At 47.1% G+C, this 71,427-nt stretch overlaps 1 protein-coding gene across 2 annotated transcripts; it reads right to left on the bottom strand.

The window, feature by feature from the left end:
* On the bottom strand, nt 36,006-58,315 carry SPARC (secreted protein acidic and cysteine rich). Of its 2 annotated transcripts, XM_013965444.2 has the most exons (10): nt 58,189-58,315; nt 47,975-48,044; nt 47,076-47,138; nt 46,407-46,494; nt 44,914-45,035; nt 43,011-43,131; nt 41,147-41,280; nt 39,953-40,101; nt 37,658-37,806; nt 36,006-37,206 (listed from the first exon to the last, which is right to left on the bottom strand). In XM_013965444.2, exons 2-10 carry the CDS (start codon nt 48,029-48,031, stop codon nt 37,178-37,180), a joined length of 912 nt encoding a protein of 303 aa, XP_013820898.1. In that variant the 5' UTR covers nt 48,032-48,044; nt 58,189-58,315; the 3' UTR covers nt 36,006-37,177.

The following is a 71,427-nucleotide window of genomic DNA, read 5'->3' as shown; positions in this document are numbered from 1 at the left end:
AAAAGTTTTCTGTTCCTTTAAATTTTGGAGAATGGCAACCATTGCAAAACTGCCACCTCTCCTCTCTGCCTCCTCAGCAGAAAGCAAACTCCATGCCGCAGGCACTTTGAGAAGGTTAAAATAGAGGGACCCAACACCCATCAGTCACCCAGTGGGTCTCCTGAGTAATCCTGTGATTCCGCAAACCCAGAGCCTTAAGTTACCAGAAAGTCAGAGCTGATCTGTCTCACAAAGACATCTGGTGTCCAGTTTCACCCCTACAAAGTAGAGCCCTAGGACCGAAGAGGGACAGGAAGCTGCCCAAGATCACATTGTCCCCTGGCCTCAGAGTGGAAATATTCGAATTCAGACAGGTCTCAGATACCATTATCCTCTATAATTTTGTATCTTGTTATAATTTTAAACTTACTTGATGAAAGTTGAAAGAATAATACAGGAACATTCCAGAAAACCTTTATCCAGATTCACTTTTGGTTTATATCTTCCCTCATTTTCTTTACCATTCTCTTCCTCCACAAATACACAAACTCATACACACATACACACACAAACACACACACACACACACCCATCTTTTTTTTTTTTTTTAAGCATCCTGTGGCCTGCAGGATCTTATTCCCTGGTTAGGGATCAATCTATGCCCCCTGTAGTAGAAGCACAAAGTCTTTTTATTAATTTATCTTAATTTTTAATGGAGAGATAATTACTTTCCAATATTGTGATGGCTTCTGCCATACATCAACATGGCTCCACCATGGGTATACACATGTCTCCTCCTTCTTAAACCTCCCTCCCACCTCTCTCCCCATCCTACCCCCCTAGGTTATCACAGAGCACTGACTGGGTTCCCTGCATCATAGAGCAAATTCCCACTGGCTGTCTATGTTACATATGTGAAGTGAAATGAAGTCACTCAGTCGTGTCCGACTCTTTGTGACCCCGTGGACTGTAGCCTACCAGGCTCCTCTGTCCATGGGATTTTCCAGGCAATAGTACTGGAGTGGATTGCCATTTTCTTCTCCAGAGGATCTTCCCGACCCAGGGATCGAATCCGAGTCTCCCGCATTGTAGACAGACACTTTTCTGTCTGAGCCACCAGGGAAGTCCTATGTTACATATAGTAATGTATATATTTCCTCACTGCTCTCTCATATCATCCCACCCTCTCCTCCACTGTGATCATAAATCTGTCCTTTATGTCTGCATCTCCTTTGCTGCCCCACAAACAGGATCATCAGTACCATCTTTTTAGATTCCATATATATATTTGTGTTAATATATGGTATTTGTCTTTCTCTTTCTGACTTACTTCACTCTGCATAATAGAATCTAGGTTCATCCATCTCATTAGAATGGATTCAAATGCATTCTTTTTTTATGGCTGAGTAATATTCCATTGTGCATATGTACCACAATTTCTTTATCTATTCATCTGTTGATGGACATCTAGGTTGCTTCCACGTCCTAGCAATTGTAAATAGTGATGTGGTGAATGCTGGAGTACATGTGTCTTTTTGAATTATGGTTTCCTCAGGATATATGCCCAGTAATGGGATTGCTGGGTCAAATGGTAGTTTTATTCCTGCTGCTGCTGCTGCTAAGTCGCTTCAGTCGTGTCCGACTCTGTGTGACCCCATAGACAGCAGCCCACCAGGCTCCCCTGTCCCTGGGATTCTCCAGGCAAGAACACTGGAGTGGGTTGCCATTTCCTTCTCCAGTGCATGAAAGTGAAAAGTGAAAGTGAAATTGCTCAGTTGTGTCCGACTCTGAGCAACCCCATGGACTGCAGCCCACCAGGCTCCTCCGTCCATGGGATCTTCCAGACAAGAGTACTAGAGTGGGGTGTCATTGCTTTCTCCGAGTTTTATTCCTAGTTTTTTAAAAATTATTTATTTATTTTTGGTTGCACTCGTTGCTGCCTGAGGGCTTTCTCTAGTTGTGAAGAGCGGCGGCTACTGTCTCATTGCAATGACCTCTCCTGGGAGCATGGGCTCAGTAGTTGTGGCACACAGGCTTAGTTGCCCTGAAGCATGTGGGATCTTCCTGGACCAGGGATTGAGCCCTATCCCCTGCATTGGCAGGTGTATTCTTAATCACCGCATCACCAGGGAAGTCCTATTTCTAGTTTTAAAGAAATCTCCATATTGTTCTCTATAGTGGCTGTATCAGTTCTTGTTCCCACCAACAGTGCAAGAGAATTCCCTTTTCTCCACACCCTCTCCAGCATTTATTGTTTGTAGACTTTTTGATGATGGCCATTCTGACCAGTGTGACATGTCCCCTCATTGTAGTCTTGATTTGCATTTCTCTAATGATAAGCGAACGGAGAAGGCAATGGCACCCCACTCCAGTACTCTTGCCTGAAAAATCACATGGACGGAGGAGCCTGGTAGGCTGCCGTCCATGGGGTCACTAAGAGTCGGACACGGCTGAGTGACTTCACTTTCATGCACTGGAGAAGGAAATGGCAACCCACTCCAGTGTTCTTGCTTGGAAAATCTCAGAGACGGGGGAGCCTGGTGGGCTGCCATCTATGGGGTCGCCCAGAGTCGGAAACGACTGAAGCGACTTAGCAGCAGCAGCAACGATAAGCGAAAAGCAAAGGAGAAAAGGAAAGATATAAGCATCTGAATGCAGAGTTCCAAAGGACAGCAAAGAGAGATAAGAAAGCCTTCCTCGGCAATCAATGCAAAAAAATAGAGGAAAACAATAGAATAGGAAAGACTAGAGATCTCTTCAAGAAAATTAGAGATACCAAGGGAACATTTCATGCAAAGATGGACTCGATAAAGGACAGAAATGGTATGGACCTAACAGAAGCAGAAGATATTAAGAAGAGGTAGCAAGAATACACAGAAGAACTGTACAAAAAAGATCATGACCAAGGTAAGAACAATGGTGTCATCACTCATCTAGAGCCAGACATTCTGGAATGTGAAGTCAAGTGGGCCTTAGGAAGCATCATTACGAACAAAGCTAGTGGAGGTGATGGAATTCCAGTTGAGCTCTTTCAAATCCTGAAAGATGATGCTGTGAAAGTGCTGCACTCAATATGCCACCAAATTTGGGAAACTCAGCAGTAGCCACAGGACTGGAAGAGATCAGTTTTCATTCCAATTCCAAAGAAAGGCAATGCCAAAGAATGCTCTAACTACCACACAATTGCACTCATCTCACATGCTAGTAAAGTAATGCTCAAAATTCTCCAAGCCAGACTTCAGCAATACGTGAACTGTGAACTTCCAGATGTTCAAGCTGGATTCAGAAAAGACAGAGGAACCAGAGATCAAATTGCCAACATCTGATGGATCATGGAAAAAGCAAGAGAGTTCCAGAAAAACATCTATTTCTGCTTTATTGACTATGCCAAAGCCTTTGACTGTGTGGATCACAATAAACCGTGGAAAATTCTGAAAGAGATGGGAATACCAAACCACCTGACCTGCCTCTTGAAAAACCTATATGCAGGTCAGGAAGCAAGAGTTAGAGCTGGACATGGAACAACAGACTGGTTCCAAATAGGAAAAGGAGTACGTCAAGGCTGTATACTGTCACCCTGCTTATTTAACTTATATGCAGAGTACATCATGAGAAACGCTGGGCTGGAGGAAGCACAAGCTGGAATCAAGATTGCCGGGAGAAATATCAATAACCTCAGATATGCAGATGACACCACCCTTATGGCAGAAAGTGAAGAGGAACTAAAAAGCCTTTTGATGAAAGTGAAAGAGGAGAGTGAAAAAATTGGCTTAAAGCTCAGCATTCAGAAAACGAAGATCATGGCATCTGGTCCCATCACTTCATGGGAAATAGATGGGGAAACAGTGGAAACAGTATCAGACTTTATTTTTGGGGGCTCCAAAATCACTGCAGTTGGTGATTACAGCCATGAAATTAAAAGACGCTTATTCCTTGGAAGGAAAGTTATGATCAACCTAGTTAGCATATTCAAAAGCAGAGACATTACTTTGCCGACTAAGGTCCGTCTAGTTAAGGCTATGGTTTTTCCAGTAGTTATGTATGGATGTGAGAGTTGGACTGTGAAGAAAGCTGAGCGCCGAAGCAGTGATGCTTTTGAACTGTGGTGTTGGAGAAGACTCTTGAGAGTCCCTTGGACTGTAAGGAGATCCAACCAGTCCATCCTAAAGGAGATCAGTCCTGGGTGTTCTTTGGAAGGAATGATGCTAAAGCTGAAACTCCAGTACTTTGGCGACCTGATGCAAAGAACTAACTCATTTGAAAAGACCCTGATGCTGGAAAAGATTGAGGGCAGGAGGAGAAGAGACAACAGAGGATGAGATGGCTGAATGGCATCACTGACTCGATGGTTGTGAGTTTGAGTGAACTCCGGGAGTTGGTGATGGACAGGGAGGCCTGGCGTGCTGCAATTCATGGGGTCGCAAAGAGTCGGACAGGACTGAGCGACTGAACTGAACTGAACTGAATGATAAGCGATGTTCAGCATCTTTTCGTGTCTTTATTATCCATCTGTATGTCCTCTTTGCAGAAATGTCTGTTTAGGTCTTCTCCTCACCTTTTGATTGGGTTATTTGTTACTCTGGTATTGAGCTGAATGAGCTGCTTGTATATTTTGGAGATTAATCCTTTGTCAGTTGTTTTGTTTCCTGTTATTTTCTTCCATTCTGAGAGCTGTCTTACCTTGATTATAGTTTGCAAAAAGCTCTTAAGTTTAATTAGGTCTCACTTGTTTATTTTTATTTCTGTTACTCTAGGAGATGAGTCATAGAGGATCTTGCTATGATTTATGTCAAAGAATGTTCTGCCTATGTTTTCCTTTAAGAATTTTATAGTTTCTGTTCTTACATTTAGGCCTTTAATCCAGTCTGAGTTTACTTTTGTGTATGCTGTTAGGAAGTGTTCTCATTTCATTCTTTTACACACACATAGCTGTCCCGTTTTCCCAGCACCACTTATTGAAGTGATTGTCTTTTCTCCATTGTATATTTTTGCCTCCTTTGTCAAAGATAGGGTGCCCACAAGTGTGTGGATTTAGCTCTGGGCTTTCTATCTTGTTCCATTGGTCTATGTTTCTATTTTTGTGCCAGTGCCATACTGTCTTGATGACTGTAGCTTTGTAGTATAGTCTGAAGTCAGAATGGTTGATTCTTCCAGCTCCATTCTTTGTTCTCAAGATTGCTTTGGCTATTCAAAATCTGTTGTGTTTCCATACGAATTGTGAAATTATTTGTTCTAGTTCTGTGAAAAATATCATTGGTAGCTTGACAGAGATTGCATTAAATCTATAGATTCCTTTGGGTAGTAAGTCAATTTCACAATACTGATTCTCCAATCCAAGAACATAGTATATCTCTTCATCTGTTTGTATAGTCTTTAATTTCTTTCATCAATGTCTTGTTTTCTGCATACAGGTCTTTTGTCTCTTTAGGTTAATTTATTCCTAAGTTTTTTATTCTTTTTGTTGTAGTGGTGAATGGGTTTGTCCCTTTAACTTCTCTTTCTGATTTTTCATCATTAGTGTATAGGAGTACAGGGGATTTCTGTGTACTAATTTTATATCCTGTGATTTTACTATATTCATTGATTCAATTCAGTTCAGTCATTTAGTCGTGTCCGACTCTTTGCAACCCCATGGACTGCAGCATGCCAGGCCTTCCTGTCCATCACTAACTCCTGAAGTTTACCCAAACTCATGTCCATTGAGTCAGTGATGCCATCCAGCCATCTCATCCTCATATTCATTGATTAGCACTAATAATTTTCTGGTGGCATCTTTAGGGTTTTCTATGTAAAGAATAATGTCATCTGCAAACAGTGAGAGTTTTTACTTCTTTTCCAACCTGGATACCTTTTATTTCTTTTTCTTCTCTGATTGCTGTGGCTAGGACTTCCAACACTATATTGAATAATAGTGTCAAGAGTTGGGACCCTTGTCTTATTCCTGATTTTAGAGGAAATGCTTTGAGTTTTTCACCATTGAAATATTTGCTGTGTATTTGCTGTGTTTGTGTGCATGCTAAGTTGCTTCAGTCGTGTCCAGCTCTTTGTGATCCTGTGAAGTATAGCCCACCAGGCTCCTCTGTCCATGGGATTCTCTAGGCAAGAATACTGAAGTGCGTTGCCATGCTCTCCTCCAGGGAATCTTCCTGACCCAGGAATTGAATCTGAATCTCTTACGTCTCCTGCATTGGCAGGCAGGTTCTTTAACATTAGTGTCACCTGGGAAACCCTGGATGTCATATATGGCCTTTATTATGTTGAGATATATTCCTTCTATTCCTACTTTCTGGAGAGTTTTTATCATAGATGGGTGTCAAATTTTGTCAAAAGCTTTCTCTGCATCTATTGAGATGATCATATGGTTTTAATCTTTTAGCTTATCATATGGTTTTATCTTTCAGTTTGTTAATATGATATATTACATTGATTGATACAGATATATTGAAGAATCCTTGCATCCCTGGGATGAATCTCACTTGATCATTATGTATGATCTTTTTAATGTGTTGTTGGATTCTGTTTGGTAGAATTTTGTCAAGGATTTTGCAGCTATGTTCATCAGTGATATTGGCCTATAATTTTCTTTCTTCTTTTTTTGGTTTTGTTTTTTGTGGCATCTTTGTCTAGTTTTGGTATCAGGGTGATGGTGGCATCATAGAATGAGTCTGGGAGTTTTCCTTCCTCTGCTATTTTCTGGAAGAGTTTGAATAGGATAGGTCTTAGGTGTTAGCTGTTCTCTCAACTTTTGATAGAATTTGCCTGTTAAGACATCTGGCCCTAGGCTTCTGTTTGCTGAAAGATGTTTGATTACAGATTTGATTTCCATGTTTGTGACTGATCTGTTTATATTTTCGGTTTCTTCCTGGTTCAGTTTTGGAAGGTTATGCTTTTCTAGAACTCTGTCCATTTCTTCCAGTTTATCCGTTTTATTGGCATATAGTCGTGCCTAGTAGTCTCTTATGATCTTTTGTATTTCTGTGTTGTCTGTGTTGTAATTTCTCCTTTTTCATTTCTAATTTTACTGATTTGAGTCTTCTACCTCTTTTCCTTGAAGAGTCTGGCTAATGGTTTGTCAATTTTGTTTATCTTCTCAAAGAACCAGCTTTTAGTTTTATTGATCTTTGCTATAGTTTCAGAAGCACAGTCTTAACCACTGGACCACCAGGGAAGTCCTCATACTGATTTTTATCTGAACCATTTGAAATTAAGTCAAATATAGCATCCCTCAGTGTGCTAGTATTTCCCTTTCAAAACCACAGTATAATGATCAAAATTGGCAAATTTAACTTTGCTATATGCCATTATTTAATATACAGTCCATATTCAAATGTCCTGTGCCATCCCCCCCACACCCTCACGTCAGAACTGGCAATTATTTTTATCCATTACCCTGTGCCCAGGCGCCCTGCCCTTTCACCAAGGCAACATGAATCAGGCCTTTAATCTTTTCTTTCCCGCCTACTATCTCTTGGCTCTGGGCCCCTTTCCCCTGCCCCCTCTGCTGAGGCCTGCCCAGACCAGACAGAACAGAAGTGCTGCCATGAGGAGCAGGAAGGCTATCCTCACCTTTGACCTGGGAGCACAGGACACTTGAGCCTCTGTCTTTAGCGTGCCCAGGGAGGGTAGGTGTCCAGAAGTCTTAGGGAGGTGCACCCCCAATCTTCAGTGGTGCCCACTGGCCTGCCTGTCCCAAAGGGCAAGAGGGGCCCAGCCTAGGAGGGGCTCCACTGAGAAGCTCAAATTCTGTCTAGTTCTAGGGATAAAACCCACTCCCGTGAAAAATCCATATATCCCAGAATGGGCTTCAGTAAAGAGGGCTCTGTGAGTGGGAAAGGAACTTTCTGGGGTTCCGGACGTGTTCTGTATGTGAGTGGTAGTTTCAGGGGTGCATGCCCATGGAGAAGTTCATCGATCTGTGCTCCTGAGGTGTCAACCCCTCACTCTATGTCCATGTCAGTAAATAATCATATCTGTATAAATGTGTGTGTATGCTGGGGAGCAATGCTGTGAACTCCAAGAAGTGACAGCTTCTGGTTTTGTCCAGCCCACCTGGAATAGCTTGTGCCCATCACTTTCTAGACACTGAATAAACTGTTGAACAAACAAATGAATTAACTTGATGCTGTGACCATATTTCTCAGTGTAGAAGAACGGAGTGTGTGCTCAGCTGCTCAGTCATGTCCGACTCTTTGTGACCCCATGGACTGTAGCCTGCCAGGCTCCTCTGTCCATGGAATTTTCCAGGCAAGAATACTGAAGTGGGTTGCCATTCCCTACCCCAGGGGATCTTCCCAACTCAGGGATCAAACCTGCATTCCCTGCCTCTCCTGCATTGGCAGGCAGATTCTTTACCACTGAGTCACCTGGGAAACCCAAAACAGACATGATATCTTGCTAAATGGAATAAGCAGATTATAGAATAGTAAACAAGAATGCTCCCATTTTTATAAATATTTATGTTTGTATATTTTTTATATCTAATCTGGGTAACATACCAACTTCCTAATAAAGAGCCTCTCTGAGTGAAAAGATAAGGACAATTTCTTTTTATTCCCCCTGTTTTGTTACTGTTTAGGAAGGGTATTTTTTGCTTTCATAAAAATATGAACTGTTTAGTTAAAAAAAGCAAATACTTTAAAAATATATATGTATTCATAAAAAGCACCAGGAAGCAGTACAGGTCCTAAGCATGCTGGGATTGATTTGTGAATTTCTAAAGAAGGGTTACAGTGTGTGATGTGTCCCAAGTTTATCAAACCAAAGACCTTTTGGCAAAATGCTGCTCTAAAGAGAAAAAGAAGGATCCTGGGTCCCTGATAATTGCCTGGCACTGTCACATCAATCCAGAATTGCTTGTGTCCAAACAAAAACAAAGCTTTTATGTATAAACTACAGTGATTTGCCTTCTTTGCTATGCAGGAAAACCAAATGCTAGTTGATGCCAAAGTTTATACAGTGCCATGCACTCAGGAGGTGGTCAGAGACTGTTAATGCTGTTATTTTCAGCTCTCCCAGGTGGGGTCGGGAGAGGAGGGTGCTGGGATCTTCTCCCCAAGACAGAAGCTGCTTTCCCAAGCCTTTCACACGGGATCGTTACTCAGCACAAAATGAATTCCTCTGATCTGTAAGCTGCAGCTGAACAAGCTGGAGATGGAGTCAAGTTCTACGGCTGCAAAGGTCAAGCCAAAGCCTGGGTGTGTCTGAACCAAATGCATATGGGCTTAATGGATCCTGGAAAGTTTCTGAAACCACAGAGGTCCAACTCACAGGGGGAAGGCTCCCCTCAGGGATGAGAACCACTGGCTCTTGGAGTAAGAAGAGCCCTTAAAAGGTGACCACAACAACCTCCTACTTAAAGTACATCCCCTCCATGGCATCCCTTCCAAGCAGTCCTCCGCTCTACCTGAGTACTCAGTGATGGTTGCTCATCGCCTCCCCAGGAGCCTGGCCCTTCTTTCAAGACTCCAGATGAAGTTCTTTGTATTCAACTTTGACTCTCATCCTTTGGCCCTGGTTCTGCCCTCCAGAACTGCACAAAGCACGTTGTCCTCTGAAAATCTTTCATGTGTGGAAAGTGTCTCTCCTTAATTAAAATAATAATAACAGGTACCGTTAATGTGGAGTTTACTGTGACTGGATGCTCCTCTGAGCGTGTTACATGCCTGATCTTGCTCACTCCTCATGGTCCCACGAGGGAGGGAAGACTATTGTCCACATTTTATAGATGAGGAATCTGTGTCTTAGGAGAGATAAAGAACTTTGTGTGAGGTTGCTCAGTCAGTAAGTAGCAGAGCTAAGGGTCTCAGACTTTTCATAGCTTAACCACTGTACTGATGGCTACACCTGTCAGAATTTCCCAGCCAACTCAGCTCTTCCAAGGCAGGCTATCTGAGTTCCTGCTTGTTTCACAAACCCAGAATCGACACCTATAGTACCACAAGTACACATGCATGTTTGGGGAGCAAATAAAACATAATAGGAAAATTGGGATTATCCTGGGAACTCAAGTGTAATAGTTCAAAGAGCCCTGCACTGGTGGCTGGGAGATTGGGAATTAATTCGAGCTCTGGTGACAGAGATCCCAGGAGATGACGTGGTCTCCTAACCATCATCCATACAGAGGGCCATGTGGCCGACGCTAAGACTGCATCCCACTCCAGCCAGCTGTGTTTTCTAGCACACAGTTCTGTTTGCAGAGACCTCGGTGCTGAGAATACCCTTCTTGCTCCGTGTTTCCATCACACACACAAAGGCACCACATCGGAAGTGAAGGAGGAGCTGGGCTTTCGTAGTACATAGCCAGGGGCAACCACTTTACCCCTTCCCATCTCCTCCTCATCCAACTTCTGGCAGCAATACAGTGACTTTGAGAGAAAGCCAAGGAAGTGGGAAGGAAAGAGGCAACTCTCTCCTCTAGCTGTTAAAAAAATCACACACATATAAAGCCCATAGGCCAGGCACCTACCTGTACTCCTGTCCAATTTACAGTTCAGGCAAGGGAGTGCTCTATGTTGGCATGGTATATTTCTCTGTTTTTAGAATGTTTTAAAAAAATAACCACCCAGTAATTTAGGGAATTTTTTGAAATAAAGTTTAATGAGTTTCTTATTTTTCTTTTCTAAGCAAACCATATGATGATTGGATCATTGCAGGTCCCTTGTTAAGCTTCTTGGGAGTAATTGGTCAAGGGAAAGGTCCATGTGAAACCCTGGGAACAGCCAGGATGTAGAAATAATTCCTGCAAAGGCAAGTGTGGACCGTGCCCTGATCAGCATCCTTAGGCAGAGGGCATTAGGGACCCTATGTGTTCTGCTCCATACGTGCTTTTGACTGTAGCCCAGAGGGATGGGTTCTGTGTGGGAGGCATTGCACCTCCATGATTATAAAGCTGTAACAGCGCCTTAGACTTTGTCACTCTGGGAGAGCCATTTTTCCTGTTGGGCCTTAGTTTTCACCTCTGCGAAATGAAGACATTGGACTAGACTTCTTTGTCTTTCCATGCAACACAGGGGGTCTTCTGGCAAGCTGGTGATGCTCTTTTTCTTGAACTGGGCATTGGTTACACGGATGTGTGTAATTTGTGAAAATTCATTGAGCTGTACATTTATAATGTGTGCACTTTTCTGGATGTATATTTTGCTTAGATGAAAGTTGATATAAACTGGGACTTCCCTGGTGGTCCAGTGGCTAAGACTCCATGCTCTCAATGCAGGGGGTCTGCATTCAATACCTGGTCAGGTAACTAGATCCCACATGCTACAGCTAGAGATCCCACATGCTAAACAAAGACCTGCTGCAGCCAAATAAATAAATTAAAAAGAAGCTTACATAAACTAAAAAAAGATAGGAGAGCGAATGGATGTGAATGGAGATGAAATAAAATTGAACGTGAATGGATCATTGCTGAAGCCAAGGGATGAGTTCTGGGCTTTCATTATGACATCTTGTATGTTTTTATGTATGTTTTAAATTTTCCGTAATGGATGTTATAATAAGAATTATACTTTTTCCAAAATGCTTTCATTTGAGGAGCTCCCGCTATTGTGTAAGAAGAAAGGCAGGTCACAACTTCCCCCTTCCAGGTTCAGAGAAGAGAAAGCCTCCTTAACCTGACATGGCCAAATCAGGGTTACTGTGACAGATATGAGGTGTACCGTGCCTCTTGGACTGAGTTATTTGTTTCGTTTCATCCTAGCTTCAGATACTATTTAACATATTTATGTGTGATAGAGCAAATTAACGCAGGGTGCTCCGGGACATAGCTGTTTATTTAAGTTACCCATGAGAATGCTAGCAAGGGCTGGCACAGGGTAGATTCTGGGTTGTCACAGCCCACGCTCGGTTGCTGCCTTTACCCTGGTGCCAGCCTCACCCATTCAGCTGGTGGCAGGAAGTAGGTAGAAGGACAAGTCCCATAGGGACGCTCTGGGGTTTGGCTTGACCTTCTAGCAGCAATTGCCATGTCACCCTCGCACTTAAAGGGGTTGTGAATAAAACACCATGGCAAAGTGGCTGGGGTTCCCTCTCTCTCTAACTACGTGTACCCGGCCTCTGCTCCCTGCCAGGCACGATCCTGGGGTGAGGGTTACAGCAGTGCCCAGAACAGACCAAAATCCCTGCCCTCAGGGAGCTTTCATGACTCACTCACCTAAGAGCTTTCAAGACTTTTTCAGACATTGAAAATAACATTAAACATGGGACTTCCCTGTTGGTCCAGTGGGAGCTCCATGCTCCCAGTGAAGAGATGCAGGGGGTGCAGGTTCGACCCCACATGCTGCATGGGGTGACCAAAAAAAAAATTAAACTTATCATTTTAACCAATGTTACAATGATTTGAGTGTACAGTTCAGTAGTGCTAATTTACGCTATTGTGCAGCTAATCTCCAGAACTTTTTCGTTTTGCAGAACTGACATTGTATACCCACTAACCAACAGCTCCCTTTTGTCCACCCTGGCCCCCGGCCCCTGGCATTCTATTTTCTCTCTCAATTTAACTTCTCTAAGTACTTTGTACAAATGGAATCACACGCATTTGTCTTTCAGTGGCTGGCCTGTTTCACTTAGCATAAGGTCTTCAAGGTTGTGCATGTTGTAGTATATATTAGAAATCTCTTCCTTTTTAAGGCTGAATATTCCATTGCAGTGTATACATTTCCTTCATCCATTCACCCGCAGATGGGCTTTTGGGCTGCTTCCACCTTTTGGCTGTTATGAATAATGCTATGACTATGAGTGTAACACAGCTATCTCTTTAAGACCTTGCTTTCAATTCTTTGGAATATATACCCAGAAGTGGAATTGCTGGCTTGTATAGTAATTCGAATTTTTTGAAGAACCACAATATTGTTTTCCACAGTGTATGCACTATTCTACATTTCTACAAATAGTGCACAAGGGTTCCAATTTCTCTGGATCCTCACCAACACTTATTTCCTGTTTTGTTTTGTTTTCAGTAATTTCTACCCTAATGGGTGTGAAGTAAAGACTGTTTTTTAAAAACTACTTGTACCAGCTTAATTATAGAACAACTGTGCTAAATTAGGTCAGCTGGAAAGTCACACAAAGGAATGCTAATGCTAAGTCACTTCAGTCGTGTCTGACTCTGTGCAACCCCATAGACAGCAGCCCACCGGGCTCCTCCGTCCCTGGGATTCTCCAGGCAAGAACACTGGAGTGGGCTGCCATTTCCTTCTCCAGTGCATGACAGTGAAAATTCAAAGTGAAGTCGCTCAGTCGTGTCCGACTCTTAGTGACCCCATGGATTGCAGCCTACTGGAGTGGGGTGCCATCGCCTTCTCCGCACACAAAGGAAAGGACAACTCAAATTCATCACTAGCAAATGAGTAAACTGAGGCTGCTGGGTAAAGGTCTGGCTCCAAATCATGCCTTGAGGTGTGGTGGTGCAGGCTTCTAAACCAGGGGTCAGAAAACATTTGCTGGGAAAAGACAGTAAATACTATAGATTCTGGGCCACGTGATCTCTGTCTCAACTCAGTGCTGCTTCTGTATCAGGGAAGCAGCCATAGACAGTGCATTCAGACTTGATGGTGTGCCAGTAAAGCTTTATTTACAAAAACAGGCAGTGGCCTGCAGTTTGCTGACTCCTGTTCTAAAGCATTATGCTAAAATGTAGTAAGCCAGTGTAGCACCGGACCCTGAACTTCCAATTGCCTGTGTATGATCTTGGTAGAATTGTCAGTCAAGGTAGCCTACCTAACTGGGGTCAAGAGGTAGGCATATGGCCCAGACTGGACGTTTCTATCTGGCCTACCCATCTTGAAGCAAAAACAAGATGTTGAAACTAATCAAACCTGTGGTCTCTGGTGGTGTTGACTGTTGCTGGTTCCTCCTACCAGAATTCCCAAAGCCCTCTGGTTCCCAGCCCTTTCCCATCCTGGTAACTCAGTTTTCCTTCTGTTCTGCAAGTATCCCCCCATCTTTCTGTAAATTTCTGTTCTGTATTCGCTGGCATCAGTTTCTGTTGCTCACAACTAGAAAATGTTGACTGATCATTGACTTTTTAAAAAAATATTTATTTATTTATTTATTTGTCTGTTCTGGGTCTTAGTTGTAGAACACGGGATCTCTAGTTGCAGCATGTGGGATCTAGTTTTCTGACCAGGGATAGAACCCAGGCCCCCTGCCTTGGGAGCACAGAGTCTTAGCCACTGGGCTACCAGGAAGTCCTTGATCACTGACTTTTAAGGAACAATATCCTATATAATTTCTTTAATCACAAAGCCCCCAGGGGGGTTGGGGGAGGATTGATTCATGTATATGTATGGCTGAATCCCTTCACTGTTCACCTGAGATTACCACAACATTGTTAATCAGCTATATCCCAATACAAAATAAAAAGTTTAAAGTTAAAAAAAAAAAAAGCCCCCAGAGAGCTAAAATAGAATTTGATTTCTTAAAATGCAATTATGCTGAAGCTGAAGGACGTCTCAGATTCGTCAGCTGAAATGGGGCCTTCCATGTCTGCCAGTGCAGACACCCCGCAGGGACGACCTTTACCCTTGTTTCTCAGTTCAGTGAATACCCCAGCCCTCCCCAGCTGTCATTCAGGCAATCCCCTTGCCCTCTCTGGGCCTCAGCTTCTCCATCTGTAACAGGGGTTAGGGAGAGGGAACAACCATGGTGATTCAGGTTCCATCCAGTTCCAGGTTTTTTTTTATCAGGGTCTCATACTGTGTGCTCAGCTCTGAACTGCAGAGAGATGTCAGGCATTGGTAAGCAGTGGTGACACGGGGCTGCCTGTGCAAAATGCCGGGTGAAGAAAACAGCTACGGGTCCTCAGAGGGAAGAGAGCTGCTGTAGACTTTAGCTGAGCCTTTAATAACAACTAGGCTTTGAATAGGGAGAGAAGGAAAAACTTCATGCGCTTCAGGAGCCGCTTAGTTCTCAGACTAAGCTCTGGCAGCAGGTCCTGGCTTCATTTCCCTCCCTGGAGCAGCCAAGGATGAATGGAACCAACCAGGGGATGCTCAGGTCCACTTCTACTGGTGATATTATTTGTTCCATTCAGTTTCTTGTAGGTGTTTCCAGTTGCTGACTGCAGGGAGCGGGGTGTGGTCAGTCCTGAGCTCTCTAGCTAGAATATCAAAGTCTTGCTGACCTTGCTTGTTTTCTGCCCATTCCAGCTGTCCAAGCAGTCACAGAAAGCCCCCTGTGTCCTCCCCACCCCACCCTCCAGGAGGGCAGGAATGAAGAGGGGCTTCAGTGTGTGGTTCAGGCCCCCAGGAGGCACCTCTGATGGGAGGGATCTGGGAGGGAACAGTCTTGTTCCTTCACCGCAGGGGGTGCTGGGCAGGGTGGCACAGCAGCAGGGGGTGGCCCTCTCCCCTCCTCAGCTTTCTAAACGCCATCTGTTCCCAAACCCATGCTTGCCTTCCGCTACACCCGAGCCGCCCGTGCGACTGGTTATCCGCAGCACAAATACCTCTTTGTTTGCGGCTTTGTGTTTGTTTGTTGGCATTTGAACAGTTCTCTGTGGTTCAGGTTTGAGGCCAGCATGAGACAAAATGAGATTGGCAAAGGTGGGCATGGGTGCCACACCTCTTTTCCACCCTCCTGCCCCCAAGTCTAGACCCCCCACCTCCCCTTTATATTAATAACAAACACCACCACCACCACCTTTGGAATTTCCTCCTCCCTCAGGGTCTCATTCTTTGCTGTTTCATATGGCCTATCTCAGAAACAAATCTCTTCAAAGGGATGAAATTTTGATAAAGTGTTTCTGTTTTAATAGGAATCTTCAGGAGACACAATGCCCAGGCATTGTGACAGGTTTCTCACGGCAGATCAGGCTGCCCCTCAAATACAATCCCCCCTCTGTTCTTTGTCTAAGCAAAGAACACCAGGTTACGCTGGCCCAGCAAGAAGGGGGCCTGAACGCCTAGCCTCAGTTCAGCCATTAATATCAATTTCTTCTACCCCTTCAGAAGAGCCTCAGTTTTCCCATCATTACGGCAAAGGGGTTGGATGGAACGGTTACCCCCAGCCCCACCATTTACAAGCTTGTGTGAGAGGGAGAAACTGATGTGTTGACCAACCCCACCCCCCGAAAAAAAGTTCTCTGCTTTTTAAGAACTGCTCATGAAACTAGGAGACACTAATATTTCTGTAATTCTAACACGCATGGCTTTTCTGCTACTTGGGGTGGTTTTCCCCAAGCCATAGCACTTTAGGACTTCCCTATTGACTCAGTGGTTAAGAATCTGCCTGCAGTGCAGAAGACTCAGGTTCAGTCCCTGGGTTGGGAGGATCCCCTGGAGAAGGATATGAACAACCCACTCTAATATACTTGCCTGGGAAATCCCATGGACAGAGGAGCCTGGCGGGCTACAATCCATGGGGTCGCAAAAGAGATGGACACAACTGAATGACTAAACAGCAACGACAACATAACGCTTCACAGCTTCCATGCTGCTGTCACGGCCCTGACTCAATGCAATGCTTCTTCTGTAAAAAGAATTAATAAATAGAAACCTCAATTAAATAAACTTGAGAGACCTGAAGGAGGAGCTCTCACGCCATGCAATGATAACAGAGCCCAACAGGAAGAAGAAAGACTCCCGGCAAGGATTCAGCCAGCGAAAAGCCATAGACCCTGGGAACCCTCCCACCTTCCTTTTCCCTCTATAAAAGAGTTCTCCTTCCCTTGCCATGCTGGGACTTGCATGTGGCTTGCCAGAGTCGCAGATCCCAAATTGCAATTCTTTGCTGATCCCAAAATAAACTCATTTTTGCTGGAGAAATATCCAGCAGTCTGTTTTAGGTCAACAGTTCAACAGATAATTTTGAGCATCTGTAAGATGTCAGTCATTGTCTCGCCTCTACAGATACAAGCATGAATGAGATGTTCAGTTCAGTAGCTCATTCGTGTCTGACTCACAGCACACCAGGCCTCCCTGCCCATCACCAACTCCCAGAGTCCACCCAAACCTATGTCCATTGAGTCAGTGATGCCATCCAACCATCTCATCCTCTGTCATCCCCTTCTCCTCCTGCCCTCAATCTTTCCCAGCATCAGGGTCTTTTCATATGAGTCAGCTCTTCGCATCAGGTTGCCAAAGTATTAGAGTTTCAGCTTCAACGTCAGTCCCTCCAATGAACACCCAGGACTGATCTCCTTTAGGATGGACTGGTTGGATCTCCTTGCAGTCCAAGGAAGAGTCTTCTCCAACACCACAGTTCAAAAGCATCAATTCTTCAGCACACAGCTTTCTTTATAGTCCAACTCACACATCCTTAAGTGACTACTAGAAAAACTATAGCCTTGACTAGACGGACCTTTGTTGGCAAAGTAATGTCTCTGCTTTTTAATATGTTGTCTAGGTTGGTCATAACTTTCCTTCCAAGGGGTAAGCATCTTTTAATTTCATGGCTGCAGTCACCATCTGCAGTGATTTTGGAGCCCAGAAAAATAAAGTCAGCCACTGTTTCCACTGTTTCCCCATCTATTTGCCATGAAGTGATAAACAGAGCACCTGAAGAACTATGGACGGAGGTTCATGACATTGTACAGGAGACAGGAATCAAGACCATCCCCAAGAAAAAGAAATGAAAAAAAGCAAAATGGCTGTCTGAGGAGGCCTTACAAATAGCTGTGAAAAGAAGGGAAGTAAAAAGCAAAGGAAAAAAGCAAAGATATACCCATTTGAATGCAGAGTTCCAAAGAATAGCAAGGAGAGATAAGAAAGCCTTCCTCAGCGATCAATGCAAAGAAATAGAGGAAAACAATAGAATGGGAAAGACTAGAGATCTCTTCAAGAACATTAGAGATACCAGGGGAACATTTCATACAAAGACGGGCTCAATAAAGGACAGAAATGGTATGGACCTAACAGAAGCAGAAGATATTAAGAAGAGGTGGCAAGAATACACAGAAGAACTGTACAAAAAAGATCTTCATGACCAAGATAATCACGATGGTGTGATCACTCACCTAGAGCCAGACATCCTGGAATGTGAAGTCAAGTGGGCCTTAGGAAGCATCACTACAAACAAAGCTAGTGGAGGTGATGGAATTCCAGTTGAGCTATTTCAGATCCTGAAAGATGATACTGTGAAAGTGCTGCTCTCAATATGCCAGCAAATTTGGAAAATCCAGCAGTAGCCACAGGACTGGAAGAGGTCAGTTTTCATTCCAATCCCAAAGAAAGGCAATGCCAAACAATGCTCAAACTACTGCACAGTTGAACTCATCTCACACGCTAGTAAAATTCTCCAAGCCAGCCTTTAGCAATATGTGAACCATGAATTTCCAGATGTTCAAGCTGGATTTAGAAAAGGCAGAGGAACCAGAGATCAAATTGCCAACATCTGATGGATCATGGAAGAAGCAAGAGAGTTCCAGAAAAACATCTATTTCTGCTTTATTGACTATGCCAAAGCCTTTGGCTGTGTAGATCACAATAAACTGGAAAATTCTGAAAGAGATGGGACTCCCAGACCACCTGACCTGCCTTTGGAGAAATCTGTATGCAGGTCAGGAAGCAGCAGTTAGAACTGGACATGGAACAACAGACTGGTTCCAAATAGGAAAAGGAGTACGTCAAGGCTGTATATTGTCATCCTACTTATTTAACTTATATGCAGAGTACATCATGAGAAACGCTGGGTTGAATGAAGCACAAGCTGGAATCAGGATTGCCAGGAGAAATATCAATAACCTCAGATATGCAGATGACACCACCCTTATGGCAGAAACTGAAGAAGAACTAAAGAGCCTCTTGATGAAGGTGAAAGAGGGGAGTGAAAAAGTTGGCTTAAAGCTCAACATTCAGAAAACTAAGATCATGAATGAGGTGAGGGGTTTGGAAATAATATGGTATGGAAAAGGAAGTGTGGGTTGAGAAGGAGCATCATTCCTTGTGAAGGGAACTTTAAATGTAAGGTGGGACCGAAGAGAGAGAGCCCATGTCTGAAAGCAAAATGAGCATTTAGAGGTAGCCAACCTTGGGAAGGTCTAGAGGCAGCTTGTGCAAAGGCTCTGAGGCAGGAACTAAATAAGCACCTGAGGCACTGGGGATCAGAAAGTGTGTTTGGAACTTAGGAAGCCAGGGTGATGGCAAGACATGAAATTGGACAGGAAAATTGGGTTGGATTTTGAGTATAACCAAAAATCATTAGAGTTCTTTCAACATTAAAAAGTCATGCTGGGACTTCTCTGATGGTCCGATGGCTAAGACTCCACACTCCCAATACAGGGGGCCTAGTTCAAGCCTCGATTAGGGAACTAGATTCCACATACTGCAGCTAAGACCCAGTGCAGCCAAATATTAATAACTAAACAAATTTTCTTTTTAAAAAGTCATCCTGGCTGCTGTATTGTTGTCATTAGCACCACTGTGAACTTCTCCAGGGCACCATCCACTGTGTGGTCAGTGTAGCAGAGCCCCCTGGAGTTGTGCAAAGTGAAGCAGCCCTGTCTGTCCTCCTCCATCCCCATGAGCATCAGAGAATCCTGAAGCTAAGTGACTTTGGGGTAGAAAGTCTTCCTCGGGGCTTTGATGATGTCAATCTTCTGTCATCTTTGAGAAGCCCAAAGGGAACTCTGGCCCCTCCAGGGTGTCTGCACTGATCCCCATAAACACTCCCTTCTCCCTTTCATCTGAGAGGCTGAGCGTGGCGGCAGATGCTCCCTCACTCTCTCCTCCCTTCAAACTGACACTTACTAAGCCTTTAAGCAGCTTGTAACTCCATCATCTCAGCGCCCCTTGGAAGGGAGCAACCGGCAGATTAAGCGATTCTGGGATCCAGGCGCTGAGGAATTTGGGGCCTCTCCGGTTTCTTGGCAGGAGTTACAAGTACATGCAGAGACTCTTCTTCAGAACAAGTGAAAATAATTTCTTCCAGGGGCAGAAAAAGGCATGCTTTTGGCAAAGGACTTCATAAGATGTTATCTCAAGAGACCGGCATGGGAGCCCTGGGAGGGAAGGCAGAAGTTGCTAAACCAGGTGGGGAAATGGACAGATGGGTGGGGAGGTGCTTGCTAGGCTGACTGACTGAACTGAACTGAACTGCATTTTCCACTCCCCTGGGACTTGGAGGGAGGGATGGGAGGGGAGTGAAGTGGAGCAGAGATCTGCTGAAGGTGAGGCTCAGTGCCACTCCCCAAGCTGGACATCTCAGAGGGAAAAAAAGTCAGATTTAGAAAGTTAGGGCTGCAAGGGACCCCGGGTATCATCCGGTCCAACCTTATGCCTTGGATGAAAAGAAAGAGACCCCAAAGGTGAGTGCTACCCCTTGCTGGCCAGCAGGGGAGGTAGCCTTCTATGCCAGAGGAGAACTGGAATGTGTGCATTTTGGAGGACATTTTGGCAACATCTGTCAATGTTTTAAACACACATATGTTCTTGGACCCAGCAATTCCACTTCTGTGAATTCATCCTACAGAAATCTTGCGCATGTGCACAGAGCTGTATGCACGAGGTGCCCTGTAGCATGCACCTTGTCGGTGCAAGAATCCTCAAGAAGCAGCACAGGGCATGGTGTTGGTTGTTGTTTTTTAGCCCCCCATTCGTGTCTGACTCTGTTCGAATCCTGGACTGCAGCATGCCAGGCCTCTCTATCATCTCCCAAAGTTTGCCCAAGTTCATGTCCATTGCATCAGTGATGCCATTCAGCCATCTCAACCTCTGACATCCTCTTCTCCTTCTGCCCTCAATCTTTCCCAGCATCAGGGACTTTTCCAATGACTCAGCTGTTCACATCAGATGACCAAAATACAGGAGTTTCAGCTTCAGCATCAGTCCTTCCATGAGTATTCAGGGTTGATTTTCCTTAAGATTGACTGGTTTGATCTCCTTTCTATTAAAGGGACTCTCAGGAGTCTTCTCCAGCACCACAGTTCCCACAGATTAAACTGTGGGACCTTTGTTTTATGGAAAACTTTGCGGACGCTGGGAAGAAGGAGGCAAATATGCATCATCGCTATGAGAAGATTACTAGTGATATTTTAAATGAAAAATAAATCACATAAACATATGATATAGTAACAAAAAGCATATGTACTTTTAAATGACACACATGTCAGACCGAGAAGGACAAAAAGTATATGATATCACTTATATGTGGAATCTGAAAACATGAGACGAACTTATTCACAAAACAGACATACAGTCACAGACATAGAAAACAATCTTATGGTTACCAGTGGGGGAAGCAGGGGAGGGATAAACTGGGAGATTGGGATGGACATATACACACTACTGAATATAAAACAGGGAAATAGTAAGAGGTCTTCCCTAGTGCCTCAACTGGTAAAGAGTCTGCCTGCAATGTAAGAGACTTCAGTTCGATTCCTGGGTTGGGAAGATCCACTGGAGAAGGGATTAGGCTACCCATGCCAGTATTCTTGGGCTTCCCTGGTGGCTCCTTATTATCCTAGTGGATAATTAATAAGAATGTGTTGTATAGCACTGGAAACTCAACTCAATGCTCTATAATGACCTATATGGGAAAAAAAATCTAAAAAAGAGTGGATATATGTATCTGTATAACTTTACTATACAGCAGAAAGTAACACAACTTTGTAAATCAACTAGCCTCCAACAAAATTTTAGAAATAAAATAAATGTACATACCTGTATTTTTATATATTATTAGCATATTTTCAGAAAGATATCTAAAGAACATCAACAGTTTAGGAAATGAAATGGGAACGGAAGAATAGACATTTTTGTTCCATTTTATTCCCTTCTGCAAAGTCTGGAGTTTAATGTTGGGCAGGTTTTAATCAGGTTTGTGATACTTCGTCACAGGGCACAGCAATGACAGCTTTGAGCTTCTGCTTCTTGAATTCCTTTGCTGGCTGTCCCTAAGATATGGAGCAAATGGCAAATCCCTTTTCCTCCCCGAGACTCAGTTTCCCTATCTGTTAAACACGGTGTGTGTGTGTGGCGGGAAGTGTGGTAGAACAGGTGGTCCCTCAGTGTCCTTCTGGGGGCAACCCCCCCTGGAGTTGGAGCACGTGTGCACACACACACATACACCTAGGAGATACACACACACACACACACACCCCTAGGAAACGCACACACACACACACCTAGGAATACACACACATACCCCTAGGACACACACACAGGTACACGCACACGCACACGCACACACACGCCCACACACGCCCCGCCCCGCCCCAGAGTTCTCATTTCTTGCGTCCGGTTTCCCCCTGCTGGTCTCTTCAGGAAGCTGCTACGAGAGAGATTCTCAAGGGTGGCTGTGCACTCCGTGATGGTCTTTTGGAGATGTGTGGGATTGTCTGCGGCTCTGGGGACAATGGTGTTTAAGAGAGACCCTGGACATCCTCCAATGCAGGAGACAGTCCCACACAATGAACTGTCCTACATCCTGCGTGACTTTTGAATCAGCCAATGAAGAAATCCCATTCATAATTATCTGAGCCTGGAATCTCACTCTCCTTTACAAGCATTAAGCAAATCACTTGAGCGTTTGTCTGCTGCTCTAGTCTGCACTGTTTTAGGATCTGCTGAGCTGCAGCTATCCTGTAAACCAATGGATGCTCGCGCTTTGCTTTGTCTAGAGCTTTATCAAGAGTTGTTCACCATCTCATATAACCATGCCACCACTTCCGCCCACTCGTATCCACCAGCATTTGTAGCCATGTCAGTGTTAGTTGCTCAGTTGTGTCCAACTCTTTGTGACCCTGTGGACTGTAGCCTACCAGGCTCTTCTATCCATGGAATTCTCCAGGCAAGAATACTGGAATGGGTAGCTGTTCCCTTCTCCGGGGTATCTTCCTGATGCAGAGACTGAACCCACATCTCCTGCATTGCAGGCAGATTCTATATCCCTTGGCAAATATATAGCTTACTAGACTTCATTTAACAAATGGAAAACTAAATATTACTAAATTAGCAGTTGTATATGAAATGCAGAGGTTTTGTTTATTTTTTAATTTTTCCTAGCTTTGAGATATTAGGTGAAACGTGATTTGATGCATGTGTGTATTGCAAAATGCTTACCACAACACCTGTTGTTGTTGTTGTTGTTTAGTTACTAAGTCATGTCTGACTCCTTTGTGACCTCATGAACTGTAGCCAGTCAGGCTTCTCTGTCCATGAGATTTCCCAGGCAAGAATACTAGAGTAGGCTGCCATTTCCTTCTCCAGGGGATCTTCCCAACTCAGGGATCAAACCTGCGTCTCCTGCACTGGCAGAAAGATTCTTTTCCACCGAGTCAACAGGGAAGCCCTAGTTAACACCTCCATCCCCTCATAAAATTACCTCTTTTTTGTGTGTGATGATAGCATTTAAGACCTCTGTTAACAACTTCCAAGTATATAGCACATTTTTGTGGATAATAGTCACCAGGTTGTAGATTAATCCCCAGAATTTATTCATTTTAAAGCTGGGAGTACGTGCCCTTTAACCACTATTTTCCCCACACCCCCCTCCCCAGCCTCTGGCAGTCACCAGGCTACTGTCTATCAGTTCAGCTTCTTTAGATTCCGGATAGAAGTGAGAACAGGCAGTGTTATCTCTGTCAGATTTATTTCACTTAGCTCAGTGCCCTCAAGGCCCACCCCTATTGTCGCGAAGGGCAGGATTTCCTCCCTTTATGGCTGAATAACATTCCTCTGTGCGTGTACATTCGTTTTCTCTTTGTTGAAGTATAGTTGACTTATGTTAGTTCCAGGTGTACAGCAAAGTGATTCAGTTATATTTTCCAGATTATTTTCCATTATAGCTTATTATTATAAGATACTGAATATAGTTCCCTGTACTATGTAGTAAATCCATGTTGCTTCTCTATTTTTTTAAATATTTTATTTATTATTTAAGGCAATGCCTCATATACAGAAAGTGAAGTTGCTCAGTTGTGTCTGACTCTTTGCGACCCCATGGACTGTAGCGTACCAGGTTCCACCATCCATGGGATTTTCCAGGCAAGAATACTGGAGTAGGTTGCCATTTCCCTCTCCAACTTCTCTATTTTTATATACAGTAGTTTGTATCTGTTAATCTCATACTCCTAGTTCTCCCTCCTCTAACCCCCCTTGGAGACCATAAATTTGTACGTTTTCTTCATCCATTCATGTATTCATGAACATTTGTCTCCATGTCTTGACTATTGTTAATGATGCTGCTACAAGCACAGAGGTGGCGATACCTCCTTAAAATAGTTTATCTCCTTCAGATATATACCTGGAAGAGGAAATGCTGGATCATATGGTAGGTCTATTTTTAGTTTTTTGAGGAACCTGCATCCTGTTCTCCATAGTGGCTGTACCACTTCACAGTCCCACCAACAGTGTATGAGGGCTCCCTTTTCCTACATCCTCACAAATACTCACCGTCCTTGTGGTTTTGTTGACAGCCATTCTAATAGATGTGAGGTGATATCTCGTCGTGGCTTTGACTTGCATTTCCCAGATGATTAGTGATGTTGAGCATCTTTTCATGTACATGTTGGTCATTTGAATATCTTTTGAGGGGAACGTCTATTCAAGTTCTCTGCCCATATTTTAATCAGATTGTTGGATTTTTGCTTCTGAGCTGTGTGAGTTCCTAGTATATTTTAGATATTAACCTTTTATCAGACAGATGGCTTGCAAACATGTCCTCCCACTCTGTAAGTCACCTTTTTATTTTGCTGACAACTTCTTTTGCCATGAGGAGTCTTTTGTGTTCGATGTATTAACTCAATTTTTATTTTTGTTTCGGTTGCTTGCACTTTTAGTGTCATAGCTAAAAAATCTTTGCCAAGACCAATGTCAAAGGAGTTTTTCCCTGTCAGACTCCAACATCCACCTGCCCTTTTTCTTGGTCCCAAGACTTTTCCTATGCTGACTTTGTCCCACCTCTCATTAATTAACTTATTTTCTCTTAACAAATATTAATGAAATCTTAATATGTTCCAAGAAATGTGCTCAGGGTGAGGGCCACAGCAATGAAAATAGAGATCAGGTCCCTATTTTCATGGACCTTACATTTTCTTTACAGGGAAGAGTGTCAGGTTGATGTTCAGTTGCTCAGTTGTGTCCGACTGCGACCCCATGAACTGCAGCACACCAGACTTCCCTGTCCTTCTCTTATCTCCTGGAGTTTGCTCAAACTCAAGTTCATTGAATCAGTGATGCCATCCAACCATCTCATCCTCTGGCATCCCCTTCTCCTGCCCTCAATCTTTCCCAGCATCAGGGTCTTTTCCAATGTGTTGAGGTCCTTTAATGTACCGGAACCTGGTGGTCCGGAGTCGACCGATAAGAAAGTAAAGGAGAGAGAAAGAGGCTGATATTCCTTGGTTTACGCAGAAAGCCAATAAAGCCCCTGGCATGGGAGCTTTCCCCGTTCACGGAGGCCTCAGGTGCCCTCTTGATGAGGTGAAGGCACAGAGAGCCTTCTCGAGAGAGTCTTAGAAGCCCGGGCAGGAAAGTGAACTCAGAGGGCCTCTGTGCTCCAATGAAATAGCCTGAGAAAGAGCGAGAAAGAAAGAGAAAGAAAGACACAGGGACCAGAGCTCTGATGGAGCAAAGGTGTGTTAATCAACACGATGTGGGCATATATACTGTAGTTATTCTCAGCAAAGATAAAGATTAAAATTCCAGACTTACAAAACATAGGCGATCCATATTAAAGAGAGAGAGAGTTGTAAATAACCACTTTTACTGTATGGTTCATAAAAAGAAAGAGGGTACTTATCATCCTATAGAAAAACTAACAAAGAAAATGCCTGGATTCCTCAGCCCCGGGAGAGGCTTGCCTCCTGACACAATGAGTCTACCGTTCACATCAGGTGGCCAAAGTATTGGAGCTTCAGCTTCAGCATTAGTCCTTCCAATGAGTAGTCAGGGTTGATTTCCTTTAGGATAGACTGGTTTGATCTCTTTTGCTGTCCAAGGGACTCTTAAGAGTTTTTTCTAGCGCCAGAGTTCAAAAGCATCAATTCTGCAGCTCTCAGCCTTCATTATAGTCCAACTCTGCACATGACTACTGGAAAAACTATAGAGCTTTGACTATACGGACCTTTGTCTGCAAAGTGATGTCTCTGCTTTTCAATGTGCTATCTAGGTTTGTCATAGCTTTAGCGTCTTTTAATTTCATGGCTGCAGTCACATCCTCTGTGATTTGGAGCCCAAGAAAATAAAGTCTGTCACTGTTTCCATTTTTTCCCTGTCTATTTGCCATGAAGTGATGGGACTGGATGCCATGATCTTAGTGTTTTGAATGTTGAGTTTTGAGTCAGCTTTTCCACTCTCCTCTTTAACCTTTATCAAGAGGCTCTTAGGTTCCTCTTTGCTTTCTGCCTTTAAGGCGGTGTCATCTGCATATCTGAAGGACAGGAAAAAGGGGTCAAAAGAATAGACCTGAAAGGTCTCTCTGAGGGCCTGACAGTTGAACTGAGTTCTGATAGTGGTGAAATGAAAAGCTAGAGATAAAAGTGTTTTAATGTGGAAAGCTGGGGAAAGAGTGTAGTTTCAACAACTGGGACAGCAAGTGCAAAGGCCCTGAGGCAGGGCAGACCTTGGCTATTTCAGGAATACAAAGGAGGCTGTTATGGCTCTAGTAGAGTGACTGACTAGGATGTGCTGGGAGACAGGGCTAGTTGTTGTTCAGTCCCTCAGTCGTGTGCAACTCTTTGCGACCCCACGGACTGCAGCACGCCAGGCCTCTCTGTTCCTCACCATCTCCCAAAGTTTGCCCAAGTTCACGTCCATTGCATCAGTGATGCCATCCAGCCATCTCATCTTCTGATGCTGTCTTCTCTTTCTGCCCTCCATCTTTCCTAGCATCAGGGACTTTTCCAATGAGTCAGCTGTTTGCATCAGGTGACCAAAATACTGGAGTGTTAGCTTCAGCATCAGTCCTTCCAAGAGTATTCAGGTTTTTTTTCCTTAAGATTGACTGGTTTGATCTCCTTGCTGTCCAAGGGACCCTCAGGAGTCTTCTCCAGCACCATAGTTCGAAGGCATCGATTCTTTAGCACTCTGCCTTCTTTACGGTAAGCAGACCATAGCCACACTTCCCACACTGGGAAGACCATAGCCTTGACTATACGGACCTTTGTCAGCTGAGTAATGTCTCTGCTTTTCAACACATTGTCTAGGTTTGTCATATTTTTCCTGCCAAGAAGCAAACGTCTTCTGATTTCATGGCTGATATCACCATCTGCAGTGATTTTAGATCCCAAGAAGAGGAATCTCTCACTAATTCCACCTCTTCCCTCTCTATTTGCCATGAAGTAATGGGGCCAGATGCCATGATCTTAGTTTTTTCAGTATTTAGTTTTAAGCTGGCTCTTTGACTCACCTTCTTCACCCTCATCAAGAAGGGCTTTAGTTCCTCTTCGCTTTCTGCTGTTAGAGTGGTATCATCTGCATATCTGAGGTTGTTGATATTTCTCCTGCCTGTCTGGATTCCAGCTTCTAACTCAGCCTGGCATTTCTCATGTTGTGCTCAGCATATAGATTAAACAAACAGGGTAACAGCAGACAGCCCTGTCATACTCCTTTCTCAATCTTGAACCAATCAGTTGTTCCCTACAGGGTTGTAGCTGTTGGTTCTTGACCCGCATATAGGTTTCTCAGGAGACAGGTAAGATGGCCTAATATTCTCATCTCTTTAAGAACTTTCCACAGTTTGTTATGATCCACACAGTCAAAAGGCTTTGGTGTAGTTGATGAAACAGCAGTAGATGTTTTTCTGGAATTCCCTAGCTTTCTCTATGATCCAGCAAATGTTGGCAATTTCATCTCTGGTTCCTCTTCTTTTCCTAAACCCAGCTAGGACATCTGAAGCTCTTGTTTTGTATAATGCTGAAGCCTGGCATGCAAGATTTTAAGTGTGACCTTACTAGCATGGGTTCAGTTCAGTTGCTCAGTCATTTCCGACTCTTTGCAACCCCATGAACCACAGCACGCCAGGCCTCCTTGTCAATCACCAACTGCCAGAGTCCACCCAAACCCATGTCCATTGAATCGGTGATGACATCCAACCATCTCAGCCTCTGTCGTCCCCTTCTCCTCCTGCCCTCAATCTTTCCCAGCATCAGGGTCTTTTCAAATGAGTCAGCTCTTCGCATCATGTGGCCAAAGTATTGGAGTTTCAGCTTCAACATCAGTCCTTCCAATGAACACCCAGGACTGATTTCCTTTAGGATGGACTGGCTGGATCTCCTTGCAGTCAAAGGGACTCTCAAGAGTATTCTCCAACACCACAGTTCAAAAGCATCAATTCTTTGGTGCTCAGCTTTCTTTATAATCCAACTCTCACATTCATACATGACCACAGGAAAAACCATAGCCTGGACTAGACAGACCTTTGTTGACTAAGTCATGTCTCTGCTTTTTATATGCTGTCTAGGTTGGTCATAAATTTCCTTCCAAGCATGGGAGATGAGTGCAATTGTTCAGTGGTCAGCACATTCTTTAGTACTACCCTTCTGGGGAATCGGGATGAGGATTGACTGTTTCCAGTCCTGTGGCCACTGCTGGGTCTTACAGATTTGCTGACATATTGAATGCAACACCTTGATAGCATCATCCTTTAGGGTTTTGAATAGTTCTACTGGAATTCCATCACATCCACTAACTTATTAGCTTTATTCCATCACATCCAACACAGCAGTGCTTCCTAAGGACCACTTGACTTCACTCTCCAGAATGTCTGGCTCTGGGTGGCTGACCACACCATCGTAGCAATCTGGTTCATTTGGATCTTTTTTGTACAGTTCTTCCGTGTATTCTTTCCATCCTTTTTTTGATTCCTTCAGTGTCCACTAGGTCTCAACCATTTATGTCCTTTATTGTGCCCATCTTGGGCAAAATGTCCTCTTGATATCTCCAATTTTCCTGAAGAGATCTCTAGTCTTTCCTCTTCTGTTTTTCTCTTCTAGTTTTGGACACTGTTCATTGATAAAGGTCTTCTTGTCTCTCTGTGCTATTCTCTGGAAGTCTGCATTTGGTTGGATGTACATGGAACAATGGAGAAGGCAATAGCAACCCACTCCAGTCCTCTTGCCTGGAAAATTCCATGGATGGAGGAGCTTGGTAGGCTGCGACTTCACTTTTCGTTTTTCACTTTCATGCGTTGGAGAAGGAAATGGCAACCCACTCCAGTGTTCTTGCCTGGAGAATCCCAGGGACAGGGGAGCCTGGTGGGCTGCCGTCTATGGGGCCACACAGAGTCGGACACGGCTGAAGCGACTTAGCGGCACATAGAACAACAGACTGGTTCCAAATAGGAAAAGGGGTACAGCAAGGCTGTATATTGTCACCCTGCTTATTTAACTTATATGCAGAGTACATCATGAGAAATGCTGGACTGGAAGAAACACAAGCTGGAATCAAGATTGCCAGGAGAAATATCAATAACCTCAGATATGCAGATGACACCACCCTTATGGCAGAAAGTGAAGAAGAACTAAAGAGCCTTTTGATGAAAGTGAAAGAAGAGAGTGAAAAAAACTGGCTTAAAGCTCAACATTCAGAAAAAGAAGATCATGGCATCCGGTCCCATCACTTCATGGGAAATAGGTGGGGAAACAGTGGAAACAGTGTCAGACTTTATTTTGAGGGGCTCCAAAATCACTGCAGATGATGACTGCAGCCATGAAATTAAAAGATGCTTACTCCTTGGAAGAAAAGTTATGACCAACCTAGATAGCATATTGAAAAGCAGAGACATTACTTTGCCGACTAAGGTCCGTCTAGTCAAGGCTATGGTTTTTCCAGTGGTCATGTATGGAGAGAGTTGGACTGTGAAGAAGGCTGAGCACTGAAGAATTGATGCTTTTGAACTGTGGTGTTGGAGAAGACTCTTGAGAGTCCCTTGGACTGCAAGGAGATCCAACCAGTCCATTCTGAAGGAGATCAACCCTGGGATTTCTTTGGAAGGAATGATGCTAAAGCTGAAGCTCCAGTACTTTGGCCACCTCATAAGAAAAGTTGACTCATTGGAAAAGACTCTGATGCTGGGAGGGATTGGGGCAGGAGGAAAAGGGGACGACAGAAGATGAGATGGCTGGATGGCATCACTGACTCGATGGACGTGGGTTTGGGTGAACTCCGAGAGTTGGTGATGGACAGGGAGGCCTGGTGTGGTGCAATTCATGGGGTCGCAAAGAGTCGGGACCTGACTGAACTGAACTGAAAAGTTATGTGAATAGTTTGTCGGGTTTTTTTCATGCATATTTGAATATTCATACCCAATAATCATTTTCAAACAATGATATTAATCTTCCATTTACTTTTTTCTTGCTCAATAATAAATCATTGATTCATTGTATATGAAGAACTGTGGATTTCTTTGGAAGGAATGATGCTAAAGCTGAAGCTCCAGTACTTTGGCCACCTCATGAGAAGAGTTGACTCATTGGAAAAGACTCTGATGCTGGGAGGGATTGGGGGCAGGAGGAGAAGGGGACGACCCAGGATGAGATGGCTGGATGGCATCATGGACTCGATGGACGTGAGTCTGAGTGAACTCCGGGAGTTGGTGATGGACAGGGAGGCCTGGTGTGCTGCGATTCATGGGGTCGCAAAGAGTCGGACACGGCTGAGCGACTGAACTGAACTGAACTGAACCTTTCCCTCTCTCCCTTGCTTTCCGTTTTCTTCTCTCTTTAGCTATTTGTAAGGCTGCCTCAGATAACCACTGTGCCTTCTTGTCTTTTTATCCAAGATGGTTTTGTTTGCTGCCTCCCATACGGTATTACAGACCACAGTTCTTCAGGCACGCTGTTTATAAGCTCTAATCCCTTGAGTCTATTCGTTACCTCCACTGCATATTCATAGGGGATTTGAGTTAAGTCATACCTCGCTGGCCTAGTGGTTTTCCCCACTTTCTTTGCTTTAAGCCTGAATTTTGCTATGAGAAGCTGATGATCTGAGCTGCAGTCAGATCCAGGTCTTGTTTTTGCTGATTGTATATAGCTTCTCCATCTTCGGCTACAAAGAATATAATCAGTTTGATTTCAGCATTGGCCATGCATTCTCTTGCATGGCAGAACTGGCAGAATTCAGAGGCTGTCGCAGCAAGTATACTGGGGTGGTTTGCCATTCCCTCCTCCAGTGGATCACATTTTGTCAGAACTCTCTGCTATGACTCGTCCGTTTTGGGTTGCCCTACCCAGCAGGATTCATAGCTTCATTGAGTTATGCAAATCCCTTCAATACGAGGCAGTGATCCATGAAGACTGGACATGGCTAGAGGGATCATTTATTAGGCACCATCTGTAAACAAGACACAACCCTGTCTCCTGACACTTACTTTTTCATCTGCTCAGACTGCTTGCTTCCTGCCCATAAATACTTCCTTCTATTAATACTCCTCTGACTCCTATCCACCTTTCAAGACCAGCCTCTGTCCATTTCCTCCCAGAAGCTTCCTTGACTCTCGCAGCTCTTAGACATAGGCAGAGTGGGGGTGGGGAAATTGACACTCAGTATGTGTTGAAGCAGGAAGCTCTGTTCACTCTCTTGCCTCCTAAGCCAGTGTTTCTCAAGGTGTGGTCTTTAGACCACTTGCGTCACAGTTCCCCTAAAATGTTCCTAAGTTTTAAAAGTGTTTTTAGTGAAATATTTAAGTTTTAGCAAGTGGAATAATGTTTATTTCTATGCTCACCATCTGCTTTTAAGAATTTAACCATTTGTCCATGCTTGCTTCAGTCCTGTTTTTGTTTCTTAAGAAACAAAACACATCATAAATACAGGTGAAGCCTGAGTGCTTGTCAGAAGTGCAGATTCCAAGGCCCTAGCCTGGGTCTACTCATTCAGAATCTCTGGAAAGAGAGCTGTGCATTTTTAACAATCCGTTCTCCCTCTTCCTGCCTCATCCACCACGATTCCTATGCATAGTGAAGCTTGACAATCACTGACATATCCTAGTTAAAATCCGCTCCATCAAGCAGTTGTCTGTTTTTCCTTATAGCCAGCTCCGAAGGTTTTAATCTTTGCTATGCGTCAGAGGCACCTGGGGGAACTTTCAGAAATGTAGATCCAAGGCTCCTCCCTAACCTTGTAAATCTGATTGGGGCAGGGATGTCAGCAAACTCTATGACCAAAACCTCCAAAAGGTGGATTGTGGATGGTTGCCAGGGGCTGGGGGAAGAGGGAGGGATGGAGTGGGGAAGACCCGTCTCCCTTGTTCTGTTTGAAACATTCCTGGCATCATCTAAGTTAGATTCTGATATCTTTACATTTGCTTTCCCCCAGAATAATGCCAGCAAGCATTTCCTATGCCTCTTTGTGCTGGGCAGAGCTGCTTGCAAGAGTTCTGACCCATGTCTGGGCTGCATTCCCAGCTCAGACATCAACTCAGCGAGTGGACTGGAGGTTGAGTCGCCAGATTTAGCAAAGTTTTAGGTATATAATGAATAATTTTCTAAAAGAAGTATGTTCTAAACGTCCCACGGGACATACACTTAAAAAAAAATTGTTTATATAAAATTCAAGTTTAACTGAAAGTCCTGTGTTTTACCTGGCAATCTTGCCTTAGGCAGTATCTTCTGCTCCTGCAAACCTCCGTTTCCACGTTTGGAAGATGAGGGGGCCTCGGCTAGATGACTTCTGTAGGTTCCTACGACTTGGGTGCTGTAGCAGTCAGTTCAGAGGCATCCCACAGTTCTGGGAGCCCTTCTCCCCGGCTCCACCAGAGGGCGCCCTGGCTCTCCTCAGAGGGTTCAGGGATCACAGTTCAGGGAGCAGACTGCTGGGTCCGTCTGGCTCTGGGGGACCATCTGGAAACCGGGTTGTGAGGCTTCGATGGCCCCAGGTCTTTACTCATCCCTGGGACCGCTGGTTCAGAAGGAGAGACGGGAAGGGCTCATAGGATGGGACCATCTTATCCAGCTGCCCCTCTATCATTATTTAGAAGGGGAGGTTGGACCCCTGAGGGGAAGGCCCTAATCCAGGCAAAGACCACTGTCCTGGAAACTCGGTTTTAACTCCCTTTCCAGGGCCCTTTACCTTATGAGGGTTCCCTTAGTTCTGTTTCCTGCTGGACATATTTTAACCCTCGCAGTTCTAAAACCGAAACCAGTGTAGGGACCAGGCAGCCCAGCCCAGCCTAACCACTGTGACATGCCTGAGCACCTTCATAAAGAGGATGTGGTCTTGAAACTTTGTAAATGAGAGAGCGCCAGGGATAAAGGACTCATCTAGGCAGTGGGGAAAGTGCAGGCCCCTCTCCTTTAAGTCAGGAATGTTGTCATCAACGTCGTCTTCCTCTCTGCCAGATACAATGACCTGTGAGGCAGGGGCTGTTATCGCCAGGATTTTACAGATGAGGAAACAAGCTCAGTGTTTGCTCATTGAGCTAAAAGGGGCTCAAACCAGTTCTGTAGCTGTTGGGAGAGAAGACCTAGAAGATCTCTAAAGGACCCCCACCCACTTCAAGAAAAAGAGAGATAGGGAGAGATACGCACCGCTTCAGGACTGGAAATGATTTTAGGAGACTTACCAATTTGGCATTGAATAAAGTGTAATTCAGTTCTCTTCTGGACCATTTGATTATCAAAGAGAAAGTCTTTTCTTCCTTCGACAAGAAACAGCATCCTTCAGGCACAGGGAATATTTGTAATTGCATTATGTTTTTTTCCACTGTGTTTTTTTATTTTATTTTATATATGTCAATAGTAAATGATACTGATTTTTCTCTCAGGGTAATGAGATAATTTCCTTTAAATTTTAATTTTTTTAAAGAGATTTGACTTACAGGGAGCGAAGCACTGATGGAAGGAGAATATGAAAACATTGCCTGTAAGGATTCTGAGGGACCCCTCAACTCAGCTCCTCAGTGTTGCTGCCACCCCAGCTTGTCCTCCTAGGGCTCCAGACTGATTCATGCTCTTTGCCTCTCTTTGATGCTGCCTTTCCCTTGAAAACTCAGCAAAACTCCCTAGAAGGAGAATTCTGGATATGGGGGCGGGGGGAAGCTCTGGTTTCCAGTTTCTCCCTTTTTATGAAAAATGAGCAAGTCACTCAGCCTCCCTGAACCTCAGTTTCCTCCTCTGTGAGTATGGGGAGCAGAGCTGTTCTGAGAGCGAGCACTGTGCATTATACAGGTGATCTCCGCCAGGTTGACCCAGGCACAAGGACTGCATTCTACAGTCTCAGGGAAACGTCACAGCTCCATCCCTACCAGAAGGAACAACGCATTCAAGCCATGTTCCGTCAGAGCTCTCTGCTTTATGGCCTTTGCAGCACATGTTTCTGCCTCAAATGGTCTGACTTGTGCACAGTCTGGCTAGCCAGAATGAAAGCTCCAGGGCAGCAGAGGCCATGCCTGCGCTTACTCAGGAGAACATAAAACATTATTGCGGGCATCTGGTAAACATCATAGATTGAAGGAAGGAGCCAGTTCCTAAATGTACCCTATCAGTCTCTGCCTGGATTCCTCTAGATCATGACACTAGGCTGGACTTGCCTTCTGCAAATGGCCAGGATCAAATTCAAACTGCCTAGTTCTTGCCTCCCATTGTGTGAGCAAGCAACACCGTAAAAAAAGTTTATGAGTTTCATGATTTTTTTTAATGACTTTGTATTGTTAGTAGTTTGAAAATAATGTGAAATAAGAGAGGAATAAACCAGCTCTAGACTTGGCATCTGAAGACCTCGCTCTGTGTGTGGTCCATTGCAACAGAGCACACTTCTCTGTCTCAAAGGGGAGCCTCAGAACACCAGCCTGAAATATCACACCAGCGTGATGGGCATGCATGGGCCTTGTAAAACGCTCAGTGGACTTAATGGTGGGCCTTTCCAGAACCAGAGTGTTCTTTTTAAAGGCAGTCTAATCTTGTCTGTTTCTCTGGTTTAAAATCCTCCCACAACTTCCACTGCAAACAAAAAAATAAAATCCAAACTCCTCACACGGCCTACCAGACCTCAGGGTCTGGCCTCTGCCCACCTGTTCAGCTTCATCCAGTACCAGACAGCCCTCAGCCTGGACACCAGCCATGCCGGGGGACTCATGTTCCCCACCCGCTCAAGACCTTTGCCTGTGCTGTTCCCCAGGCTTGGAATGCCCTTTCCCTGACCCCTCTCCTCTCTCACCTCTGCCTCTCCCAATACTTCGTTCTTTTCCTTTGTGACTCAGGTTTTTTCAGGGAAGCCCTAGAACAGCCCTGTGCAAACACTCTGTGATGATGAAAATGTTCTCTATCTGCCCTATTCAGTAGGGTAACCGCTAACCACATTTTGCTGTTGAGCACTTGAAATGTTTCTGGAGTGACTGAGGGACTGAATTTTAAATTTTAAGGTAAATCTAAATAGCCAGGCATAGGGAGTGATTACCGTGGAACGAGTAATCCTGATTCCTTCTATGACATACACTGCTGGTTTCTTATATTCCCCTTGCAGTGTGGAAAGTGAAAGTGTTGGTCACTCAGTCCAGCTCTTTGTGACCCCATAGACTGTAGCCCACCAGGCTCCTCTATCCATGGAATTCTCCAGGCAAGAATACTGGAGTGGGTAGCCATTCCCTCTCCAGGGGATCTTCACAACCCAGGGATCAAACCTGTGTGTCCCTCACTGCAGTTGGATTCTTTACTGTCTGAACCACCAGGGGAGCCCTTCAGTGCACCTATCACATGTTGTCACTTGTATTTAGTTGGGCATTTTTAAAATCCATTCCTTGTTAAGACTGTAAGTTCCAGAAGAACAAACGCTTTATCTGCTTTGCCACAGCTGTGTCTGTAGCACCTGGAATGGGATCAGTCCATAGTAAGTACATCATAAACATTTCTTGATGGATGGGTGAATGAATGAGTGAATGCTAAGTGAAGGCATTGCTTTCATTGGTGCTTTCCCTAGTTGCTTAGCCCGAAATGCAATCATGAAAAAGGTCAGCCCCCAGGTCATAAAATTAAAAGCTAAATCCATGCTTATAGGCACCATACATTCCCTGTGTATAAGTAAGCTTGTGTATACAAAAGGGTAATAATGCATTTGCGAGGCTTTGCATCTGTGCGTTCACATGTGGACTTGTTGTTATGTCCACGCATCTCCATGTCAGGAAAATGAGGTCACTAAGACACATGCAGAGTCACTCAGGGAGGCAGTTTCTAAATCAGTACTTTTTATTTTGAAAGATTTGTCAAACTCTTCACATCGTGGTGAGAGTTTGCATGATTAATAAGAAGCAGCTTTTTCATGAAATGCTTGGAGGTGAACGAGTTCTCAGCCTGTGAGATCCGACCATCCCATTGATTTTGAAATTTCTTTTGATTAATAGAAAGAAAAAATGGGGAGGGGAGAAGAGGAGGAACATGCTAGTGACTGAAGGAAAGATCTCTGGTGACAGCCATCCAGATGTGAAAAAAGAAAACAGAAAACCCAAAAGAAAACCAATTTGCCACCTGCCCTTTTTCTGTTTTACCACATTCTGCACCTCACTCTTGATTTTGGTCTTTCTGGCTGAAACAGCCTCCCTGTCCTGTATCTCCTAAAGGTGGTTTGGAGGGGAGCAGCCCTGCAGGATGTGGTGATCCACCTCTCAGAGGTGTGGGGGATTCCAGAGAACGGATGGACCATGGCTCTGGAAAGTCTGAGCAAGTTGCCTGATGCAAAAAGAAATGGCAGTGCAAAGTGAGGAGGGGAAATGGTGAAGAACTGGGTTTATGTGAGAGTTTATGTACTTCCAGAACACAGCCTGTTTCCTTCTCTCAGTCACAGCCCCTGACCACAAGATTCGTTATCTGCTGTTCTGGCTGGTGGATTCTGCAGGTCTCTCCCACCACTGACCCTCTAGCCCTAGAAGCATCCTTGCCAATATCGCGTGCCTGTTACTTCCCTTTGTCCATCTTCAGACCACTGAGGGATGACCCCCTGGCAGCCAATACCCTGAAATAAAATTAACTCAAAGTCTGACTTGGTGAATATTAGTTTCAAACAAAAAGTAGAAAATCTGAAGATGCAACGTGTGTTGAAGGCAGACTCGAGCAGATCAAGTGTTCCACCCAAGACAATGGGCAGAGGTGCACACGGCAAGAGGAAAGTGGGACCACTAGTGGGTGAGCAAGAGGCCGTGATAGCTGAGTTAAGGCTAAGAATGTTGTGACTTGGGTTAAAATGTCTATGTTTAGCACCGTTAATGTATTCGTTTAAGTCTATATTAGCACCTTGACCCCAGGCAGAACAACAAACCATCCAAACATTTTAAACATTGGGGAAAACAGGAGGGGAAAGGTCAAGAGAGAGAATCTGGTTCTGCAGGAGGAGGCGTGGCTTTAGATCACGAGGTCCTTGTCAATGTCCTCTGCAAGGCAAGAAGGAGCAGAATTAGACTTGGGGGCCGGGGTCAATGAGGAAATGCTTCTCATGGAGTTGGCGGATACCACCCATCCCAGGGGCTGGGGGCCAGGTAACCAGTCCAAGGTCACCAAGGGAGTCTATGACTGAGAACTTTGGTCTCCCCTGTCCCTGGCTGATCCTTGTCACTTGCGCTGCCAAATTACATGTGCTGTTTTCTGTAGGTGCCTGTCAGTTCCCAAAGCAGTGCTAGACACAGAGTGAGTACTGATGCTTGAAAAGGGAGAAGGAGACAGCTGGATGGATAGAGAAGGACATAAAAGAGCGAGGCCCACCCAGGCAGGGAGAGCAGACAGGAGTTAACCAGGCACAGAGCAGAGATGGACAGGAAGGACAGACACACAGACAGCAGCAAGGAGGGAGGGAGAGGACACTGGATCCTTTGCTCAAACACTCACTCTCCTTGATGCCGAAGCAGCCGGCCCACTCGTCCAGGGCGATGTACTTGTCATTGTCCAGGTCACAGGTCTCGAAAAAGCGGGTGGTGCAGTGTTCCATGGGGATAAGGGGGGCGCGCAGTGGGGCCAGCTCGGTGTGAGACAGGTACCTGCAGGGGTGAGGTGGGGAGAGGCTGAGGCTGAGCGAGCCCCACAGCCCTGCTTGGGGAGACAGGGAGGGAGCCTGCCCCTTGGGGCTGAAGGAGAGGATGTTCAATGGGAAGCCAGGATCCTGGGTCTACCCCGGCTCTACCACTGACCTGCTGTGGTTCTGAGCATACAGCACGGGCCAACTCTGAGCCTCAGTTTCCTCCTCCATCAAAGGGGGAGGAGTTGATCATAACGTCTAAAGGGCCCTTCCAGGTCTGAGATCTGTGGGTTCATAACACAGGTCTGTTGGTGCATTTCATTGTTTCCTAACTGGCTAAGACTTGAGGGCACAAACGCTTAAGATATTCAGCATTTCCGCTATTGGTAGATCAAAATCTGGCATGAAACAACAACGCATGTTTTCTGCAGACACACATTTATGCATCTGCAAACGCTCAGAAAAGAGATGAAAAAGAGATGCCTCAAAATGAAGAGAGTACTGAAAAACTGGGAGAGGAGGGGTGGGGTTTCCCCAGCAGTCCAGTGTTGAGACTCTGCACTTCCACTGCTAAGGGCCCAGTTTGATCCCTGGTCAGGAAACTATGATCGTAAGATGTGTGGCCAGAAAAAAAAAAGGGAAGAGGGTGCTGACTTCCGGGGGAGGGAGCGTGGGAAGGGACTGGAATTGGCAGGCGGAGGGTGAGTAGGACTTTATCTTTTATGTACTGTGTCCCGTGTGAGAGGGAGGCCTTCTGGTTTCTCTCCCCATCTCCTCTGTTCCCGTCCTCCCAGCTGGCCTGGACTGCAGAGCACATGTAGGATTTTTTTCCCCTTGTTCCCCAGAGCCCTCCATTAGTTGTCCTCAAAACACTCTTCCCCAAGGACCCCCGGGCCCTCCTATCTGGCCCAACTCGTGGAAGGGATAGGTTGAACTGAAGCTCCTCCCCCTTCTTTGTATATCAGTGAGGAGAGTGAGCCCCCGAGAGGGGCAGGGACTCAGGCAAGGTCACCAGGCAGCTCTGGGACAAGGAGAGGGGGAGGACGGATCCTCTGACCCAGGCTGCTTTCCCAGATGCAGGGTCCTTGCAGCCCCATCTGGAAGCCTCCCTCCAGGCCCCTTCCTTGCTCAGCCTGAGTCAAGATGTTCCCTACGTCTCCCCTCCCCTTCACGGTATGACTCAGATGGATCTCAGCCATGGAAAGCGCCTGGGAGAGAAGCTACAGGCAGTTTCCCAGCACTCAGGAGACCCCAGCCCCCCAGGATCAACCACAGGGTGGGCTGGACCGGGAGGGAGGGTTGAGCCTCCCAGAGGGGAGCAGCCCTGGGCATCCTGCGCAAGCAGAGCGGCCCTCCTCTTGAGCTGCTCCAGGAGCACACAGCAAAGGAAGGCGGGGGCGAGAGGGGCTGGTCCAGCTCGGCCTCAGACGGTCAGCCACCACCTGCAACTTCCGGGCACATTCCTTACTTTTTCCGTCCATTGTGAGAAACAGAGCACCACTCAGAGGGTGAGCTCCATGGGGGCAAGGGCCTACGTGGCAGTTCTGACTACAGTTAAATCCCCTGCCTGGAATCGTGCTGGACATGTAATAGACACTCAATAAATGTTGGTTCACTGACCAACTCCCGGCCTATCCCACAGGGCATTTACACAGCACTTCCTAACTCATTTCAACATGGGGCAGGAGTGATCAAACCAGGAGCTTGCCATGGAGATGGGATGGGCACTGTGATTGTCTTAAGAACTCCCAGAGCCAGTTTGCCCCATTGGGGCCAGGTCTTAGGGCCTTGCTCCCCCACCTCAGCCTTGCCACCCCACGGAGTCTGGCGCTCCTTCCCAGCTCCTTCTGCCTTGCTGAATGGATACCCAAGGCTGGCTCTCATGGGGTTAAGGAGGGGTTTTCAGTTCTGATGGCTTTTGCCTCTGAGGCAGTAAGGAGGGATTGTCTCATGGTACCGAATCCTTTCTCCATCCTTTCTCCTACACCTATCCTCTCCGGTGGCAGCCCTTAGGCAAGCTATGGGCCTCCAGGGCTGGGAGCAGCAGAGGCCACTGAGAAGTCTTCTGACCACATCTAGAGCACCCAGCAGCCCTGGCGGCGACTGTCCACTCCAGGGCCAGGCTAGAGGCAGCTCCCCTCCGTGACCCTGAGGTCCTGGGGTCTTACCCGTCAATGGGGTGCTGGTCCAGCTGCCCGAACTGCCAGTGCACAGGGAAGATGTACATGTTGTAGTTCTTCTCGAAGTCCCGGGCCAGCAGTTCCACGGGATGGTCGCCAGCCTCCAGGCGCTTCTCATTCTCGTGGATCTTCTTCACCTGTGGGAGCAGAGATGCTGTGTGACAGAGGGCCCGGGGAGGCTGTCGGGGCCAGTCAAGGTCCCTTCCCCCCAACAGGAGGCCAGAGTAGGCAGAGACCAGCCAAAGTCAGGGTTCAGGATGAGGGAAGGGGGACTCCAGGGCTCAGGATGAGGGAAGGGGGTCCAGGGGTTAAGACTCTGCGCTTCCACTGCAGGGGGCGCAGGTTTGATCCCTGTCGGGGACCTAAGATCCCACATGCTGAGCAGTGTGGCCAGGAAAAAAAAAGACCAAATGAGGGAAGGAAGTGGTTAGATGAGTACCATCATTATCTCATCCACAGAAGTGGAGGCCTGGGGCCATCTCAATCAGAATAACTGTGGAGTGTGTCAAAATGCAGCTTCCTGGGCCTTCCTTCACAGAGACACTGGTTCATTGTGCCTAAGGTGGGGCCCAGGGAGCTGTATTTTATCAGTACTCCTAGTGCTTGATATGTCCCTTAAAGTCCACAGACTCAGAAGGAAAAAGGAATAGAATAGTTTATGTCTCGTGCTTAACATGGACCTAAACAAAGGGAGCAGGTCCATTCAGTGCGGGACCCCTCAGAGCCTTTAACGTGTAAATGTGCTCTGCCTGCGTGTTGTCACTTCAGTTGTGTTTGACTCTTTTCAACGCTATGGACTACGTAGCCCACCAGGTTCCTCTGTCCGTGGGATGCTCCAGGCAAGAATACTGGAGTGGGTTGCCATCCTTCCTCCAGGGGATCTTCCCAGCCCAGGGATTGAACCCGTGTCTCTTACGTCTCCTGCATTGGCAGGTGGGTTCTCTACCACTGCGCCACCTGGGAAGCCCCTGAATGTGCTCTAGGAGCCTCCAAAGGCCGAACGGAGGAGTCTGTGTCCCAGAGCCCGGGACAGAGGTGCTCGTTGGAGCAGGGATGTGGGCTTACATTTGGGGGCCTAGATCTGGGAATGGGACTGGGGATCTCAGCCAGCCTGGGGCCCGAGGTCAGGGCCAGCTCAGGGTCGAGCAAGTGCCCTGAGACAGGACGAGAAAAGACCCTTACTCGCAGCTTCTGCTTCTCGGTCAGGAGGTTGTTGTCCTCGTCCCTCTCGTACAGCGTGACCAGGACGTTCTTGAGCCAGTCCCGCATGCGCAGAGGGAATTCAGTCAGCTCGGAGTCCAGGCAGGGGGGGATGTCTAGGGTCAACACACAGGGGTGGTCAGCACAGACCCTGACTCCCTGCCCGAGGGCCAATGTGCTGGCCAGGTCGCTCTCCCCACCCCCGCCCTTCTCCTGCTACTGCTTCAGTCAGTGGCCTTGGCACCGGGCTCAGCCTCTCGGGGCCACAGTTTCTTCATACCTTTTGAACAAAGGAGATTGGAGGGGGTGGGGGGAGAATACTCTGCAATTGGACAAGAGCAAAGGCACATCCCCTGTTCCCTTGACCTTGATCTCATCTGGGGCGGGGGAAATGGTTTGCTCCAGAGACTCCTGCTTTTCTGGGTGTTGGGCCCTGAAAACAGAGGCCAGGACCCACCATGATGATGTTGACCCTTGAGAGGTGTTTGAAGCTGGGAGACTGAGGGACAGCATTCACTCAGAGGCCCAGCTTAGCCGGGGTGGGGGTTCAGGTATGCTTAATCACCAGAACATTCTTAGCGATAGGATTGCATCCTGGTCTTTGGAACTCAAGGTGACAAAATGTCGGTCCTGGAGATTTCATCCAAGTCCACCCTCTTGGAATTATTACAGATCAGTGTGGAGAGAAGGGGCTTGCTTAAGGCCACATTATCAGAGCCTCATCCAGCACCAGGGCATGTGGGTGCCAGGGGGCCTAGGGGCCCATCGTTTCCCCCATCCTTGGACCTATGGAAAGTCCCCTCTGTGGTTAGGACCACGACCTTCTTCACCAGCAGCTGGGGAGTGGAAGAGAACATCTGAGAGGGAAACGCTAGGAGTCGGAGCAAGCGATATTCCCCAAAGAACAGAAGAGCCACTTGGCAAAAGTGTCAGTCTCACTGCCCAAGGATTCCTGCCAACGTTCCTCCCCTGCCCTCCTTCTCCAGGCCTGAGCCTTCTCTTTTCACATCCACGGCCCTGTAACTGGAAGAGCAGTGCTGACCACAGGAGAACCTGGTTCCCCCTCCTCCACCTTTCTGCACTCTGCACACCTGAGGCAGGTGAGTGGCCCTCCCCAGTGTCATCTGGTGCCAGAATGTACCAGACACACCGTGTGGATGTTGTCTTGGAGGGGAGCAGAGGGGCCCCTGCCTGTCTCAGATGACAGGGAGGCAGACACACTGGAGCAGGAGCCTGGGCCAGCTGAGTCTGCACCTGGGATCACTCCCCAAAGGCCAGGCAAACCCTGGCATATCTGCCCCCAACACCTGGCTCCTAGGTTTCTAGAAGCAGGTACTTAATCATATGTTTTATGCAGGCAGATGGGAATGTAACAGAGTAAAGGGGCCTAGGATATGACAATATTGAGTAACAGGGCCTAAGGGGAACTGACAGAATTGCCTTGATTTTAAAGCATTCAAATGCAAGTATTTCTAAAACACTTTTTAAGGGCCAGGAAGAACATCATTTTTGCTTCACAACATTGAAGCAGGAAAGATTGTGGTTAGACCTATAGAAGAACTTCCTCATCATTACAGAAAAGAAGTGAGCTGTCTTGAATGCTAGTGAGAGGCTCTGGAAATCTGCCCTGATCCTGTGTTCCCTCCACTGCTCAGTCCTTCCCTGGAGGGGTCCTGAGTACAGATACCAGCTCATAAACAATCATCTCATTCTATAACTGGGATCCCTGAAGCTCAGACAGGGGAAGAGAGGTGCCCAAGATCACACAGCCCAGAGGTGGCAGAGCCAGCAGCAGTGCCAATTTGGTCCTGAGACGGGAGGCTTGGCGGGGCCCGAGGAGACTCACATTTGCAAGGCCCGATGTAGTCCAGGTGGAGCTTGTGGCCCTTCTTGGTGCCCTCCAGTGTGCACTTGGTGGCAAAGAAGTGGCAGGAAGAGTCGAAGGTCTTGTTGTCGTTGCTGCACACCTGTTGGCAAAGCAGAGAGCCTCGCCCTCATTCCCAAATTCCTTGGCCAGTACCGCCACCCATGCCCATTTCAGAGATGGGCACACTGAGGGCCAGGCAAGGAACGTGACTAGCTCGGGGTCCACAAGGTGAGTAAGGGGTGGGGCCTGGCAAGGAGCCACTCTTTGGGCTCCTAAGTCAATGCTCAGCCCATGCTGGTCTCTGAGCAGCGGAATGACAGAGTCAGGGCTGACATATGGGAAAGCAAACCTGGGAGATACAGAAAAGATGAATTGAAGGTGAGGATGAGGGAAAGGCAGAGTACTCAGAAAAGGGTTAATACAGCAGGCCTGGGATTGTTATCCTTAGAAAGGCCTTCTTGTGATGTTGGCCCTTGGCTGGTGTCTGGGAGCGAGGCTGGTGAACAGTTGCCTGCGCCGTTAGAAAACTGTCCATAAATGATGCAAGTGTCTCAATTTGCCTGGGTTGCTCACACAAACAGTATGGTTCATGCTGAACATCTCTTTTCCTGCTCAGAGTCTGGAATGTGGGTATATGCTGGGCATGGGATGCCTGTGTGGCCAGGCTTCAACTAAACACTAGGTGCTGAGTCTGTAATAGGCTTCATAGGTCAGAAGCCTTGCTCGTATGAGGCTGCAGTTCATCTTTGTAGCTGGGGAAAGAGACCCTTCAAGGCAGGGGGAGAATAAGCAAGACTGTGCATGGATCCCTCCACACTCAGCCTGTACCCAATTCCCTTTTCATCAGCTACATATCCTTAACTATTAGCAGTGAGTGCAAATACGTGGTGAGTTATGTTGGTCCTTCTTGTGAATCTCTGAGCATGAGGATGGCGGAGCAGAGATGCTGTGGGCTGAACAAGGGCAGTGGCAGCAAGGAGTTGTGTCAGGAGGACAGAAGCCTTGTCCTGAACACCCTGCACATGCTTACTGCTTACATATCTCTGCAGAGGGATTACTGATGGGCACTGGTGACCCGTGTGATAGCGGGTGAAGGGGTGAAGAGGAGGGAAGAGCTGATGAAGATGCTAAAATTTGGACCTCAAAAGGTAAGTTATACTGGGGAGAGGTTAAAGATGGAGAGATCAGGTGGAGGTTGTGGGAATGATCCTGGAACTCAGTTTGTGGCCCTGAGCTAGATGACCATGAGCACAATGGTTGATATGCATGAGTGCTCAATAAATATTTCCTTGGATGGATGAATGGACAGATGAGTCCTATTGGAGACTGAATGGACAGCTTTGAAAGTTTTTTTTAAATAGAATATATTGAGCACTTACTAAGTACCAGGTATTATCTGACAAATCCCTGCAATAGCTCTACGAGATAAAGTCTATTTCTGGTCCATCTTTAGAGGTGAGAAAACTTGGAGGAGATCAGGAACATAGCTAAGATCTCACACTATCAAGAGGTGGAGATGAAGGTTGATGTCAACCTTTGCTGTGACCCAGAACCCACATGTTTGGACCTGATGCTTTGCCAAGATTCTCCCACATGAGAAAGTCCCTCATGTGTTCCCTTCTGAGTCTCAGTAGGGCTGGAAGCTGGTGATGCTGAGTAAATTCTTGCCAGTTGAGAGAGTCCAGTGACAGTCACTCTCCAGTGACTGCTGGAGAGTCCCAGACAGAGACCCTCTCTGGCTGGGTCTCTTGCTGTGACTAGACCTAGTGAGGGGACTTCTGCACCTGGAGCTGCCCTGTGGGACCCCCCAGGCCAGCAGTGTTCTGGGCAGACTCCCTGAGGGCCACAGTCCTCACCCCCTGCCCTGTCCCTTGGGCCTCACCTTCTCAAACTCGCCGATGGGGGCAGGGCAGCTGGTGGGGTCCTGGCACACACACATGGGGGTGTTGCTCTCGTCCAGTTCGCACACCTTGCCGTGTTTGCAGTGGTGGTTCTGGCAGGGGTCTGGTAGAGCATGAGGGCAACATGGTTAATCTCACCTGGGCTAGCACATCCATCCCAACCCAACCCACATGGATCCTTGGACAGAAGTCCTCAGCTCTGACCCCCACTCGACCTTTGGGCAGCCCTGCACCCTCCCTTCTCTTCTGCTGAAATCAGCTTGTCGGGGAGCAGTTGGCTCAGTCTGGGGACTAGAGATTCGGTCTGAGGTCAGGGCCAGGCACACCTGCAGGGGCTGGGGATTCAGTCTGGGACCCGGGAGCACTGGGTGCCATATGGCTCCCCAGAGGATTGAAGCAACCACTGTGTTCTCGGTTGTTCATGGATCAATGACAGCGAGGTATTTCAGAATTCTAGAACAGACTTTCTAGAATGACTTGGAAAGTCGGCTGTTGTCACAGAGCCAGGGAGCTATGCAGCCCAGCAAAACAGGCCTGAGTGTCTGTAGCGGAAAAGGGAACAGGGCCCCAGGACCGCACTGAACAATAGAGTCTGCCTGTGTCTCATAAACACTGGATAGGGGACGTGAAGGGGAAGGAACAGCGCTCAGTGGACGCCCCTCTGCTCCAGTGGACACTCAGGCCCTGAGGATGAGAGCTCCTCTCGCCTTTCCTCCTGGCGCTTGACTGGGGTGTCGTAGTCCTCCTCTGTTAGGTGCCTGCCCTGCCAGGTCCTGGGCAAGGGGGCCTCTACTTTTATCTCTTAGTCCCTCGACAACCCTGGGGCAGGGGTCTACTGTCTTCACCCTTCCCCACAGAAGACATGAGCAAGCTGGGCTCAGAGAAGGTTTGAGGGCTGTCAGAGGACATCGCAGAAAGTTTGGAGGCAGACCTTGGTTGGTCCCCCTCCAGAGCTGGGGCTTTAGCCCCTGGGGTACGGTGAGTCTCCGTTCTGCGGGTTAGGGATGCTGGACTGTGAGCAGGAGCCAGAAGCCCCAGGTCACAGTTCTCACAGCCTTATAGGAGTTGTGTCAGGCTTCCAGGTTTATTTCCTCGTGGCCATGTGAAAATTAAGTAAGCTTATAAGTGTGAAAGCGTCTGGGGCCATCAAGTGACCGGACAGGACTGGGGATCTCAGTAGGAACCTGAAACCCAACTCTGGAACTAGATTAAAGTGCTGCAAGGGTACAAGGCCACTTCCAGCTTGAGACTTCCCTTCCTGGCACTCACAGCCTGGCTATAAATAGATCTCTCTAGATTCCAGAAAACACTCCCAACCTTTCAGTCAAGGCAGTTTGTCCTTCACAGCCCCTCCCACAGGGAGGACCCTACCCTGCATTTCCTTGGGAAGGAACCTCACACAGGCTTGGCCCACACCCCGGGCCCGAGCGGCAGAGGGCAAAGGCTTGGTGTAACAAGACAAGAAGGGACCTACTCTCAGCTACCACCTCTTCCTCGACTTCCTCGGCACCCTCATCGAATTCTCCTACTTCCACCTGGACGGGGTTGGCTCCCACGGGTACCTGGGGTGGAGGGAGAAGAGTGAGTCAAATGCCCCATCCCACCCCCAGACCTAGAGGAAAGGGGCAAAGGCTGGAGGGGACTTGCCCGAAGCCTTGGGTACCCACAGGGGATGTGGATAGACATGCTGAAATGGGTGCTGGGTTCAGATCCCAGGAGGCACAAGTGCCAGGTCCAGAATCGAGACTGAAGGTATGGACCCGGAACTCTATGGAGATGCCCTAGAGGCCACCAGGCGTGTCAGGGCAAGAGAGGGTGCCAAGCTCTGTCCCCTTTAGCTGCACCAGGGTAGTCTCCCTTTCATCAGTTGATATTTGGGGAGACCATGGATGACCATCTGAGAAAAAATGTCACACAATTCAAACAGTAAAAGACAAATTCAGAATCATAGCTCCCACATATGAGGTTCCAGGGAGAGTTTGGGGAGCACTCAGGAGTGTCATCATTGGGGGATCCACAGGATTTACATTTGTCCTGTGCATGCACGTGGGAAGGGGAGCAATGGCCTGCTCCGGCAGCCCCCGGCTGGATTCCCCAGCTAGTGGATGTTGGCAGAGAGGAGTCTGGGGCCCTCACCACCTACCTCAGCCACCTCAGCCACGGTTTCTTCCACCACTTCTGTCTCATCAGGCAAGGCTTCCTGTTGCTGTCGGGAGGTGAAAATAGGGTTCAGAGAGGTTGGGGCCCAGGCCAGCTTCCACCACTAACATACCTCAGCCTGGACCACTGAAGCTGGGGAGCTAGGAGAGAGGCTCGTGGGAGACCCCCCCGAGGCTGTGCCTCAGGGCCTGCCATGGGTGGACAACTGGGGCACAGAAGCCAAACATGCAGGCCCTGTGGTCTCCGGAGCACCGTACTTTGTATAGTTATATCTGAAGTGTCTACCAAAACTCAAAAGCATCTCTGCAGCTTAGACTCCCATAATGATGGGAGACCACCTGGTCTGATGTAGACCAACTCCCTTCAGAGGGGAAAACTGAGACCCATAGGGGATGAACCCTGAATTTTAACAGATGTCAGTATCTTCCCCACAATTGTGATACTATCATCATCATCATTATTTGGCAATTCCTTCTTGGCATCAATCTGGGGTGAGAGAAGCAAGATAGCACCTGACTTTGAGGTGCCTGGCTGGCTGGGGCTTCTTTTCCCATCACTCCCATCAGCATCCCCTTCTCTTCTAGAAGTCTTCATATGATAAAGAGCTCACTTCCTTCTAAAACAATCCTAGTCCCTTTCTGGGGAAGCTCTGCTCGCTAAACAAGTACATCTTCACAGTACGTGGAAATCTGTCTTCCCTGGAATCTCCTTTTTATTTTGAACTTATTAGTTTAAGGGAAAAAAATCTTAAAAAAAAAATAAAAAGACAACTCAAGACGGGGAAGTGCTTGTCCCCCCTGAACATCCAGGGCGGGTAGATTCAATGCCCCTGAGCTTGTGGTGGGAGGTAAGATCAAGAAGATGTGACTTTCAGGTACTCACAGGGGCTGCCAAGGCCCTCCCAGCCAGGCAAAGGAGAAAGAAGATCCAGGCCCTCATGGTGCTGGGAACCCTGCGGGGAGAAGAGAGATGAAGAATTCAGTGAGGGCGAGGTTTCCTGATGGAGAGTTCCTCCTGACACTGAATTCCTGTGATATGCAAGATAATTTTAGATGGTCCATGGTAGACGATAGTGAAAGACAGGGAGAAGATTGCTTCCACTTGGTTCTCTTTTAATCCTGATGGTATGAGAAAGTCTCAGTTTGGTGCTAACCAGCCTTTAACATCTAACACTCATCTCTCGCCCTTTTGAGCAGAGGGCAGGCCTCTGGCTCAGAGCCTCCGCAGGAAACGACATCCAGCTGGAATTCAGTAGAGTTGTCCTGTCTCCTTTGTGTCTAGTTTAACAGTTTCCTTCTATTTATAACAAAAGTACGCAGGTTTTTCCATTTACGGTAGGGAATCTTGTCTCTTTCCTCAGTATATTTAAATTTTTAGACTGTGATTGGACAAAGACAACTGGTTAATTAATCAAGTCTGGGCAATGCTGAACCAGATCTTGTTCAAGGGCCCTTCAATCCCTGATGTTCTAGGATTCTTTTCTTCCTATACCCCAGACTCTTCCCCTCCTCTTCCTCCTCTCCTGTCTTCCCCGGACCTCCTTCTCCCTACCCTTCTTTAATAAGAGAATTTAATAGGCAGCAACCCCTTGCCAATTTGAGACAACGAGGCCTACATTCTAAAACAAAGAACAATAGTTTTCGAGTGTAGCCAGTGGAGATTTATGGCCATACTTTCCTCCATTCTGCCCAGGAGGGATGGCACTTCTCTGGATTCTGTGTGGAAACTACCCAAATGCTTGCATATGCTTTGTGTTACCTTCTGTTTCTCCCTCACAGCTAAAAGATGTTAACTGAGATCTAGAAAGCTCTCTAGAAAATTCTCCCACTCTGGTCACTGCTGAAACCATCCTCTAGATGCTGAGCTCTTGACTCTAACAATCTAATGACTGGAGGGCATCTTGGAGCAGAATCTCTGATGATTTGCTGCCAAAATACTGTCCCTAACCAAGGAACTGTGGTGGGGATGTTTTGTTTCTTGTTCTAACTCAATGAACTTCCATTTCCAAATGGCTTTAGAAAGTCCTTACTTCTACTGTTTAGCTTGCCTCCCTTCAAGCTTCTCCTGGTCTCCTATGATCATCCATCTGTGCCACACAGAGCAAGCATCTCCCCTGCGCCTAAGCAGCTTTCAGTCAGTGTGGGCAGTGGCCATGTCTCCCCTCATTTGCCCTTGGTTCCTTCCCAGATTTCTCAACTGACCAAGCACCTTGGTAGGAGGTACCCTGGCATCATGGAAGAAATGCTTAGTTTGGAGCTAAATCCCAAGGATTCTGGTTCTGTCTCAATATTAACTTGTTATATTGGTTCAATCCTTCATCCTCTCCAGACCTCGGTTTCCCTCTTCTATTACTTGAGAGGGTTCGACTAGCTGAGCTTTGAGGCGGTAGCCTGAGCCCTTGAGATGCCTTTCAACTGTCCCAAGCTCATGCTGGTCTTGACACACATCATCCCCTCCACTATTCCCATCTTCACTTAAATTATGGTATTTGGGTAGCAGAAAGAGGCAGCAGAAGGGAAGACTTCATAATGGTCCTCTACTGGGGTTGAAATAGACACTAAACCTCAGTATTTTATGGCATTATGAGAAATAAAATCAACAGAAATTTAAAGAAATCAACCTGGGAGCTTGGCTTTGCTTCACAGTGTCCCCAACTCCAATCTAAGCGTGCACATGGCTTTGGATGAAAGGAACAATGAAAGGGTCTGAGGTGGAGAGGGAGGAAGTCAGACAACATTCAGGCCCCTTCCAAGCTGACAAAATTCCTCCTCATGGACTTGGGTTGGGCCTCATCGAGTTTTTCTTTAAGACTGGGATGGGGATCGGGGAGAAAAGTGGGAAGTAAGTGTTAAGAAAAGGACACACAGTCTTGGAGGAGGAGTTGTTTTCCTAATTTGAGGGTTTGCCCAGTTTTCCCTCACCAGTGCCAACATCCTCTCCATCCAGATCGTTTGATGGGAGGGAAGGGCAGCATTGGACGGCTCTCCAATGTATGACCATACTCTCTGCATACCCATAAGCTCCCTCTCTGAGGTTCTCTAAACCACCACTGGTCAAAGAGGCCAGGTGCCCATCCTGCAAAGGTCAGGGGGTGCATCAGTAACCCTAGCAAGGTCAGAACACAGGGCCAAACCCCAGCATCCAGAAATGATCAGCTGTGCACACATCCTTTGCCAGTCAAACCTAGGTCTGGCATGCCCACCTGGTGAAAATATAAACACCTTTGTATAAATGAGCAGTATTAAATAAAAACTCTGTATCTCTTTAGTTTGTAATGATGCCTGTGCTTATCCTTTTAAGAATGTTTTCATAATCCGGCATCCCCTGGGGGCTGAAGTCATGTCTTTCTACCTTATAGTGCAGAAGATAGGGCTGAGGCCCAGAGGGGAAAAAACCTGCCCAGAGCCCCAGGGAGTGGGTGGCAGGGCTGAATGAAGACCAAGGCTGCCCCCCTCCGCCTCTGGCTTGCCCTCTGCCTCACCTGCTGTTTCCCTTGACAGCAGTTCCTCCACTGGGTGCTCACCTGACGGGGCCCAGCTGGGCTGTGAACTGGCCCAAGGTACCCTGGAGGAAATGAGACTGGGAGGGGGGCAGCAGGAGGCGTGTTCCCCTTGGCCCAGTGGTTGTCAGATGCAGACTTAGCTCACTCCCAGCCCGCCACCGCCCCTGCCTCCTGTTCCGAACATCCAGTCCTTTCCTTTTGCCTTTATTTGCTCTGGAGACGGCTGAAAACCCATCCCTGGCTGCCAGCAGGACCTGAAGCTGAGGTCACCTCTCCTTCTTTAGAAAGAGTCTGGGGATGGAAAAGTACAGCCGCCCCCTCCTCCCATCACCACCCAAGTTCACCTCCCTTGAAACATAAAGGGCCTCCTGTGGGCTCTCTCTGGACACTGAAAAGTTGCTGAAGGACAGAACTAGGGAAAAATCTTGGAATCATTAAATTTTAAACTGTGGGTCTTGGAATCATAGAACCCTAAGGACATGAAGCACAGAATCTGAGTTACAGTCATCAAATCTAGAATTTATGAAGCAATGCAGTCTAATAGAACTTTCTAAGATGATGAAAATATTCTGTATCTGCATGTGTAACGTGATGGCTAGTGGCCACCAGTGGTTATTGAACACTTGAAATGTTGCTAGTGCAAATGAAGGGCTGAAGTTTTCATTGTATTTCATTTTAATTAACTTAAATTCTACCTAACAGTATGTGGCTAGTGGCTACCATATTAAGACAGAGCTTGCTTTGTCCCTCAGTCATGCCCAACTCTTTGCGACCCTGTGGACTATAGCCCGCCAGGCTCCTCTGTCCATGGGATTCTCCAGGCAAGAACACTGGAGTAGGTTGCCTTTCCCTTCTTCAGGGGATCTTCCAAACCCAGGGATCAAACTCAGGTCTCCTTCATTGCCAGTGGATTCTTTACTGTCTGAGCCTCCAGGGAAGCCCATATTAGACAGAGTGGTTATCAACTTTTATAGAGGCATTATGGCAGAGAGGTAAGCCCAGGGGCTCTGGAGACAGAACATACAGGTTCAAATCCTGGTTCTGCCATATAGCAGTTGTGTGACTTTCAGAAAGTGATTTTCCCTCTCTGGGCCTCCGTTTATTTCTCCATCTTTAAAATGAAAATAACATACTTACCTTGAAAGACTCATGGGTGATTACAAGAGATAAGCATCAGAAGAGTATCTTAAAATACAAAGATCCCAGAATCTCCATTCACCTTGAAAATCCAGGACAAGAATCCTAGCTTTTTGTTCATGGCCCAGGGAGAACAGGTGCTGGGCTGGAACAAAGGAGGCATTTTTTCCTTTTGGTCTCGGGCACTCCAGCCTGGCCTCCACAGGGCACAGTGATGAAGCCAGGCCCCAGGCTGCCCTCTCAGTTGGGCTGCTGACGCAAACCAGACATCTTGCTTCCACCATTTGGCTTACTAACAAGGGTTCCCAAAACACATGTTCCTGGTAAACAAGCCCAAAGAGAGGAAAACAAGTCTAGAGGCTAATAAAGGAACTCGTGAGTGAGCCAGGCCCACCAGAATGCCAGGACTCAGAAGGAGGCTGAGACAGTCCAGAGAGGTGCCAGTGTGGCCACGTGGGCACTCACACCCCAGGGAGCACACACAGCCACTCAGAGGTGACGTGGAAGTCAGGAGCCCTGGGATTGAGTCTTGGCAGTGTTGCCCCCAGCTCACCCTTCAAATCAGGATAGGCTCCGCTACTCCTTGGACTTCACCTAGCGCCACTCCTCTGCACAATGCAGACGTTGTTTTAGATCAGTGGTGTTCAGAGTCATATAAGCCAGGGAGCCTTTCTCTCAGTGAAGTCTTCTGCAGAAGTCCAAGTTTGAAACAACTAAGAGCCGTTCACTTTTGTTGTACATATGAATGCACTATTATCTATTCAATGAATCAGCTCGAAATTAAAAAAAAAAACAAAAACAGTGCTGAGATGGGGGCTGGCACTGGGACACTCCCTGAGATGCCTTGGAGAACCTCTAAGTTCTTTCATGAGAGAGTGTGAAGACCTGAGGCCACAGTCCCTAAGGTTCCTTTCAGCCCTGACGTTCCAAATCAGCTGAGTCAGAAGCCTATCAGAGGACCACCTTTCCCAGCCTGGCCCTTGACTTCCTGCTTCCACTTCTAACAATTCTTGCAGGAAGGGAAGAAGCTAAGGGAAACATTTAGGGCAGCAGTTCCCAACCTTTTTGGCACCAGGGACCAGTTTCATGGAAGACAATTTTTCCACAGACCAGGGCAGAGTGGAGCGTGTGATTAAAGCACATTCTATTCATTGTGCACATTATTGCTATGATTATTACATCAGCTCCACCTCAGATCATCAGGCATTAGGTCCTGGAAGTTGGGGACCCTTGTTTTAGGGTGCTCAAGCATAGCTTCGAAGAGGTTCAGAGGCAACTCAGAAATGGCCCCAGAGGATGAGACTGGTATCAGTCTGACAGAGGTTCCATAAACACATCTAAGATGCCACGTTTTGCTGTGGTTAGAAGCCCCAGGGCGGAGCTTCAGGCTCTCCCCGTTGGCTCCCCCTAGGGGCCACTGGTGCATCTGGGTGACCACAAATGGAAGGGATGAGAAATAACATCAAACTGTCCAGGCTGTCACATCCTAAAGATAGCAAGCAAATCCATGGCACACGTGGCTACACCTGCTCCTCCTGTGCATGTGGCAGACATTACTAATCAATCATATGACCTTTCCCCCTAAAGTCCAGTTCAGTTCAGTCGCTTAGTCGCGTCCGACTCTTTGCGACCCCATGAATTGCAGCATGCCAGGCCTCCCTGTCCATCACCAGCTCACGGAGCTCACTCAGACTCATGTCCATCAAGTCGGTGATGCCATCCAGCCATCTCATCCTCTGTCGTCCTCTTCTCCTCGTTGGACTCAAATCCTGGACACAGTTCTTTCGGCAGCTGCTACCAATGGGTTGGTGGTGTCATGCCAAGCAACACCTCTTTGCCATGCTTCTGATTTTAGAGATAGGAAGACTGAGGATCAGAGAGTGAAAATAATTCACTTGAGGTCATACATGGCAAACTGGTATCTGGGCTGAACTTCCAGATATTCAGAAATATCAAGATGTTTGGGGAATTGTTTATTTTTTCACTTGATTAGTCTAGGATCCTATGGCCATAACTAACACATAAGGGCCCAGAAAGATCCTCAGATGAAATGGGTTAATACCACATTTCTGAAAGAACCCAGCTATAGCGAGAGTTGGTATCTCCATTCCTACTTTGCCTACAGACATCAAGCTCTATATCTTGACAAGTGAAAGCAGAGTTAATGTCCTGTCTAGACATCTCCTGGATAGGAAGGAGGCTGTTTTTCTAAATAATTCTGTCAAGTCACTGGTTGCAGTCGCCTCTTAGCCACCTCCTGTTGCCCTAATGACAAAGCCATGTGGGCTGCGTCAGGCCATGGCAAGCCAGCAAAGGAGGAAGAGAGGTAGCTCTTATCACTTGTTATCCATGGGGCTGTTGACTACAGGGAGGAGTGTCAGGAGAGTACCAAACTGCTCAAAGGAAACCAAAAAAAGAAGCCAAAATGAACATCTGGATGTTTCCAGATGTCTGAAAATTTGGCTCAGACATCAGTTTGCTGCATGACTTTGAGTTATTTTCCCTTCCTGAGTCTCAACTGCTGTCTCTAACATACAACAGGTGCTCAGATGGCAAAGAATCTGCATGTAGTGCAGGAGACCGGGGTTCAGTTTCTGGGTTGGGAAGATCCCCTGGAGAAGGAAATGGCAACCCCGTCCAGTATTCTTGCTGGGAGAATCCCATGGACAGAGGAGCCTGGTGGGCTACATACAGTCCATGGGATCGCAAAGTGTCAGACATGACTGAGCGACTAACACTCAGGGGTCTACCTCTCCGCCATGACCTGTAGTTAGGTCTGGCTGTGCATGTCTGTGTGTGGCTACAAATGGCGATTGTGTATTTGCATAAGTGACCAATGACCTTGAGGACAACTGTGTGAAGCTTTGTACGTGATGCTGCGTGTCTACCTGACTCAGCATCTGTGGGTTTCAGCCCTAATAGGTGAGGGTCAGAGTTTGCATATGCATCAGATGGACATCCGAGACTTGTCTGTGAGTCAAGGTATTGCTCAGAGGGAGCCGTGAGTGCATGACCCCCTGTGTCTGCTCATGTATTGAAACATTTATTTCCAGCTGTGCCAGTGGGTGCCTGTTGGTGAAATCAATGTTTATATAATTGGCATCCTCGTGGGTTTGTGTCTGTCCCTTTTTATCCCTGCACACATAGCTACCTGTCTAAATAACGTCAAAAATCAAATATTTTCCTGTTTACCTCACATCCTCAGCTCTTTCCGTTCCTCCACCATCCTTTTCTATTTATAGCTTATTTTGTTTTAGCAAGGAAAACTGCTCTTGTGAATAGCAAACCCCAGCCACACAATTGGTTGACAAGTCTCTACAGTTGGATAAAGATTTTAGCAGGGCTATTATGCAATCCAAGTTCCCCTAGCCACCCCCCTCTTGTTTCCTTTTCAACTAGGGGGACAGGCACTGTTAAAAATGTAGCCTGACTGTTCTTTCTAATGAAAGCAGCACCTGGCAGTTAGGGTCACAGGACTTCAGAGCTGAAAGGGCACCTGGAGACCCTAGGCTCAGTTCAGTTCAGTCGCTCAGTGGTGTCTGACTCTTTGTGATCCCATGAATTGCAGCACGCCAGACCTCCCTGTCCATCACCAACTCCCGGAGTTCACTCAGACTCACATCCATCGAGTCAGTGATGCCATCCAGCCATCTAATCCTCTGTCATCCCCTTCTTCTCCTGCCCCCAATCCCTCCCAGCATCAGAGTCTTTTCCAACGAGTCAACTCTTCTTATGAGGTGGCCAAAGTACTGGAGTTTCAGCTTTAGCATCATTCCTTCCAAAGAAATCCCAGGGTTGATCTCCTTCAGAATGGACTGGTTGGATCTCCTTGCAGTCCAAGGGACTTTCAAGAGTCTTCTCCAACACCACAGTTCAAAAGCATCAATTCTTCAGCCCTGGGTTGGATTCCCCATTTAACAGATTGGGGAACTGAGTCTGGAGAGGGAAAGTGTCTTTCCGAATGTCACTGTGAGTTAGGCTCCACCTCTGCCTTTGCCTTGGACACTGGAGGGTGCAACACTCTTGGGAAATAATGAAGGTGCCCAAATCAAAAGAATCTGGACGATATTTATTTTGCTTAAATGTGCCTGTCAGCACTTTTAGTAAAGGGAAGTTATATCCAAACCCTAAGATGATGAAGCTGCCAGACAAAAAAGCAGGGAATGATGTCACCAATTATTTGGATACCATCAATTCATCCATTCTAAAAACCATTAGGTGAGAGGGCCACAGTGTAGCAAGCTTCTCTGTGTATCATCCCCGTTTTGTCCACACAGTATCCCTTTGAGGTGGTGGTGTTATCACTTTTTGAACCAAGGAGGACCTGGTTCTCCTTGAACCTGGGGCTCAGAAAGGAGAAGCCATTAGTTCAAGGTCAAATGGCACCTTTGAAGTAGAGGTGGTTTTAAAACTCAGGTCTTCAAGTAGCCTATCCCAGGAAGCAGAAAGCAACTTACAGCCCCACAGCTGCCCTGGGGTCCTGGGAGATTGGGAGGTCGGCAGGGCAGGACCTAGAATTTGCCCTCTTGGGATGGAGTGGAGTGGGGGACATTCAGACCTACAGAGCCTGATATTCTAAGTGTTCTAGTGTCCCCTCCCAGCCAGCAGGCAGAGACCCTGAAAAAAAGGTTACCGTGGCAACTCGCATTCCTCCTAGAGTGAGTCACAGCAAAGAAGAGCCTTTTGGTGGGTGGGACTTGGAGAAAGTTTCAAAAGTTGATTCCTTCTCCAGGCACCCTCCCTTTCCTCCCCCTCCCTCCCTCAACTCCAGCTCCAGGCTTTGTCGATGTGGCAGCTGATGGCTGCAAGTTAACTCTCTCTTCCCCCCAACCACTCCCATTCCAAAGCTTTGCATCCTTCTGCAAATACACCTCGGCTTCCAGTCCCCACCCTCTCTGTCTCCCACGTCATGCCCTCTGGCTACCTGGAGGGGCAGGCGTCCATTTGAGAATATTTTTAAGACTGAAGGCTGTGAACACCCTCTTGGATATTGCTGCTAACTCTGTCTCTATTTCTCTCTGTGTCTCTCTCTCTCACACACACACACAACTGTATATACAATTTTAAGGGGCTTGCAATCTCCTCGAAACCTAGCCAAAAGCTAGTCCGTGAATTCTGCTTTAAGAGACCTTCATTGGAAAGTTCAGAGGACGCCGGGCACCACAAAGACGGTTGAGTCCATTCCTCTGACTTTACAGACAGGGAGACGAAGTCCAGGGGAGACATTTACCTAAGATCACATGTAAAATGTATGTCTTCAGTCTGCCCCCTACTTCGGATGTGCTTCTCATCCTGCTCTCAGCACTTGGGGTGCACAGAAATTCAACCACAGAGAAAACCCTTTCTCTTTGTGTTCTGCATAGAGTAGCATTTTCTGGAGGAAAACGTGTGCCCCTCTGTTCCTTTTTGGGTGGACTGGGCTTCCTGGAAGACATGCCTTCCCCAAGGCCCCCCTTTCCCCTTGGTGCCCTTAGGGACTCAGGAAGCCCGCTCATGAGCCAGCCAGTGGAGCCATAGGTAGGAAGGGCTTTACCTGAAGAAGACCTAACAGCAGCCTAGTGTAGAGTTTGAACTTCTCATGGCAAAGGTGTGGGAAGGTCGCCCTGAAACCCTCTCCATCTTGTCTTCTCCCTCCCACTCTTTGCAGCACACCCCCACCACACCCAGTCTCCCGTCGGACCCTGCGCCTCTCTGGACCCTATCAGATATCAGGGGTCTTCAAATCTAGACACACAGAGGGCTACTGCTGCTGAGTTTCCAGTGTTTACATCCTGGGGAGCCCGGGATGGGAACAATGCCTAACCCCGGACTGATTGTCTGACAGTGCTATTTCAGGCTGAATGGCACCGGAATCAGCGTGTGTGTGTGTGTGTGTGTGTGTGTGTGTTGGAGAGGGGTGGAGGTTGAGAGGGGAGAAATTCCAGGGCAACAGGAGCCTTCACAGAAGTGCTGATGAAAGGTGAAGACCCTCTCTTATCCCTCCAAAGATCAGTTTATCACTCACGCCAAATTCCTTTGGGAAAACAGAGTGCAAGAACCAAGTCTAGAAAGTTTCTCCTCCTAGAATGGGAAGCAGGGCAGACTCTGGTGGCCCATCCCTCTTGCAGCTGTGCCCAGATCATATTCCCAGGAAAGGAAGAGGTGGTCCCCATTTGTAAAGGCAGCCTCTGAAACCCGAGAGACAGGCTCAGAGAGAGACAGGGAGGAAAATACTCTCTCAGAGACAATCGGATTACTTTCTGCAATACCAAAGGGGAGACCACATGATCTCAGTTTCACCTGAGGAGTTAACAGGCAGCAAGTCCGCGTCCCCTGCCCTTCAGAACAAGGATGGAGTCCCTGCGCCTGGAGACCTCCCAACACAGCTTCTTTTCCTTGTACACAAAGTGAGGAGTGGGCCAGGGTGCAGGGGGTGCAGGCCTAGAGGAGGGACAGGCAGGGCAGGGGTTGGACATACCTCAGTGGCGGGCAGGCAGGCAGCAGGCGAGCTCTGGGCAGTCTGGAGGTCTGCAGGAATGTGAGGGGCTTAGAGCCTGGCAACAGGAAACCACTCAGAGCTCTGGGCTGGGTCTGTCTCCCCCTCCACCCCGCGGTCCCTCCTCCTCCTGTGTCTCCTCCTTCCCCTCCCCTCCCCTCCCCTTCTCCCCACAGCCAAAGCTGTCTCTGTCTTCCAAGCCTTTCCTCCTCTCCTCTCGGTGGGCTGTCCTGACCCGCCTCCCAACCCCGCCCGCCACATGGGTTCTGGAGCTCTTGCCTAGACAGACTGACCGAGCAGAGCGCTGGGACTGGAAAGGCCAGCGGGAATCACCTAAAACAGCCCCCTCCTTGTTCAGAGGGGAGCTGAGGCCTGGAGGGGGCAAGGGATCATCCACCCAGGGTTCCCAAGGGGAATATCCAGGCCCACATGTCTGGAGTGTCTGACCGGTATCTTTACAAGAGCTCCCTAGCATCAGGCAGTGCTGAGGAGGGCAGAGCCCTGTGAGGGGGTTGTATCTGTGGCAAAGGCTAGGCCAGGACTTGCCTCTGTACAGACTGAAGAAGCTGCCATTGATGGCGTCATCACGGATGGCTCGGAATACTGTCTAAAAATAACCACCTCAAACTCTTAGCTGTGCCACTGATAGACACAGAAGAGGTTGACCATCTAGCTGGGGGAATCTGTGTCATCAGTATAGAATAAATAAGGTGATTGCTGACATGGATTACGATTACAGAGGTAACAATGGCCAAGGTTTACTTGGGACTTAGAATTTTCTCGGCAAACCCTTGACATAGATACTGTTACTGGGCTGATTTTACTAACCAGGAAATAGAGGCGCTAAGAGGCTGTTACTTGCCCAAGATCACCTGTCTAGAAGTGAGGTAGGCAGGCGGATTCTACATTCAGTCCGGGTCACTTCTTTTTTAAATTAGGCATTTATTTTTGCTGCCCTGGGTCTTTGCTGCTGCAGGTGGACTTTCTCTGGTTGGCGATGAGCGAGGCCTACTCATCCTTGTGATGCTTGGGCTTCTCGTTATGGTAGCTTCTCTGCTGCGGAGCACAGGATCCAAGCTGCGTGGGCTCGGTAGTTGTGACACACAGGTTTAGCATGTAGGACCTTCCCAGACAAGGGAGTGAACCTGTGTCCCCTGCATTAGCAAGCAGATTAGCCTCTGGACTACCAGGAAGTCCCAACCTGGTTCACTTTGATGTGTATGAACTTCTTGGTATGACAGGTCTTAGTTGAATATTTATGAGAATATCACTGAGTGTATGAATATTTATGAGTGCACAGCTCGCATCTGGAGAAGTGTAAAAACTTATATCTGGTCCTTGTCATCAAGGTGCTTGGATCTTGGGCAGGCCTTAGGCATTCACCCACTCACGTGAGTCGTTCAGACTCTGAGGTTTGCCCCGGGAGTTCAGAGTAGCAGGGTTTCTGAGTCGGAGCAGGTAGAGAAGGCTTCCTGCAATAGGTAGCTCTCAAAGCATGAACTGGGTTTGAATAACATGAAAAGGGAGAAGGCAGAGAACATTCTCATGAACTTCTGCACAATATGGGCTCTGGCTTCATTGCCGTCCTCTCCTCCCATCACTTTCCTCCTTTTTTTTCACTCTACTCTATCCACACTGGCTTCCTTTCAGTTCCTCAACAACTGAAACATTATTGCCACCCCAGGGGCTTTGCACTTGCTCTTACCTCTGTTGGGAACTTTCTCCCATCTGATTTTCTTGTGCCTGGAGTTTTTTCGCCTTTCAGATCTCTGTTCTAATGTCAACTCCTAAAAGAGGCTCTCAGAGGCTTAGTTCAGCACCTTACCCTGCTTGGCTTCCTTCCTGGCACTTGTCATGATCAGGAGTGGCCTGTCACCTGTGCTTGACAGACGCTGCGTAAGAACAGGCACTCCGTGTGTCTTATTTGCTGCCGTGCTCCAAGTGTCTAGAGCAGTGGCCAGCACAAAGCTGGCTCTTAGAGTGGCGGTTGTCTTTTACTAGGGTTCCAGCCTGCAATAGTGCCCAATGCTGGTCTTCACTGGTCTTCAGGAGCAGTAAAGTCAGGTAGAAAAAGACAAATAGCATATCATATTGCTTATATGCAAATCTAGAAAGAATGATACAAACAACCTTACATACAAAACCAAAACAGACTCACAGACTTAAAGAATGAATTTATGGTTACCAATGGGGAAGGGTTGGGGGGGGGGCATAAATTGGGAGATTGCAATTGACATAGACACACTACTACATATAAAACAGATAACTAACAAGGGCCTACTGTATAGCACAGGGAATGTTCCTCAATATTCTGTAACAACCTAAATGGGAAAAGAATTTGAAAAAGAATAGATACATGTACATGTATAACTGAATCACTTTGCTGTACACCTGAAACTAACACAGCATTGTTATCAACTGTACTCCACTATAAATTGCAAAGTTAAAAAAAGGGGGGAGATTCTTGAACCTGAGAAAGTCTGGGTGTCCGTGCATTTTTCATCAGAGAAGGCCTATGGCTTCCTTCAGGTTTTGAAAGGGATGAGTCAGAAATCCATGAAAGTATTTCTGCACCAGCTGACCCCCAAGACCTCTCCCGGTTGCACAAATCAAGAACTCTGCCTCAGCTGTTTAGTCAGGGTGCTGGCAGATTCCTCAGATATCTGTTTGCACTGTGGACAGATGTGTGCTTTTATAGGATTGGTTGCTATAGCTCCCAGGGATCATGGGGACTAAAATTAACCTAAACGTTGTGTTTTTCTTCATAAACTAAGATAATGATTCTGATGAAAGTGAGCTGATGGAACCATTCCCAGTGTTTGGCTGCACTTCTCACGAGGCCTTCAGTTCAGGAGCTAGAAAGCTGACTGGGGCTAGGCTAAAGCTCTGGGACAAAGATCCCACCTGGGGGCTCTCTGTGGGGAGACCCTGAGCCTGGATTCCTCAGAGGAAAACTTGGGAGGTTTTCTGTCTAGGTCCTCCCTAGCACCCTGGGAGGACAGGAGCCTCTGAAGCAAGATGGCTTGGACCTAGGGAGGGAGACCATTAGGACTAAGGCTGGCCCTCTGGCCACCACCAAGGGAAGAGAGAGAAGTGCAGCTGGGCCGGGGTACTCGTCCTGGGTGCCAGTCCCTGCTCCGACACTGAGTCACCGAGTGGCACAGGCTCATCCCTGGTCCTGTCTGAGCCACTGGTTCAGCCATTGGTTTCCACTGGTTAGTATGCTGGACAGCATAATAGTAGCCCTATGTGTGCTCAGCCGCTTCAGTCGTGTCCCAACTCTTTGCCACCCTGTGGACTGTAGCCTGCCAGGCTCCTCTGTCCATGGGGTTCTCCAGGCAAGAATACTGGAGTGGGTAGCCATTCTCTTCTCCAGGGGATCTTCCCAACCCAGGGATTGAACCCAGGTCTCCTGCATTGCAGGCAGATTCTTTACTGTCTGAACCACCAGGGAAGCCCCATAGTAGTCATAAGAGCCAATATTTATTAAACACCTACTATGTGCCAAGCACTGAGCTAAGTGCTTTGTGCATATTTTCTGACCTAACCTTTACGAGATAAGAACTATTAACCTCATTTTAGAGATGTGGAAAGTGAAATTTCAGATCGATAATTTGCCCAAGCTCATGCACCAAGTACATGATTAAGTCAGAGATTCAAATCCAGATATAAGGGTCACCAGTGCCCAAGTGCTTAACCTACTACACTCTACTTCTCCTAAGTTCCCCTCCATCTCTGCCATCTCTGGGCTCTGGACTGCCCATCTCCCTAGTCGGGTGTGTTGCTGACCTCACATCAGATTGGATCAGCTTTTCAGCTTGCAGAATGAGAAGTCAGCCCCTCGGGGCCCCTGCCAGCTGCCCATCACCCCGTCCAGCTTCTCACCAGCTGTGCTCCTTTAGGTACCACCCCTGCTCCCTTGATCTTTCCCATCTTGACATAGCACCCAGCACAGCTTAAGGGCTCCAGGATAGTGCCCGCAAGTGCATGGTGCCCAGGCTCCCATACCTCCCAGAACATCAGCTGCCTCCATCACTCATTCAAGGACTCCACTCCACAGAGGCTGTATCCGAAAGTAGGGCAAAGGCTGTCTTCATGCCTTTTACATCCTAACAGCTAGAGGCAGGTGATAAAGTTTCAGGTTATGATCAATTCTGTGAATGAACTAAATAGGATGACTTGAGAAGGTAATGGGAGAATTATTTACTGATAGGGTGGTCAGGGCAGGCCTTTGGAGGAGGTCAATTTTGGGGGAAAAATGAATGATGAGTCAGTGAGAAGGGCTGGGGGAGGAGTGTTCCAGGCAAGGGGAGAGTAAGTGCCAAGACCCTGACTTCTTCAAGTGACTGAAAATGTGGCTAAAATTATAGATCAGAGATTTCCCTTCTCCTGATGGCCTTCCTCATCCTCCTCTCCTTCCTCTTCCTCTGCTTCGTCCCTGTTCTTCATCTCCTTTCTCAGTGAATGACAGAGCCATGCTGTGAAGGAATCGGGGAAATAGGGAATTAGAACCTAGGTTGCAGACATAGAGAAACTGAGGCCCCAGTCACTCAGTGGAGATGGGACTCAAAACCAGGTCTCCTGAGCCCTGGCTCAGAGACCGAATCTCAGGCTCACTGAGAACCTGCTCGTCCTTCTGCTCATAACTCCAGAGCTTCTGTGACCTGAGCCACGTGATGGACCATCTCTGGGAGCTGAACTGGGGCCAGGTGGGCCACCAGTGTTCCCACGTACGAGCAGAACCACCTAGAGAGGAAGCAAGAGGTCCGAGCTCTGGAAACAGATGGGGAGATTCTCAATTTGACTTCTAGCAAGAAGGAAAGCAACCAAGCAGAAAGTTAAGTAAATAGAAGCAGTGCCAAGAAACATCCCCTCAGGCCTCACATCAGAAGCAGTGTCAGCATCTCAGTGGTTCAGATTTCCAAGGCCGTAAATCCTGAGTGGGCCTTGCGAGTAAAAAAAAAAAATTAATAAGTTTTGTATGTGGGAATTTGAGGCCCTGGGGGAGACTAGGTCCCCTTGGAACAATTATGAGTAAACTAGAAAGAGAGATGACAAATTCCAGTATCTCTCAGCAGACACTGGGCAAAAGACTTATGTTCATTATCTCTTTTAAACTTCAGTTAGTACACACACTTAGCTAGGATATTAGTTTTCCATTTTTGCTATAATAAATTATTGCAAACTTGGTGACTTAAAACACACATTTATGACTTTACATTTCTGGAGATCAGAGGTCCTAAAATCAAGGTCTTGGCAGGGTTGCATTCCTTCTGAAGGCCTGAGGGGAGAATCTGTGTCCTTGCCTTTTCAGCTTCTAGAGGCCAGCTGCCTTGCTTAGCCTGTGGCCTGTTCTCCATCCTCCAAGCGCATCTTTCCAACCTCTGTTTCCGGTGTTGCATCTCCTTTTTCTGACTTTGACCCTCTCACCTCCCTCTTATAGAGACTCTTGTGGTTACATTGAGCCCACCCAGATAATCTGGGATAATCTTTCCATCTCCAAAGCCTAACTTCACCTGCAAAGTTGGTCTCTTTGGCTGTATTTATAGTTACAGGAACAAGAACATGGACACTTTGGAGGGGTGGGGGGCATGATTTTGTCTAGCATAGGGAGGTACAATTGCTTCCCAGGTGGCATTAGTGGTAAAGAACCCATCTGCCAATGTAGGCGATACAGAAGACTCGGGCTCAGTCCCTGGGCTGGGAAGATCCCCTGGAGGAGAAAAAGGCAGCCCACTCTGGTATTCTTACCTGGAGAATCTCATGGACAGAGGATCCTGGCAGACTATAGTCCATGGGTTCGCAAAGAGTCAGAAACGACTGAAGTGGCTTAGCATGCATGCAGGAAGGTGAAATTACCATTCGCATTCCAGAGATGAGGAAAGAAAGGTTCAGAGAATTACATAGCTTGCTCAAAGCCCCACTGTTGTAAAGCTAGGAATCTACACAAGTAGCTTAACTCCAGACCCCAGCTCTCTGTCGCTTCCCTAATCACAACCCTGCCTGTGCCATGTTCTTGGTGAGGCTCTCTCCCTTCCCCCATCTGCCCCAAGCCCACCCATTTTTGGGCTCAGGCTGAATCTTTGTTAGTCTTTCAAAGTTTAAAGCTGATAGGGCCCTTCAGCTCTATCCAGGCCTACTCCTCCTTGTATGGCTGGGGAAATGGAGGATTGTAGAGCCCAAGGTCACAGTATGGGAGCCCTGGTCTCCAGGCCCAAGCGGAGGCCAACTCTGGCTGCTCCAAGTCTCTGGAGGTAGGGACTGGGCCACCTGATCCCTTTGGACTTAAGATTCTGTATCAAAACTCTGACACTCACCATCTGTGCATCTGGCTGAAGGTCAAGGCTGCCAAACTAAGACAGCCCGGGCACAGGGAGACTGACTCAGCCTGTCTTCCTGTTACTGTATCTTCCCCTGGGCCGGCCCTCCCATTGGCTGAAGGGCACAAAGACCCCATTGTTCTCTGGTCGTTGGTCCCCTGGGCCGAGTGGCTGATGACCAGAGCAAGGCCGAAGGGAGAGGAGGATGGAATTTCATGTCAGCACCCACTGTACCCTCAACACTCCCACCAGCAAATTCACATTCTCCCTCAGCTCTCTACAGTTCATGAAGGACTTTTATTCCCGTATCTTAGGAAGCAGCACAGTCAGTCCCTCAGGTAGAAAAGTAAGGCTTCACTCAGCACATTCAGGGCTTGAGCAGACAGAATGTTCTGCTCATGGTCACCCAGATGGCCCAGGTGAAGCTGAAATGACCACTCCAAACTGGTCCGAGTCTCTTTCTACTAACCAGCTGCCTCTACCTGGGGTCAAGGGAGAGCTTACTGAGGCATCTCCTTCTCCACTGAGGTGGCAAAGCATTCACCATGTGTTGGCTGCACTTCCTCGAGTTAGCATAAACCATCACCCCCCATCCCAACAATGAACAGTGTTTGAGTTGCAGTTAGCTTCTACCCTTAGTAGGACCCTGCCTGTAGTCTATCCTCAAGTGGCCTATCTTTTCTCTGCACCTCGATTTTCTTGTCTTATTAAATAAGCATGATTATACATCTGACCCTCCTGAGTACAAAGTCAGTGTTAGGTTCAAGAGAGAGTAGGTTTCAGAGAATGAGTTAACAAGAGCAAAGTTGAAAGGCTCAACTTTGGAGTCAGATCACGGCCTGGATCCTGTGGCAAGTGATTTAACTCTAAAACTCTGGGCAGGGACTCGCCTCGTGGTCTAGTGTTTAAGACCCTGCATTTCCACTGCAGGGGGCAAAGGTTCAAGCCCTGGTCTGGGAATTTAAGATCCCGCAGACTGTGAGGTACAGCCAAAAATTAAGGGGGGAAAAAAAAAACCCAACAATAAAACTTGGGGCATAGTATTTCAGCTCCAACCTCAGTTTTCTCAAATGTAATGGTACAATCCACCCCCCTCTCAGCTCCCTGCCTTTATGAGGATCTTGTAAGGATGACATGAAATTATATATGTAATGTGTTTGGCTCACTGTTTCATATCCTGCACTATCAAGAAATGTGAGCTATCTTATCATTAGAGCATTAAAGATTTCCCAAAGCATGTCCACATACTATTAGTCCTCAGATAAAAAGGGGGACCCTGGGTTCAAGTGAGTTTGGGAAGTGTGGCATCAGCCACCTTCCTCATGGTTATTCCTGAGGCACAAGACTGTGTTAAAGCCTCTGAAAAGTTCTGCAGGAAAGAAACCTTTTTTGGGGGGGTCTGTTTGTTTGTTTAGGCTGTGCCATACGGCATTCAGGATCTTATTTCCCCAACCAGGGAAAACTTTTATGTGTCCCTCTTTTCAGTGAACTTCTGAGTGTGTCCCACAGACCTCAGTTTCCACGAAAATGCCTTTGACAGATGTCAGTTGGATCCAATGTCCTTGTCCAGGAAGGTGAAGTAACTTGTTCTGGGTCATGAGGCCGGTGAATGGTAGACCCAGGGCTTGACCCAAGCTCGTGAATTCTTTGGCATAGTGCTCTATTAAAGTTCGCTGAGGAAAGGCCTCCTGTAGAAATATAGACAGGTCATCATCAAGTTGCTCAGTCATGTCCAACTCTGTGACCCCTTGGTCCTCCAGGCGCCTCTGTCCATGGGATTCTCCAGGCAAGAATACTGGGGTGGGTGGCCACTTCCTTCTCCACGGGATCTTCCCGACCCAGGGATCAAACCTAGGTTTGATCCGCCTGCATTGCAGTTGGATTCATTACCGTCTGAGCCACCAGGGGAGCCCAGAAATGTAGACAAATTCTCTCTAAATGTCAAAGATTCGTGTACATAGTACATAGACTTTTATTGTCTTTGAGGTCCTGTATCCATGAGTGAAGATGCCAGGCTCCCTCCGAACTGAGCTATCTCCCCATAGCCCTGGGTGGGGTTGGAGGAGCTCGACGATGGATTAGTTCTGCCTCCTCCCATCCCTGGCTCTGTAGCACTCCAGCTGCTGGTCTGGGTCCAGGGAACACTCACACGCAGGCACCAATTTTCTCCTGAAACCCCACACGCCTGGAAATCTTTTCTGAAGGAGGGGGAAAGCCCTATAACCCAGTCCGGCAACGTGGCAGATCTTACATGTTCCCTGACGTGGCCAGCAAACCAAGCCTCTCTTCAGTTTTAGCAACTGTGGACCCAGGGGTAATGACATCCCCGCCAGTACAGCGACGTGGCAACTGGTGCTGTGACTCAGCTGACCTGGGGGACAGCCTAGAGCCTCCATCCTTCTTTTCTGGGTCTCAGGAATTGGGGACACAGAAGGGAGATCTGAATTAACCAATTACCAATTAACCCCTTACCCCTGTCTCCAAGTCTCTTTTCCCCCACCATTGCCTGGCAGACTCACTCTCTTCTGGGGCGGATCCAGTAGGCCATCTCTCCCCACTCCTGGCTTCAGTTCTCAGACAGCAGCTTCTTGTAATGAATCTTCGAGACTTTCCACACCAGTGACGTTCACACAGGCTTCTATGGGAGTTTCATAGAGGAGCCTTAGGAGACAGAAAGAAAGCCAAAGGGGCAGCTCTCCAGATTCCCAGTCCATCTCTGCCTTCAACCAGACCAGAACTACATTAAAAAAAAAAAAATTATTGGAGTGTAGTTGATTTACAGTGTTGTGTTAGATTTAGGTGCACAGCAAAGTGAATCAGTTGCATATAAACATACGTCCTTTTTCTTTTTTTAGATTCTCCTCCCATATAGGCCATTATGCAGTCCTGAGTAGAGTTCCTTGCGCTACACAGCAGGTCCTTATTAGTTTCCTACAGCAGAACTACTTTTACTTGTCTGACATATCAGGCTATTGCCTAAGATTTCATTACTTAAGAAAAAAATTGAAATGCACGAGTTTATTTTTAGCCCACTGGCTTTACCAGTGAAGAAAAAAATGAGCAAAGAGAGAGAGCAATCTGTCCCAAGACACAGAGTATCACAAACTCACAAGCTGTACCCAGCCCCGTGGGAAAGGAAAGAGTTCCATGAGCCAAATGCGAGCCCCAGACAATGTCAGACCCACTCCCCAGAAGCTTGAAGTCTCCTCACCCCAGGTAGGCAGCCATGAGGAAGGGGCTCCATCCACCTGCCTGGTACATCCCTGGAGGAGAAACCAGCGTTACCAGGGAGACAGGGTCATCATATTTGGGAGCAGGCAGGTGACAGGTTTGAGAAGTTCCTCTAGACGATGTGCTGGATCTAGCGGGTGCGGGGGTGGGGGTTGGGCGCGGAGCTTGGTCGACTTGGAGAGAACATGCCCCACCCAGAAGCTCTCAGATCCCTTACCCCCATTTTAAATGTTTTCTCCTTCAAACAAAATCCATCTGCTGGAGGTATCTCTTATCAGCCACCAGTCTGGCAACTTTATTGATGGGAGCTGAGGCTGGTTCACCTTTCCCGAAGGTCCCTCTTCTGTATCCTTCCGGGAGAAAGACCAATGTCTTACTTTCTGGTTATGAAAACTTTAGAGAGACCTAGCCTGGTGCTTCCTTCTCTCTGGGTTAGGGTTAGGGTTAAGGTTCTCATTTCCCATCTTCCATTTTTTAATCTGAACCCTTTCTTTTCCAAATCCCTTAGGACTATACAGTGGAGTGAGAAATAGATTTAAGGGACTAGATCTGATAGACAGAGTGCCTGATGAAATATGGATGGAGGTTTGTGACATTGTACAGGAGACAGGAATCAAGACCATCCCCAAGAAAAAGAAATGCAAAAAAAGAAAAATGGCTGTCTGAGGAGGCCTTACAAATAGCTGTGAAAAGAAGGGAAGTGAAAAGCACAGGAGAAAAAGAAAGATATACCCATTTGAATGCAGAGTTCCAAAGAATAGCAAGGAGAGATAAGAAAGCCTTCCTCAGCAGTCAAGCAAAGAAATAGAGGAAAATAGAATGGGAAAGACTGGAGATCTCTTCAAGAAAATTAGAGATACCAAGGGAACATTTCATGCAAAGATGGGCTTGATAAAGGACAGAAATGGTATGGACCTAACAGAAGCAGAAGATATTAAGAAGAGGTGGCAAGAATACACAGAAGAACTATACAAAAAAGATCTTCATGACCCAGATAATCACGATGGTGTGATCACTCACCTAGAGCCAGACATTCTGGAATGTGAAGTCAAGTGGGCCTTAGGAAGGATCACTATGAACAAAGCTAGTGGAGGTGATGGAATTCCAGTTGAGCTCTTTCAAATCCTGAAAGATGATGCTGTGAAAGTGCTGCACTCAATATGCCACCAAATTTGGAAAACCCAGCAGTGGCCACAGGACTGGAAGAGGTCAGTTTTCATTCCAATCCCAAAGAAAGGCAATGCCAAAGAATGCTCAGACTACCGCACAATTGCACTCATCTCACACCCTAGTAAAGTAATGCTCAAAATTCTCCAAGCCAGGCTTCAGCAATATGTGAACAATGAACTTCCAGATGTTCAAGCTGGTTTTAGAAAAGGCAGAGGAACCAGAGATCAAATTGCCAACATCTGTTGGATCATCGAAAAAGCAAGAGAGTTCCAGAAAAACATCTATTTCTGCTTTATTGACTATGCCAAAGCCTTTGACTGTGTGGATCACAATAAACTGTGGAAAATTCTGAAAGAGATGGGAATACCAGACCACCTGACCTGCCTCTTGAAAAACCTATATGCAGGTCAGGAAGCAACAGTTAGAACTGGACATGGAACAACAGACTGGTACATCAAGGCTGTATATTGTCACCCTGCTTATTTGACTTGTATGCAGAGTACATCATGAGAAACGCTGGGCTGGAGGAATCACAAGCTGGAATCAAGATTGCCGGGAGAAATATCAATAACCTCAGATATGCAGATAACACCACCCTTATGGCTTAAAGTGAAGAAGAACTAAAGAGCCTCTTGATGAAAGTGAAAGAGGAGAGTGGAAAAGTTGACTTAAAGCTCAATATTTGGAAAACGAAGATCATGGCATCTGATCCCATCACTTCATGGCAAATAGATGGGGAAACAGGGAAAACAGTGGCTGACTTTATTTTGGGGGGCTCCAAAGTCACTGCAGATGGTGATTTCAGCCATGAAATTAAAAGATGCTTACTCCTTGGAAGGAAAGTTAAGACCAACCTGGATAGCATATTCAAAAGCAGAGACATTACTTTGCCAACAAAGTTCTGTCTAGTCAAGGCTATGGTTTTTCCAGTGGTCATGTATGGATGTGAGAGTTGGACTATAAAGAAAGCTGAGTGCCAAAGAATTGATGTTTTTGAACTGTGGTGTTGGAGAAGACTCTTGAGAGTCCCTTGGACTGCAAGGAGATCCAACTAGTCCATCATAAAGGAGATCAGTTCTGGGTGTTCATTGGAAGGACTGATGTTGAAGCTGAAACTCCAATACTTTGGCAACCTGATGCGAAGAGCTGACTCATTTGAAAAGCCCCTGATGCTGGGAAAGATTGAGGGCAGGAGGGGAAGGGGTCAACAGAGGATGAGATGGTTGGATGGCATCACCAACTCGATGGACATCGGTCTGGGTGGACTCTGGGAGTTGGTGATGGACAGGGAGGTCTGGCGTGCTGCGATTCACAGGGTCACAAAGAGTCGGACACAACTGAGCGACTGAACTTTCTTTTTCTGTTCTTCCCATCTCTTTATTTCTTTATTTACTTGGCCGCCCCAGGTCTTGGCAGCAGCATGTGGAATCCCATTCCCCTGCGTTGGGAGTGCAGAGGCTTTGCCACTGGACCACCAGCTAGTCCCTTCCCATCTTTTTGAAGAGAGCAGTGGACCAGGCATCAAGGGGCCCAAGTTCCTCACTCCATAAATGACTTAGGCAAGTCATCTCCCCTCTCTGGGCACTTGGCTCATTTGTAAAATGAGGCTGTCGGGTTAGGTCACAATTTCCAAATGGTGGGGGATGAGGACCAAGGTGAGGGGGCTCAGGTTCTCTCCTTAGACCACCCCCCACAAGGCAGCTGTTGTGATATTTTAATCGGGTTCTGCAGCTAAATAACTCTTGAAAAGCGCTATGTCGTTTAACTCAAGGCCTTGCAGACTTTCAGTTCAGTGTTTCCTCTTCTCTTTCTCTGCTCTCTCCTGTGTCTCTCCCTCTCCCAGATGCTCAGGTTCTCTAGTGGAGCCTTGTGATTATCCAGAGTGGCAACCCTGAGTCTGCCCTGCTATCTCTCAGGAGGCCAGACTTTGCACTTTGACTTGCAATGTGGGAGAAGGAATCATTTCTTTCCTGAAACCCCAGAACCATAGGGGCCCCACCCCAGAGCTATGAGTAGTTGGAGCCAGCCACCCATCTTGGCCCCCGGTCCCAACACTGAGATCTCCACCCCCTGCCCTCCCCCACTAAATGGCCCACTTCCCAGCCTTATCCCAAGTTGGATCATTCTCCTGATTCAGACATTTTTGTGGTGTGAAATCATCCCCGCCCCAGCCAGCTGAAGCCAGGAGCTCGCTCCAGCCCACAGCAGCTGGCCAGCCCTCCCTTCTCCTGCCACGTCCCACACCCTCAGCTCCTCTGCTCCAGGGGCTCAGAATTTCCATCTGATGTCCTTCCACGGCTAAAGACAAAGTCAGACAGAGTGGCAGGGGCATGGCTGCCCTGTCCCTTCCGTGCAGCTCCTGTGCGGCTGCTGGCACAACGTGGCTGACTCCCGGGTCAAGGTGATTAAGATGAGTTTGTGAGATCCAGACAGAGGGACAGAGTCCAAGAAAGACAGAGAAACAGGCTCAGACAGAGAAGAGAAAGACATTGACCGAGCA

Source organism: Capra hircus, chromosome 7 (genome assembly GCF_001704415.2).
Source record: "Capra hircus breed San Clemente chromosome 7, ASM170441v1, whole genome shotgun sequence".
Lineage (NCBI taxonomy): Eukaryota > Metazoa > Chordata > Mammalia > Artiodactyla > Bovidae > Capra > Capra hircus.
This window is presented reverse-complemented; position numbering and strand designations above follow the sequence as displayed.

Excerpts from the sequence above, each read along its gene's own strand:
- SPARC (XM_013965444.2), bottom strand. The coding sequence starts at position 48,031 with ATGAGGGCCTGGATCTTCTTTCTCCTTTGCCTGGCTGGGAGGGCCTTG. Across the intron at positions 45,036-46,406 it reads GGAAGAGGTGGTAGCTGAGA|ACCCCTGCCAGAACCACCAC; the intron begins GTAGGTCCCTTC and ends ATGCTCTACCAG. Across the intron at positions 37,807-39,952 it reads GACCAGCACCCCATTGACGG|GTACCTGTCTCACACCGAGC; the intron begins GTAAGACCCCAG and ends TCACCCCTGCAG.